General features: G+C 39.7%; 2 protein-coding genes, 1 long non-coding RNA gene and 1 pseudogene across 4 annotated transcripts; 3 read left to right on the top strand and 1 right to left on the bottom strand.

Annotated features, from left to right (window-relative positions):
- Positions 1-13,555: 13,555 nt before the first annotated feature.
- On the bottom strand, positions 13,556-14,236 carry LOC121760435. The gene has a single exon (XM_042156103.1). It carries the CDS (start codon positions 14,234-14,236, stop codon positions 13,556-13,558), a length of 681 nt encoding a protein of 226 aa, XP_042012037.1.
- Positions 14,237-14,888: 652 nt separating this feature from the next.
- On the top strand, positions 14,889-15,273 carry LOC121762013. The gene is made up of 3 exons (XR_006042146.1): positions 14,889-14,923; positions 15,007-15,122; positions 15,217-15,273. It is a non-coding gene; the product is annotated as an uncharacterized LOC121762013 (long non-coding RNA).
- A 6,304-nt stretch (positions 15,274-21,577) lies between these two features.
- Positions 21,578-25,932, top strand: LOC121760101 (annotated as a pseudogene).
- Positions 25,933-40,707: 14,775 nt separating this feature from the next.
- Positions 40,708-46,337, top strand: LOC121760183 (signal recognition particle 9 kDa protein-like). 2 transcript variants are annotated; one of them, XM_042155811.1, is made up of 5 exons: positions 40,708-40,923; positions 41,014-41,082; positions 42,554-42,647; positions 45,187-45,295; positions 45,793-46,337. In XM_042155811.1, the coding sequence occupies exons 1-4, from the start codon at positions 40,852-40,854 to the stop codon at positions 45,261-45,263; spliced, it is 312 nt and encodes a 103-aa protein (XP_042011745.1). In that variant the 5' UTR covers positions 40,708-40,851; the 3' UTR covers positions 45,264-45,295; positions 45,793-46,337. The 2 variants fall into 2 exon arrangements, with proteins under 2 accessions (XP_042011745.1, XP_042011744.1); XM_042155810.1 differs by lacking the exon at positions 45,793-46,337 and having other exon boundaries at positions 45,187-45,414.
- Positions 46,338-50,581: the final 4,244 nt, after the last annotated feature.

The raw sequence follows: 50,581 nt of genomic DNA on the forward strand, positions 1-50,581 counted from the left end.
CCAAGTGACAAAGGGAAGGGAAAGCAGCCTACAAAGAAGTTTGAAGGCGATTGCTACAAATGTGGCAAACCGGGCCACTTTGCAAAGGACTGCCACAGCAAGAAGAAGAAGCCGGCTGCCCACGTCGTTGAGAAGGAGTTCAAGGACTGGGATGAAAACGACCTCATTGCTATGGTCACTGAAGAGGTTAACCTTGGTGATAATAAGGGTGGCTGGTACATCGACACCGGCGCTACTGCTCATATCTGCTCAGATAGGAGCAAGTTTGCCTCCTACACTGCTGTTGAAGGAAAGAAGATCAACATGGGGAATCAAGCATCGTCCGAAATCCTCGGCATTGGCAACGTGATTCTCATGATGACGTCTGACGTCACTATCACTTTGAAAGATGTGCTGCATGTCCCGGACATCCGCTAGAACCTAGTGTCAGGATCAATACTAGTTAATAAGGGGTTTAAACTTGTATTTGAGTCTGATAGGTTTGTTTTGTATAAGTTTGGAAAATTCTTCGGAAAAAGTTATGTAACCGATAGGCTTTTCAAGCTTAGTGTGGCAACTCGCAGTGTTGCAAAGCCGTTGGCTAATAATAATAAAACATCTACTTCCTCTTATTTGACTGAGTGTTCAAATTTATGGCATTGTAGATTGAGACATGTAAATTCAAAAGTCATCAAAAGATTAGTGAATTTAGATTTACTAAAGGCTAATGAAGTGGATACTCAAGATAAATGTGAAATTTGTCTTGAAGCAAAAATGACTAAGTTGCCGTTTCACTCGGTTGAACGAAGCACAAAACCCTTGAATTAATTCACACGGACGTATGTGATTTAAAGATGGTGCAAACTAGAGGTGGTAAAAAGTACTTTATCACTTTCATAGATGATTGCACAAGGTATTGCTACATTTATCTTTTAAAAAGTAAAGATGAAGCAATAGAAGCGTTCAAAAATTATAAGAACAAAGTTGAGAATCAACTTGGTTGTAAAATCAAAACGATTCGAAGCGATAGAGGAGGCGAATATGTAGCCCCGTTTGAGGAGTTATGCAACGCAAGTGGTATAATTCATCAAACAACTATTCCATATTCACCACAATCTAATGGTGTTGCAGAACGCAAAAATCGAACTCTAAAAGAGATGATGAATACACTGCTTCTAACTTCAGGATTACCATATAACATGTGAGGGGAAGCTGTTTTGACAGCCAACTATATCTTGAATAAGATCCCTCTCAAAGGAAAAGATGTTACTCCTTATGAGTTGTGGAAGGGAAGGAAGCCATCCTACAAATACCTCAAAGTGTGGGGGTGTTTGGCAAAGGTGATGGTTCCTCCACCCAAAGAAGTTACAATCGGACCTAAAACGGTTGATTGCATCTTCATTGGATATGCACTTAATAGTAGTGCATATCGATTTGTTGTTCACAAGTCTGAAATATGGACTATTACTGTAGGAACAACAATTGAGTCAAGGAATGTTGTATTTCTCGAAAATACATTTCCTTGCAAAGACAAGGAAAAAGTCTCAACCAATTCCGAGACAAGAATTGAAGAAGAAGCCACTAGTTCTAAACCAGTGGAAGAAAAAGCCACTAGTTCTAAATCAGCGGATGAGGAACCTGAATCACGCAAGCGTGCAAGGTCTGATCCAAAGCATACAAGACTAAGACGTGGTAGTAGGGTCAAAACACCAAAAACATTTGGTCCTGACTACAATACTTTTATGTTAGATGAAGAACCGATATCTATAAAAGTAGCATTTGATGGCCCAGACGGGCTACATTGGAGAGAAGCTGTTCAAAGCGAAATTGATTCAATTTTGCTAAACCACACTTGGGTGTTGGTAGATCTACTTGAAGGTGCGAAACCTCTAGGTTGCAAATGGGTACTTAAAAGGAAATTTAAGGCCGATGGAACAGTGGATAAGTATAAAGCCCGACTAGTAGTAATGAGTTTTAAACAAAAGGAAGGACATGACTTCTTCAATACCTATTCACCTGTAATAAGGATTACATATATCCGAGTGCTTCTCGCTATTGCTGCATTGCACAATCTTGAGATTCATCAAATGGATGTAAAGACCGCGTTTCTAAATGGTGAATTAGAAGATGAAATTTATATGGAGCAACCCGAAGGGTTTGTAGTACCTGGACAAGAGAAAAAGGTATGCAAGATCGTAAAGTCTCTATATGGATTGAAACAAGCGTCATTGCAATGTCACTTGAAGTTTGATAATGTGATGTTATCAAATGGGTTCAAAATCAACGAGTGCGACAAATGTGTCTACATCAAGAGCACTAATAACTGCCATGTTATAGTGTGTCTATACGTTGATGATATGTTAATCTTGGGTAGCAACACTCAAGTAATTAACGATACAAAGGTCATGTTAAAGAGAAACTTTGACATGAAAGACATGGGTCTAGCCGATGTAATTCTTGGAATGAAGATTCTAAGAACGTCTGATTGAATCATCTTAACACAATCATATTATGTTAAGAAGATATTGAATAAATTCAAAGCCTATGATGGAGCGCCGGTTAAGACTCCAATTGAACTCGACGTTCACTTGAGCAAGAACAAAGGCGAGCCCGTTGCACAAGAAGAGTATGCACGGGTCATCGGGTGCATTATGTACTTGACTAATTGCACTCGACCTGACATTGCTTGTGTCGAGAACAAGTTGAGTCGTTACACGAGCAATCCAAGCAAGAAGCATTGGAGAGCTCTTATGAGGGTTTTGAGATATTTAAAACATACTCAAAATCATGGGCTACACTTCTCGAGATACCCCCCGGTACTTGAAGGGTACTGTGATGCAAATTGGATATCTGACAATAGAGACTCACTTTCAACAAGTGGATACGTCTTTACTATTGGGGGTGGTGTTGTATCGTGGAAATCCACAAAACAGATATGTATAGCCCGATCAACCATGGAATCAGAGTTCATTGGCTTAGATAAGGCTGGCGAGGAAGCCGAGTGGCTTAAGAACTTCCTTGAAGATATTCCATGTTGGTCTAAGCCAGTGCCACCAGTGCTGATCCACTGCGATAGCCAAACGGCTATTGGAAGGGCAAGCAATGGCTTCTATAATGGTAAGTCTCAACATATACGTCGACGACATAACACAGTGAGACATTTGATCACAACATGGGTGATTACAATTGACTATGTAAAGTCAATAGATAATCTAGCGGATCCGCTAACCAAATGGTTAAACCGTGATCAAATGAATAAGTTGCTAGAGGGAATAGGTTTGAAACCCACAAATTAAAGAATTGTCATAGTGGTAACCCAACCATGATGACTGGAGATCCCAAGAACTTGGTTCAATGGGAAAACTAAGCTATGAGAGTTCATGAGAAACACTCAACTATATCTATTCCCTAAAGAGCAATAGAGTGTTGGAGAACTTGCCTAGTGGTAAAGGATAAGTCTATGACTTTTAATGGTACTTAAGGATCTCAAAGAGATGGAGTTCTCAAAGAGACCAAGTATGGCAAGGTACTTGACTAAGAATCACCTATGTTAGTGCGAAGTGTGGTCGCTTCATAAAACGCACTTATGAATCCAAAGTGGTGTCCAAGACCGCAATGGACACAAAACGTGAGAACGGATGAGGTTGAGGTGTTTAAGCGTTAACACCATTGTCTCGGTGCACGCCGTGGGGGATTAGTTCAAAGCATCGCGCTACTAAGCCGCCTGTGTATCCGATGGTGTCGACTATGGAGGGTTCAAAGCCAACAACTACCTATCCTTATGCTTATATACCTCTCGAGGGTTGAGCTTTTGTCTGCATGCATATGCATTTGGCTATTTCCACTCATGTGGAGGATTGTAGAAATCATGGAATAAATATGCCCGGTCAATGGAATTTTACCAAATAATAAATGTGACGAGACATTTAATTTTGTGAAATTAAATGATATAGCGTCGATCTACATTTTACGTAGATAAATGTAGTATATTCACTTTCTCAAATCCGATTTCCGGTGAGTGAGAAATAGTGAATTAAAGTTGGGCATAATTAGGTTTTTTTAATTAAAGCTTGGAGTTTGAGCTTAGAGAATAATTAACTAGTGTTAATTATCCCACATTGGAGAAGTGACACATCTTTTAATGTGTTTAAATTAAGTGACTTTATATTACTTAATAATAATAGTGGACCAAGACGGGTGAAAGAGCCCACACGCGCACTCCGCCGCCGCCCGCCCGCCTCGGGCTTGGTCCCGGTCCCGGACTTGGCAATTGGTCTTTGGGTGGTCTTTTGGCTCGGGTCTGGACCCGTAGTAATCTTTTTAGACCACCGCTGAGTCAGCAATCCAAGTGGCCTGACACATCGTCAAGCGTGGCACAGTCAAAGCTGCCACGTGAGAAAACCACACGCTCCACACGCGAAAAGCACACTCCTGCCACATGCTTGTAACCGCCGATGGTTACGAATCTGCCATGATGAGCCTTCATGGCTTGGTTGACCCTGCATGGTGGCTTGGCCTATAAATAGGCTAGCCATTCCACTGCATTAGACACAATATTCACAAGCATAACAGCATAAGCTCTCTCTCTCTCTGTGCATTGTTTTTCTGTCGAAAGCTCTGCCCTCTCCTCTATCCAGTTCGCTGGAGCTCTGTTGATTGCGGTGCTGCTTCACCAGAGATATAGCCGTTTTATCTTTGGGGACGAAACGCCAATCCGAAGAGCACTACCGGGGCGTATCTCGTCTTGCGGAAATAGGACACCTCGACTCGGCTAAACACTTTTACGGTCTTCTGTTTCGATTTTCTTTTCTATTGTAATTCCAGTTCAGTTTTCTTTTGTATTCCTTCTTCAGGTTGTATTACGCCCGGCTTTTATCTCTTGTAATCCCAGAAACCAACAGAATACTCCAACACCAACGATCGAGTTTAGGATGTTGTAAAGATTATTGATTTTAGAATATACTAATAATTAAATCATATAGATCTCGATGCACACATATCATGCAATATAAAATAAAACGTAAAAATAAGAGACTTATTTTGTCATTTCGGTCTGTTTCACAATAAGAGTCATATTTCACTTTTACCATAAATGGTAAGTAGACCCCACATTCCACTAACTTCTTCCACTCACATTTTGTTATAAAACTAATTTGTATAATTGAGACCTATATTCCACTAACTTATTCAACTCACTTTTCTTTACATTTCTTAAAACTAGTTCCATAACTAAATAGGACTCCTAATACAGAACGGAGGGAGCGGTATTTAGTACTCCCTCTGTCCACGAATAGGAGTCCCGTTTTTTCATTTTAGTTCATCCGGGAATAGGAGTCCCGGTTCACTTTTACCATAAATGATAATAGGGTACCACTTTCCACTAACTCATTCTAGTCACATTTCATTTAAAACTAACATATACAAGTGCGACCCCTATTTCACTAACTTTCTTCCACCCACTTTTCTTAACATTTCTTAAAACTCGTGCCGCCGATAAATGAGACTCCTAATGGCGGACGGAGGGAGTATATCTTAGGGCGGGGAAATATTGAATTTCAAAAATGTAATATCAGTCTAACATATGGCTCATATTATGCTTGTTACAACATTATTGAGAACTGCTGTAACCGATTCAAGAATAATATAAGCCTGTGATACCAATATCGACAACAATCCATAACCTGCATCGTCTAATATATTAATATAACCTAGTAGGATTTTCTGTTTTGTCAATGGAGGATCGAATGCAAGTTTATGTTATGATTAACAGATGACACTCATCGTGGAGCATGTTTCTTTCTTTCTTTCTTTCTTAATGCACTACTGGCTAAAACATCATTAAAGAACGAATGCTATATTGGTGCACTCCAACAGATAGGAAAAGGAGGAAGATCGATGATGCACGAGTCCCGCAATTAAACTACCAAACCCCACAGTAAATATAATGCAGGCCATTGCTCGACAATATCAAATACAGTAAATTCCTAGGTGAGGCTTCCCTCTTCGACATTAAGGGTGTGCATAGCCATGCCTCAACCTAACAGCATATGGAAATCCTAAGATAAACATGACGCTAAAGATAAACACAAAACTCGAAAGGAAAGAAAATCCTAAGATAAACACAAGACTCTAAAGATAATTCATTCTCTAAGATTCCACTAATTCACTGACAATAAAAAGAATTCATAGAGATAAAGACTAGAAAGCAAGGAAACTATTGGAACTCATGTATCAATATTACTCTCTCTCTCTCTCTCAAATGGAGAGTATTCTTTTTTAGCAATTTTCATGCATATGGAGAATCACGACGATGATCATAGAGGCACTTATAAATATGACAAATCACTTGAAAAAAATCAAAGTTGGTTCGGTACATACATCGTAAACCATCCACCGTAGATTCTTCAAGCCGAGCTGTTATGATCTCTCCCACAAACGGACGAATAAATACCAGCCTGAACTTCGCCTGAATGAGACACACCAAGTTAAACCGTCACAATTCAAAAATTTATTCACAATTCCAAAACCCACTTAACCGGTGATAAAAAAAATGACATTCTCCCACTTCTATTTCCAAATATTTGTTGTTACAGTATCACTATTTACGCGACAAATGATAACACCATGAATACTGGTTAACTAGGCTAAATAAACGGAAGCATACTTATAAACCAACTATTTTGTGATGTAAATTTGGTGTATCAAATAATAACTACTTATGGAGTATATCAAATTTTTGTAGCCACATTAGTACAATTCCAGATAGTAGTTAAAGTTAATGTTAAAATATATTCGTAATATACTTTGATGATATGATAGATGTGGGATTTAACATCACAATATAGTTGGTTTTGGAGTAAACTTAATTTCATTGCCTGGCTTTGAAACATAACAAAATGGAGAAATGGTGAAAAAAATAGATAGTGAAGCAAAATGGATGATCCAATTAAAAGATGATACATTGAAAAAATAACTAAAACCGATAATCAAAACGATATCAGCTAAAGATTTACCGTGTAAGTGGAAGCCCCAATATCGTACACACTCACACACAAGCCCTGTTGATCAATAACCTAACATTGTGGAGCAGAAACGAAGCGAGTAAGAAAATGGAGAAACATAGAGAGAAACCTTGCCGAGGAAGATTGAGTCGAGCTGCTCTTTAATGGCTTCGTCTAGGGGTCGATTGAGGAGGTGAGGGGGCAACATCAAAGTGTGCTCGATTTGACTCAGGAAAAAACATTTTCTCCCGTCCACGCGAATTGAAGAGCTAGGAACTGCTGCCGCGAAGAATTCTACTAGACAAGTTTGAGCATTCCAATTAGTATAAGTACTCCCAATTCAAGCTATAAATTCTCTCCCCAAGAACAACTTTCTCCTCTTTCAATTTCAATTCAATCATACAAGAGAAATAAGATGTATTACAATTTCTTATTAACTTTTGATATGATCTTAGCTCGAGACCTCCCGATTTTGATCGATACCACGTAAACCCAACACAATTAAGCCACAATACACACGATAATGAGATCAGAAACAAATAGGAATGATATTGATAACGATTCAACGACACACAGCAAAATGAAACACAACAATATGCAAGTAAAAATAGATGCGATGGATCCACGACCCAATGCTCACGAACGATCACACTCTCAACATGCCCTTGAAAGGTGGCGGCCTCCTCTATAAATACTACTCCCTCCTTCACGTGTTCTGCATTTCTCCACATCGACGCGCCACCTCAGCAAGCTGAATCGGATGATGAACATGTGCCTTATTACTCCACGTCATCTTTATTGGAATGCATTTTACTACTATGATAACGTACCCCCTCGCCATCGCAAAGACGCACACGTTGCATGCATGATATATTCATGGTTCAATCCAAGCATGCAACAATTCCCTCCCCTTAAGGTTCCTTGTCCACAAGGAACCATGGAAACCGTTCTTTAATCACATCCACGAACTCCCAATAAGCATCCACTGGGGAACGTCCCGCCCAATGAATAATCCTTTGTGTCACTGCTTAGTTATGGCCCTTGACTATTTTCCTCTCAAGAATAGTTTGAGAAATGTCGTCGTTGATATATGACATAGGTGGGAGATCCGGAACTGGACCAGTAGGGGCAGATGCAGGGCGCAACAAGGATACATGGAATATATTGTGGATGGAAGCCGAAGATGGTAGGCTCAACTTGTACGCCACCAACCGCACACCAACCGAATGCTATCAATAACTTGATAAGAACCAAAGAACTTGGGCTCAAACTTGTGATGACCGCCTCAGATGGACTTTTGACCTGCAGTTTTAGCCACACCCAGTCACCAATGCTATACTCCTTATCACTCCGACTCTTGTCGGCTTGCTTCTTCATTCTATCAGCCGCTATCTGCCGATTCTTTTTCAAGATAGCAATCATCGCCTCTCTATCCCGAAGAGTAATATCCACGGTCTCTACATTGGAATCACCAGGCAAGTATGGAATGTGCAGCGAGGAGTATAACCATAAAGAGCTTCGAAAGGGGTCATTTTAATACTAGAATGGTAAGATGTATTGTACCAAGATTCCGCAAGCCCCAACCATTGAGCCCAAGAATGGGGTTTTTCACCTACTGAGCACCGCAAGTAGCATTGCAGGCATCTATTGACAACCTCAGACTGGCCATCCGTCTTTGGGTGATAGGCCGTAGAATACAATAACTCCACACCAAGTAAACCAAGGAATTCCTTCCAGAATGTCCCCACAAAGATAGCTCCTTTATCACTTACTATCTTAGCCGGCATTCCATGGAGTTTGAAGACAGAATTGAGAAAAACTTCAGCAACATCTTTGGCTGTAAAAGGATGTGCCAATGCCTTAAAATGAGCATATTTTCTCAACCTATCAACCACAACAAATATAGTGTTTTTGCCTCTTGAAGATGGTAGACCTTCAATGAAATCCATAGTAAGATCCGTAAATATTGCTGCAGGCAGTGGCAGTGGTTGCAGTAAGCCGGAGGGTGGTGCATTCCCTGGATTGTACCGTTGGAAAGTGACACAGAATCGCACAAACTCCTTAACATCCTTCCTGAGTTTAGGCCAATATAGAACTGCAGAAATCCGTTTTAGTTTCCAAGGACCCAGAGTAACCGGTTGTGGCAGAGTTGTGGAACAGAGATAGTATATGGGCTTTCAGCTGTAAATCATTCCCCACCACTAGCCTTCCCTTCTTCCGTAGCTCTCCATTATTCCAACTGAACTTCGAATGAGAGGCAGAATCATTTTGTTGATCACTTATCAGTTTCTGTACCTGAGAATCACTCGGCCAGGATGCTTTGATCTTAGTGATGAGCTCCAATGGAATGATGTAGGAAGTAAGAGCATATATCATAGGCTCAGGAACTCTGGATAGAGCATATGCCACAGAATTATCAATTCTCTTCTTGTATCTTATTTCATAATCAAAGTGCATCAAATTTTGCAATTTTACAATCCAAGCTATGGGATGACCTTCCTGCATCAAGACAACTCCAATACTAACCCCAGAAGCATCAGTCTCCACTACAAAGTCTTTGGAAAAGTCAGGAAGAGCTAAAACGGGTGCAGTCACGGATCAATTCTTTTTTTGGTAAAGGATTTTAATGGAATTCCATTTTAATGAAGAGCATTAGTCGTATTCCGCTTCAGGGAGTGACGCATAACTCTTATGCGTCACTAACAAAAAGACGCATAATCCTTATGCGTCGCTATTAAACGACGCATAATCATTGTGCGTCGTTAGTTAATGACGCATAACCATTGTGCGTCGTTTATTAGAGACGCATAACACTTATGCGTCGTTTATTAGAGACGCATAATACTTATGCGTCGTTTAATAGCGACGCATAACTCTTATGCGTCTTTAGTTAGCGACGCATAATACTTATGCGTCGTTAGTTGAGTTTTAAAACGGGCAGAAGGCAGAATCAGGCAGAAACGCGACGAAAGAGGCGAAGCAGGCGAGGCAGGCGATTTCCGACGAATCCGAGCAAAATCCGGCGAATTACCACCATTTTGCAACCATTTTCCGGTAATTGTTCTTCAATTTGGCTAAATACATCCTTTAATGTTTAATTTGGGCAGGTTTTCCGTTATTTAGTAAAAGTAGGGTTTTTGATTAAATTGATGGATTTTTGGTATTTTTGTGTTGTTTTGTTGCATATAAGTAGCGATTATGATGAAATTATGGGTTATGATGAAATTGATGGAATTTTTGGACGACTTTCCGTAATTTGTGTATTTCATCTGGATTTAATTTAGCAAAATTAGCGTTTATGATGAAATTGTTGGATTTGTTGGTCGATTTTCCGTAATTTGGGTATTTCATATGCATATAATTGAATGGGTAGCAGCAATTGATTAAGTTTTTGTAATTGTGCCCCTTTTGGTGGGCGATTTTATGCATATATTGTGCCCCTAAGTTGCAATTTAGTTAGCTTGTTGATTGTTGAGTTGTTATGAAAAAAATTTGAAGCATGGGTGAATGTTTTGAAGTAGATGGCATCTGCAAGTTCCGAACAACAGTTATGCTATGGACCTGAGGATCCATCACTACTGTTTCATCAGAGCGAACACATTTCAAGCTCGTTGTTGGCGAATGGCACAACAAATGTGTTGAGAAGTCGTAGGACGGAGAGTAAGGTGTGGGCATTGCCTATACATGAAAATGTGATGTATTGGCTAGGTGTATGGGGGTTCAGAGGCGTGGTTGAATGTGGAAGACCGATGAGGATGGACAATGAGCTAATAACTGCCTTGATCGAGCGCTGGAGGCCTGAGACACACTGTTTCCACCTTCCAGTTGGGGAAGTTACTGTTACCTTACAGGATGTGCAAAGCCTGTGGGGTTTGAGAGCAGACGGTCGTGCTTTCACTGGCCGTGACTACCCTGTTGGATTTGAAGATTGGTCCAGCAAGTGTAGAGATTTGTTGGGATGGATACCTGACTCAGAAACCGAAACGAAGCACGGTGGTTTGTTGATGACGTCTCTGATCCACCAAGCGACGATGCCGTTGGGTGATGGGCTGCCTGTGTATGCATACATTCAAAGAGCACGCATACATGCTCTGATCCTGTTAGGGGGGCTTATTTTACCGGACACCACAGGGTGCAAGGTCCCCTTTATGTGGTTAAATGCCTTAGACGATCCGGAAGATGTGGCTAATATCAGTTGGGGTAGTGCTGCGTTAGCATACCTGTATCATTATTTGTGCGAGGCTTCTGTAGGCAGACAGAGAAGAGATGTCGGTGGACCTATGGTTCTCTTGCAGCTGTGGGCCTGGGAAAGAATGCCTACATTGAGGCCAGCCTTCTTGATATCGCCTATGCACACGCCGTATACCCCGTGCGGAGCCAAGTAATGTTTTTGTTTAAATTAACTCACATAATTATGTGTTTTGTTGATAACTTTTGACATTAATATTATGTATAGGTGGCACGGAGTTACTGAAATTGGAAATGCGCCCCGACATTCAGTAGCTCATTATCGTGATCAGTTATCACTGATCCGTCCTGGCCAGGTGAAATTTATTTGTGTTGTCTTAATTAATGAATTTACTTACTATAGTATGAAATTAATTGTGTTTTTTATTTTATTTGTTTGTAGTTTCTGTGGACACCCTATGCAGACTGTATCCTCCCTGAGTACTGCATTGATTCGACTGCATCCTACTTGTGCGATACTTATTTGGTGTGCTGGTCATTTGTCGAGGCACACGAGGCTGGACGCGTTTGTCGACAATTTAACCGCTACCAGCGTATTCCTCAGTACTGTGATAGGATGCTACATAGCTCCGGCCATTTGAGTAAAAGTCATCGCCGTGGGAGGAAGGGCGCTGATTGGGCTAAGGTACATAAGTTCTTCATTGATGAATGGGACTTGCGCCACGACAGGTTCCAAGCAACTTTTGACCACGCAACGGCGACACTAGGTGGTCGCATTAATCCGGGTTATATGGCGTGGTACAATAGGATCACCGTGTCGTACCTAGTTCAACCTGGGACACAGTCAACTGACGGGATGAACGAGGCAGCCTCTTCTAATTTATTGGCGGTATGTGATGTTTTTGTATATAAAAACGTCTTTAGTTTAGTTTAAAGTTTGTATTGCTCCAAGTGGTATGATGTCATTTGTATTTTTGTAATCTAGGTTGAGACCCTTCAGGGGATATGGCATTTGACCTCTGCACATGACACAGACCCTCAGTTACGGCAGATTCGAGAAATGACTGCTTCGGCACTTCGTGCGATGAACCATGCTGATGCGATGGAGTATCCATCTTCTCAACGGCAAAATGTGGTCGTGCCGCCACGCCCACCAACTTCTCTTCGTCATGGACTGCCGGGTGTCCGGACGGGTGGGCACGGGATTACACGACAGCATAGGTTGGCGCAGCAGCAGCAACCGCAACCTGAGTATGCGGTACCAGAGCCCTTGAGTCCGGAGTACGATCCCCCAGGATGGTCTCAGTTGAGTGGTGCAAGCATTGAGCCCTCGCAATGGGGAGCACGCGCGTCATGTGATTCATTCTTTGGAGGTGTGTCTGATTGGGATGCATCTCAACAAGGACGTGACACGTACTTTCAGAATTATCAATTTATGGATCGTGTGGGGGAAGAAGAGGGTCAGGAAGAAGAGGGTCCGGAAGAAGAGGGAGGGGAAGAAGAGGGTCAGGAAGAAGAGGGTCCGGAAGAAGAGGGCGGGGAGGAACATGACGAAGTAATATTCCGACCACCGACCGCGGGATCCTCACGATCATCAAGTACGATTGGCCGGGCTATGCAGAATGTATTCAGGGGCTTCTCAACAAGGAAGAACAAAGGGAAGGCTCCGACAAAGTTCACGCCTCCATCTAGATAGATTTCGGGCATATGTCAGTATTTGTGTCTATTGAAACAGGTTGTGGTTGATTATTTTTTATGTGATGAAAAATAGGATCAACAAATATTATTTTGCTATGGTTGAATGAACAGTATTATGATTTTGATAAACAAATATAAACGAATATCAACATATGACCGAGCGAAGTATTATGATTTTGATAAATCAGTATTATGATTTTGATATAAAATTCGGTTACAAATATAAACGAATACCAAATATAAACCGTATTATGAAACAAATAACAAATTTTGAATCATAAAATCGCCCGATCGGGCATTTTAGGCACGTAAATCGCCCGACCGGGCGAAGTTTCTGGACTAAACAGTGCTGAACGAAATTGCTTTTGTGACGCATAACTATTATGCGTCTCTATTTGGTGACGCATAACTCTTATGCGTCGTTACTTGGTAACGCATAAGTGTTATGCGTCGTTTATTGGTGACGCATAATGCTTATGCGTCACCAAGTGAATTTCGTTTCTACACTGAATTCACATTTTTGAACATTTTTTCCGGGTTGTGTGTGGCTTTTTGAAACACATAATGTTACAAAATTTTTAGTCTAGACATAATAAAACACATCATAAATGTCGACAACATCTCACAAATGTTGATACATACATAACATCTCAAATACACAAGTTCAGATGCAAATGGCTACCATGACTTTACTGAACGGCACCGGCTGAGCAATTTCTTCGGTCATGCCCCTCTATCCCGCAATTTCTGCAACGACGGGGAGCTCTCGGTTCATCCTCCTCCTGGACATCCATTTGATTAAGTATCCTCCTTCTTCTAACTCGGCCACGCGTTCTAGGAATCAACTGCTGAGGGGTGATGCACAATTTCCATGAAGGTGCAACCCAATACTCTTCATGTCTTGGTGCATCAAATGAAACTTCACTATAGTACTGTGATCTCCATGTACCTAGGTAGTACTTCTCATCTATCAGGTCAATCATAACATGACCTCTGTCTCTAGCAACCGCACAAGCATGCGAACAAGGGATTCTCCACATCTGCCACTTACCACAACTGCAACTCGATTCCAAATACCTGACTATTTGAACATTGTTGCCCTTTGACACTCCTTGTACGATTCTTCCTCGAGTTCGGACATGGTACTTCCCTAGATCTCGGTCAATGACAGTGATGTAATGTTTTCGCCCCTTTGAGTCATTCTTAGCAAGTCTGTCCCTCGCCCATGGGGTTAATTCACCTTCGGTGTGTTCTATTGTTGTCTTCTTCTCCGCCCACCATTTTACCGTCCTCCAAAATGTCAAATCAACCAACGCTCTAATCGGCAACTCTCTCACACCCCTCAAGACGTTATTGTAGCACTCCGACATGTTTGTGGTGGCCACCCCCCACCTAAGTCCACCATCGTAGCACAGTGACCAACATTCTTTTGTAATCCTATTCAGCATTCGAACCGCACCACTGTTGACATCATATAGTGCTCGACGTCTTCTGGCAAATTTACGTTCCTGAGAACTGACCCCCAACTTCCATATAATGGCCTTCACATTGGGGCCCTTGTGCTTCTTCAACACATTTGCCCTCACATGAAGCAAACAAAATTTGTGGTGTATCTGCGGGGCCCTAGTCATGATTTCAGACTCCATTGCATTCAAGAGTCCTTTATGCCTATCTGATATAATGCACACCTCCCTCTCGTATTTCACTACATGAGTTCTGACATGATCCAAAAACCACGACCAACTGTCATTGGTTTCTTCATCCACCACAGCATATGCAATAGGCAAGCATGTCTTGTTAGCATCAAAACCACAAGCAACAAGCAACTTACCTTTAAATCTTCCTCGAAGGTGAGTCCCGTCCACTGTTAACACCGGTGCGGCCTTCTGGAACGCATGTATTGCAGGCCCAAATGCCCAGAAAACATAGTTGAACACCATTGTACGCCTCTGACTCAACAGATCGTTATGCTTCCACTCAACAATTGTGCCCATATTCTGTGACTGGAGTTCAAACATGTAGCTTGGCAACTGCCTAAACGACTCCTCCCATCCACCGTATACAAACTCTATAGCCTTTCTCTTTGCATACCACGCCTTCTTATAACTGATTAACACACCAAATCTGTCTTGAATATCAGCTATTATTGAGAAGACCTTGAAATCGGCACATTGTCGCACATGATGTCGAATCAACAGAGCTATCATTGGGGCTGAAAAGTTAGCATGATCTCTATTAGCACGATGGCCTATACAGGTATGTCGATTCTTCCACTTCCTAACTTCCCACATATCGTCATGCGACCTTTGTGTAACTGAAACCTCCCACTTACATTCCCTCGCCTTTTCAGCATCGGTGGTGCTGATGATGCCTGCCCCTGTGACTGTCGTTCCTGCTGGAAATTTGCATACAGCATGCCACCTTCTTAATTTGCTCTCGACAACCTTAAACTGTTTTTCATTCCATAAACTCCACATAGTTATAGCAGTTTTCACGTGTAGCTTGGAATCAAATTTTGTTCCCAACACAATCCGATGCGGCTCATTCTCATTCCAATACAAAAGGCTGTGTTCATTACCTCCCACATCATCCGATACTCCAGAAGGACGACTTGGTAATTCACGAAAGAATCTAAACCCATTAGGATTGTATTCCGGAAGTGGTTGTTCACCTTGCATAACAGGTTTACATGGTACTATCTCATCATCAGAACTAGCACCGACATCATCAGCACCATCACCATCACTGAGATCGGGGTCTGGCTCTGTCTCGGATAGTGGCCTTGGCTCATCAAGATCATCTGCATCATCTACCTCATCATTCAATCCAACACCAACATCAGCAACATCTACAACATCTACAACATCTACAACATCTCTCTGCTCATTCATTTGGTCCACCCTCGCAGATGATCCAATACCACACTCAAAACTCATTTGTTCAAACCTCGCAGATGCTCCAATACCATAATCAACAACTGGTGGGATTTCTTCACTCCTCACAGGTGAATACTCAACAAATAATTCAATACACCCACTTGAATTTTGAGCATTGTTGAACATAAACATTACACTATCATCATTGCGAATCACAGAACATGTATAACTCATACCGGAACCATAGACTATACATTGTCTCCATAATAATTCAATTGTGTGTTGGTTCATATCTATTCCCATCGCATCACAAATCATTGCTACCAACTCATAATAGGAAACACATGAATTTAATATAATGGAGCTCCTCGCACGAGGTGGGTCATAACCAATACCCATATGTGGTAGTTGAACTACTCTACCACCCCAATACAAACTCACAAATACTTGCATGATTTCTGCATCAAAAACATATAAACCAACGACAATTATGGACATTTTCCTACAAGCCCTAATTTGTATAAATTGGGTAAAACTAACAAATGAAAGCACAATAAACATGAATAATGATGAATGTAGCTAAATTGATGAACAAATTACCGGATCTTATGGAGAAATCGCCGGAAATTGCCAGAAAACGCCGGAAATCGCCGAGATAGAGGAATTGAAAGTGTATGAAGGTGCGTTCTGTGATCTGCGTGTGACTGGAGGCAGATAAAAGCCGCCTTAACGACGCATAACCAATGTGCGTCGTTCATGAGCGACGCACAACCCTTATGCGTCGTTAAGCGACGCATAATCCTTATGCGTCATTACTTAACGACGCATAATGGTTATGCGTTTCATTAAGAACGACGCACAATCATTATGCGTCACTCCCTCAATTAGAATGAATCTATTCTCCTTCATTAAATTGGAATTCCATTACTCTCTTAGCACAAAAGAAGAAAGACCTCGTGCAGTCACCATGGCCATCTTCAACTGATCAAAAGCCAACTAAGCTTATTCTGACCATTTGAACCCTTCACCTTTAATAATATTCACTAGGGGTCGTGCTATAACACCATAATTTCGAACAAATCTCCTATAATACCCTGTGAGCCCAAAAAAACTTCTGACATATTTAATAGTTTTTTGCTGTGGCCAATTCTTTACTGCCTCTACCTTCCCTTCATCTGTGGCTACACCTTCCTTGGATATCACATGGACCAGATATTCTAGTTTAGTACAGCCAAATGAGCACTTTGATCGCTTTGCAACTAGGTTGTGCTGTCGCATGACATTCAATACTAAAGATATATGCTTCTCATGCTCCTCTTTACAGCTGCTATAAACCAATATGTCATCAAAGGAGACAAAAACAAACTTCCTTAAGTAGTCTCTAAACACTGTGTTCATGAGATTTTAAAATGTGGCCGATGCATTAGTCAATCCAAAGGGCATTACTAGAAACTCATAATGACCCTCATGTGTTTTGAAGGCTGTCTTGGGAATATATTCGGTTTCCATCCTTACTTGCCAGTACCCAGAACGCAAGTCGATCTTAGAAAACCATTGCATTAAGTGATCTGTAATCAACACATAGTCTCCAAGTGGAATCCTTCTTCTTTACTAACACAATAGAGCTGGCAAAGTGGCTGTTGCTATGCCTGACCACTCCTGAGTGTAGCATTTCTTTGATCATGATTTTTGTGAGATCCTTCTGCTTAGCAGCATACAAGTAGGGTCGAATGTTCACTGCATCAGTCCCCTCTCTGAGTGTGGTCCTATGATCTTGTTCCCTTAGTGGTGGTAATCCTTTTGGTTCTTCAAATTGATCCTTAAACTTAGTTAAAATATGGTCTAATTCTTCCCAACTTTCTTCCAGTTTCAACTCTCAACAGCCGCCAGAAAACTCCTCAATAGTAGGCATCATCAAGCTTATTTTGCTATCAATTGCATCTGTGTCTTGCTGATTTAGAATGTGCAAGGTATGTAGCTGCTCACTTTTTGCTGGCTAAGTTTCCCCTTGCAAGGCCACATCCATTCTTTTCAACACAAATATTATACTCAATTTATCAAAATTCCATCTAATCTCCCCCAAGGTAGACATCCATTTACCACCAGAATTAAATCATATGATTCTAATGGAATGATATAAACTTCAGTACTGAATGAATACCCCTGCATCTCCCATTCTAGGCCATTGCAGTTGTGGATACATTGCAGCACTTGCCCATTATCCATATTCACAGCTCTAGGAGCAACCTGCACCATCTCACATTTGATCTTTTCTGCCGCTTTTGCACTTAAGAAATTATGCGTGCTTCCTGTATCAAGCAATATTCGCAAGGTTTTCCTCTGACATACACCCCTCCCTCACTCTCATGATCTGAGGCCTATCTCTTCCCCATACTGCATGTAGAGAAAGTAATAGATCAACACCATGGTCTTCCTCATCACCCTTCTCATCCTGTTGTTCCAATTCCCCTTCCTTCATTTCATGCTCTATCATGTGTATCACAAATGATTTCCTCTTAGTACACTAATGTGTTGGAGTGAAGTTTTCTGTACACCAGAAACATTCCTTCTTAGCCTTTTTCTCATCCAGTTCCTTCGGAGATAGGTTGGTGCTGGCCCTGACTCCCAGACGATTTTCCTCTCTATTGTCTGCATTATTCCAGCCCCCTACTGACCTAGACTGTTTATAACTTGTTGCAGTTACTACCAACAATTTATTATGCGAGTAATGACCTCCGGATGATGATCCCCCACTATGTATCACCCTTGATCGACCCCCAAGGCCTTCACCATGAGCTCTTGGAGTTTAGCCAAGGAATAAGCATTAGTCAAATTCTTTGGCTTGAACATCCTGACTGGCATCTGTAGTTCATCTATCAAGTTCATCTGTAGCCAAATTAGAATCAGATCCTCTAAGATTGTTGATTTCATATAATTTTCTAAATTATGTAATTTTTTATTTAATAAATATAATAGATTTCATATATAGTTATATTAATTAATAAATCTTACTATTATGTTTTGGAAACCCTATCAAACAACAAAAATAAATAAAATGACTATACTACCAAACGTGTAGAATAAACTATTAATCACATTTATTAAGATAATTTATATGGATGATAATTTAATTTAGGATAATTTTATAAACCCACCCAAACTATAAAGTTCAAATATTTTTGCATGTACTAAAACGTCATTGTTATCGTGGTGGTTTTAATTGAAAAACACCATATAGGAGTATAATATTAGCTTCGCTTAAAATTAAAATAATAAGTCCAACTTTTTCAATTTTTTATTGCTATAGTTTGAATTCTTAATTAATTTTTATTTAAACAAAATTATATAGTATCTCGAGAGTCAGATATTTAATTTATTCAAAGCACATGGATATGATATGAGCTGATTTAATTTAAAAAATATTCTCCCATTTCTTTAAAATAGGTTTAAAGATTTGGACCCGGAATCTTTTATAAGGACCCACCTATTTAAAAAGTAGTGTACACCATTTTTATAAGCGACAAGCACATAATATTCTTTATTAAAAAGCAAAAGAAATTTGAGTGTGCTCAACGCATGCAAGGAATCTTACTAACAAATGGTTTATTAAAAACAGATAAGAAAATTTAATTTTATTAATAATGAAGTATTTGTTAAAAAAAAATTGAAGAGGTAATTAATTAAAAATGAAAGAGACAGCAAGTGATACCGTAAATTGTGAGTTATATAGAGATATCAGTCACACACAGATTTAATTTTCATTTTAAAGTAGTGATTTACTATTAAAATAACACATTAAAATAAGATGAAGAAGATTTATGAGGTACACCAAATTCCTACTACTATATAATTCCACAGTATATTGAAAATAATTTCAATTTACTGTGTGTTCATCTTCCCGCAGATAATTCCACTGATTTTTTTTTGATAAATCTGTGGGAAAAAAGTAATTGAAAAAACAGAATTGCCTTCATGCCAAGGGCATCCGCAACGCGTCTCGTTGCGGTCCCTATCTCGTCTCGGAGAGACGAGACGGCAGCGAGACAGCATTGCGGGCTCCGTCTCATCCCCAGCCCGTCCCCATCCCGTCCCGTAACTCGTCTCGGAGAGACACTAGGCGAGCTGTCTCGCCACGCACGTTGGCGACGTGGCGAGTTGCGGTTCGTCCGTGACGCCCACTCGCCGGCCCGCGAGTGGGCGTCGACCGTAGTTTATTTCCGTTGAAAATGTATTTTTTTATTGTTTTTGTAAAAAAAATCAAAAAAAATCAAAAAATAAAAAAAAATCCCAAAATTATACTAGCCATTTATAACCGTTTTTTACAATTTTTTTATTTTTTTTATAATTTTTTTAAGCCCTCAATCACTTCTATAAATATCAAATCATTCCCACAAATTAATCCAAAAAAAAAACTCTCTATTCTCTCTCAAAAACTCTCAAACACTCTACATTCTTCATTTAAAAACATTATTCTTCTCCCAAATTTAATCCATTCATGAATCCATTTGAGCAAATGCGTCGAATAATGGAAGAATCGCTAGCAGAAGATCGATGCCGGGAGGAGGAGGAAGCCGCGGCGCCCCAAAGGCGATCCCGGACTTACATCCATCGTAACCGGGAGGAAGCCGCCGCAAGGTTGGTAAGCGACTACTTTTGTGACAACCCGGTATGGGGAGAGACCTACTTCCATCGTCGTTTCCGCATGCGGAAACGACTATTTATGCACATCGCAAATACATTGGCAGCCCGGGAAGAGTTCTTCCAAGAAGGGTTCGATGCCGTTGGTCGTCTCAGTCACACAACACTGCATAAATGTACTGCAGCAATCCGTCAGCTTGCTACTGGACAAACGACGGATGTGTTCAACGAATTCCTGCACATTGGGGAAAGCACTGGGAGAATGTGTTTGATAAACTTCTGCAAAGGCATCTGGGCAGCCTTGACCGACGAATTTCTCCGGAAGCCAAGCACGACAGATTGTTAGTTTCTACTCCGACTTCACGAAAAAGTGCACGGATTCCCCGGGATGCTTGGCAGTGTCGATTGCATGCATTGGCGATGGAAGAATTGCCATGTGGCGTGGAGGGGGTCATACACGAGCGGCCACAAAGGCACCCACCCCACCGTTATACTCAAGGCCGTTGCCAACTACCGGCTATGGATTTAGCATGCGTATTTCGGGGTCCCCGGATCGAACAACGACGTCAACGTGCTCAACCAATCCGACCTCTTCACCGAACTTTTGAATGGTAAAGCGCCGGCCATCAACTTCATCGCCAACAACCGGCAGTATAAAATGTGGTACTATCTTGCCGACAGCATCTATCCGAAGTGGCCAATCTTCGTGAAGACGTTCAACAGGCCGGTGAACGAAAAACAGGCTCTTTTTGCGCAGAAGCAAGAGACTGCTCGCAAGGATGTGAAGAGAGCGTTCGGGGTTCTCCAAGCTCGCTTTAATATTATCAAAGCCCCGGCTCATTCGTGGTTTATGGAGAATATGATCGACATCATGTATACGTGCATAATCTTGCACAACATGATTGTCGCCGAGGAAGGACATGAGGCGGGAAATTGGTTCGACCCTGAAACCCCGGGAAGCTCTACCGCAAGTAGTCTGCCTCACAGTGGAGTGCATCCGTCTATGCAAGATCGGTTGTCTATTCGGGCAAGGACACATGATTCTACCGCCTACGCTCAACTCCAAGATGATCTAATGGAGCATATTTGGGCAAACTTTGGCAACCAGTAGAGTGCGTAGAAGAAATTAAATTATGTATTTTTAATATTGTTTTAAGATTTTAATTATGTGTTTTTAAAAATTGCTCTCCACGCTCTCTCTCTCCACGCACAGATCATCCAGGAGACGGAGGCGCCACCATCAAGCGCGAGCGCTGAGTGCTCTATTTTCCCCAAACCATCTCTTTGTCGATTTTGGGATCAGATTTGAAGGTTTTACATTACGGTAGTCCCTTTCGCATTTTTGCTCTTTACCTCACTTATGGTTTTGTGCTTCTCTTACCCTCACGGTCCTGGTTGAAATTGCTCTTTTCCGATGGTGATCTTTGGTTTTTTGTTTGCTTAATGCAGGCGGAATTGAGCTGATTTTTTAACGGACGTAAATCCGATCACACATGCGGCGTTGATGGCATGCACCGCATAGGAGACGTGGCCTCGCTCGCGGCCGTTGGTTTCGATTTAGGCGTGATTTGGAGGATACGATGTCGCATCAGGTGGTGAAACTGCGGCGGGAGGGTCTGGCGCCATGCATGACATGCCCGCTCTGCCACAAGCTCTTCCGCGAGGCCACCACTATTATCGAGTGCCTCCACACATGTAATTAATTGCTCGCCCTAACTGATTCTATTCGACATCATGATTTGTTTTAAATTTTATTTTCTCGTGGTTGTTGGGTGGTTATTCGATTTTTTACTTGTTTGCTTTTACTTTGCGATCTGGTATTCGGTTCGGTTGTGCAGATTGCTTGTGAGTGATCTTGTTATTTGGGCGTCTTCATGGATTTTTGTTACTTGGTTTCTCTATTTATGTGATTTGTTCATCGTCAATGTATGTGATTGATTTGCAGGCAGATGGGGATTTGGTCAATTTGTTTTATGTGTCCAGGCCACTTAGGGTTGCTGGCCTTCCTGATACAGTGATATGATCACTATTTTGGAATTTTGTGTGAGGATGCTTGGCACAATATTGATTAGTTGACTCAAGGCACGCGTGCATGCCAAATTTCATATGTTGACTTCAAAAATGGTTTAATCTCTAAACACTCTGTCTTTACATAACTTAGGTCGTTATAAGTTGGAGAATTACGAGTGTCTCCATTATAAATCTTGAGAACTGCATGGAAAGTTTTAGGAAATTTCAGCAAAGACTTCATACCTGCTTCCATGTCATATTCACTGCCAACATTTTCTAAAAGCTTGGGTTCCTTGATTTACTAGTATCTCATCTTTGACAAGTTGTTCCTTGTTTCAGGGTATCATACTAGTTAAAAGATTGTTTGTGAATGATATTGTGGTTTATTCTGATGAGCTTTTGTTATCATGTGTTTGAAAATTTAACCTCGAACGAATAGGTTTGTGATCTTGCATTCAGAGTTGATAAGCCATGATAAACTTTCTGAACTGTATCCACTTTGCATCATTTTTATTTGTTGTCTAATGTCTATAATATGTGGATTTCTTTTCTATGTCTATAGTTTGCAGGAAATGTATAAACAAGAAGCTCTCAGATGAGGAACTGGAATGTTGTCCAGTATGCAACATTGATTTGGGATGTGTTCCATTGGAAAAATTGAGGTTAGAATCTTTCGTCTCCTGTATTCATTCAGTTTTCTCATCTGTGTATTTGTCACAGACTAGACATAAATCTATAATATAATTTCTATAAGTTCTTTCCATATCTCCTATTATGATAAACAGTGGCTTAGATAACATCCGGAAAGGCTTACAAATGTATATAAACTCATGATTACTACTACTCTATTTTGTACACCGAGGAGGAAATTTCTAGCTAGATTCATGGACAGAACCATGAAAGTCTAGCTTTATGCAGTTTTACACTGGCTATGTGCTTATCTGGTGATAATTGGATCACACTGCAAGGCATGATTATCGCTTAACTTCACTCTACATGGAACTCATGGAGATGTAGGATTTCTAACGGAAAAAGATTGAAATGCTCATGAAACTTGACTTGGTTCCGACAAACAAGTGTTCAGTGAAAATACCTTTTACATAATGTGGAAAGAGCACAACTTTGGTATGATCATGTTGGAGATACCCCTGTGAATGTGAAACTAGACCAGTTTATTTGTGATCTATATCAGTGAGCTCAAGTTTTTTTTTTCTGCACTTGCATCTCATAACCATGTTATGGAAACATAACTACCTCTCTCTCTCTCTCCACTCCCATATTGTATCTTGTGTTCTGTTTATTAGGCTGGACCATAATTTGCAAGATGTGAGGGCGAAAATATTCCCTTATAAGAGGATGAAAGTCAGAGCTCCTGAAGTTGTATCTCCTGTTACATCACCGGTCAAGAGAAAGGAAAGATCTCTCTCATCATTGGTAGTTAGCACGCCTAGAGTTTCAACTCAGAGTGGAATGACTGGACGACGATCAAAATCCATAACCAGGAAAGCGTCAAGAGGTTCCAGTTTCATAATAGAGAAATCGATTAAAAAAGATGATAACACCATGGATTATCACCATGAAAGCTCTAGCTCACCTGAGACGCTAAATAGATCTACTCAGAATACGAGGAAGGTATGACATATGATTCTGAAGCTATGTGTTATGAACACGTCCCCTTTGCATTTGCAAAAACCAATCCATGCTGATTAGCATGTCTTTTGCTGAGTTCTATTGCTAGTGATCCGTCCAACCACGCTAGTCCAGATAAGGGAAGAGAGAATGGATTTGAGACTTTGGAAGGGAAGGTTGATTGGAAACCACTGAATTGTTTGGTGGAGGCAGCGAATAGGACCAAGTCTTCAAAGTTTAGCATGCAGGGTGTTGTTTCTAAATCAGAAGCTCCAAATTCCCATGACAATGAGGGGCCAAATAAAAGCAGAAGTAAAGAAAACCGGCAGAAATCAAAACTTCAAGATGTCAAGAATTTAAACAACTATACCCCTCCAGATTCAGAAAGGCCCAAAAAGCTTCGCAAAGTTCGTCAAAATAAAACGCAGGATTTTGGAGAATTCAGAGTCCCTCCCCAGGCAGTGTTAGATGCTGCTGGTGCTAAATTTGACCGCAAGAATCATCCAATTTGGTTTTCATTGGTCGCAGATGGGCAGTAAGTATTTCCTACAAAGATCATGATATATAGAAAATGGATGTCTCTGTGTAGTCATTTGCTAAACTGTTTTCTTAATGTATTACCCCAGGGAAGGTGATGCACTGCCCTTGCCTCAGATAGCTGCAAGTTACTTTAGAATAAAGTAAGCTTGGACAAATTACTTTTATCTTAAAATTTTCTTCTATTGCTCAACTGGAATGATTGCAAATTAGCCTTTGTAACTTAACTTGGTCAGAGTAAACCTTCAGCTATCAATATTGTATGAAGAGATAGTTCCCTTAAAAATGGAAAGAAATGTGCATATTTATTGATATATATTTATGAAACTGGCCTCTTAATTAAGATCATTTGGACATGGGTGTACTTTGGTCAAACCAAATCATTAGATTCATATCCATTGGATAATTGGTTAAGTTTTTCGTAGTATAGAACATGTTTATCATTTTCTTTGTTGGCTGGTGTTTAACCACTCCAAACATCTGATGCCATGAATATCTCAGTAGCTATCTAGTAACAGAAAATCAGTTTGAACTTAACAAGATGTCAAACTTGCAGCAGTTTCTTGTATACAAAATTAGCCTAAAATCATATGCCATGTTTCATGAGTCTTTCCTGACTACGCTTTTCAGCCAGAGAAATAGCAGAAATTTGAATTTGGCTAGTCTGTGATGGAGTCATCTGTAATCGTTTCTCAGCAATTTTGATCTTGCTATTTACTCATTTTTAGTCTTTGCTGATCTTCTTGATAATTTATTTTGTTGATAACCTTCCATTATAGTTAGCACGAGTTAATGATTTCGCAGTATGTAATCTTTCTAATTGCATTAATAACAGGGAGGGGGGCATGCTGGTTTCTTCCATCCGCAAGTACTTGAAGCTGAAGCTAGATCTTACAAGTGAAGATGAGATAAACTCCTCCTCCTCATCATCATCATCATAATCTCGTTCTTTTAAAGAGAAATGACGAGGTGATATGTTGTTTGTACGTGTTACAATAACAGTGTTGATGTGGTATCTTACAGATAGAAATAAATGCATGGGACAAGCAGTGATCCCAACATTGACACTGAATAATGTAGTGGATCTATGGCTTCAAACAACCACCACCGAGAAAGTGTCTGCCAAAATCGGTTCATCAGCAGAGGACCTAGTAATGGTATTAGGCTATGCTCGCAGATCATAACACCAAATCGCCATGTTATTACTTCATTTTCACATTTCATCAGATTCTAGTCTTCAAGATACTCGATCTTGTTTCAAAACTGAAGATAGTAAACAATTTTTAGTTGTAAGACAAGAGTGTGTGTTGCATCATTGTATGGTATGTATGAAGGTCTAATGCCTGATTGTGAGAAAATTGAAGATGCTTCTGTAAGGGCTTCTCTAACCCAACCGCGAAACCGAATTCGCCGGAAGAAATCTATGTTTTGAGAACAACATAACAGCCAAACTGTGTGTTAGCAAATTATTGGTGGTCGAATGGATTAACACATCATCATTTAACAAGCTAATGACAAATTTCTATGTTTTGAGAACAACATAACAGCCAAACTGTGTGTTAGCAAATTATTGGTGGTCGAATGGATTAACACATCATCATTTAACAAGCTAATGAAAAATTTCACACTCCTATTAAAGATGGTAATCGAGAGAGGCGATGAGTAGAAGAAGATTCATGGTGGCTGGAGTTTGAAGAGAAGAGAATTGTTTTTAATTATTTTTTGTTGTGTAATGTTTGATACAGAACATTCCTTTTATAGGGATATTACAACTCTTAGGAACTCTCACTAATTAATTATGTCTAGATAAATACCACCTATTAAATGTAGTAGCAATAACCAAGTAGTTGGTACTTGGTATTTGGCCAACTAGCCGTTGTGCATCTCCTTTTGACACCCCCTCAAGTTGAGCGACGGTATCTCCGATTTTCAACTTGGTCAATATTTCTCTAAAACTCTTTGGATTTACTGCCTTGGTTAAGATATCAGCCAATTGTTCTTCCGATGGAACAAAAGGAAACTCTATAATTTCTCCTTCCAGTTTTTCTTTAATGAAGTGACGATCGACCTCGACATGTTTGGTTCTGTCGTGTTGTACTGGATTTTCTGATATGCTGATTGCTGCTTTATTGTCGCAGAATAGCCTACTTTTACGGTTCGGGGAAAAACCGATCTCAGTAAGCAATCTTCTTAGCCACATAATCTCCATGAGCTCACTTTTAATTCCTCAGAACTCTGCTTCAGCACTAGATAAGGCAACGACTTTTTGCTTCTTACTTCTTCAAGTGACCAGGTTGCCTCCAATAAATGTGAAGTATCCGCCGGTTGATTTTCTATCGACCAGATTACTTGCCCAATCAGCATTTGTATAACCATCTACTTCAAGATCCTTCCCTCTTTTTAAGAATATTCCAAAGTTTGATGTGCCCTTGAGGTACCTTACAATTCGTAAGGCTGCATTCATATGTTCTTCTTGGGGTTGGTGCATGAACTGACTAACAACTCCAACTGCATAAGCAATGTCTGGTCTGGTATGTGAGAGATAAAGCAATTTTCCTACCAGCTCCTTCAACAATTTTAAGCCCATGGTTTGGTATCATTAGTGTGTCGGCCGGCTTGCAGTCTAAAAGGCCGGTTTCTGCTAGTAGATTGAGAACATATTTTCTCTGTCTTAAAAATATTCCATGCCTTGATCTCAATACTTCTATTCCCAAGAACTACTTCAGAGGGTCGAGATCTTTCATGTCAAATTCTTTGAACAGATTGGTCTTGAGGTTATTGATTTCTTCTGTATCATCTCCTGTGATAATCATATCGTCAACATAGATGATAAGGCATGTTATCTTATCCCCTCTTCTTTTTGTGAAGAGTGTATGATCAGAAAGACTCTGTTTGAATCCATGCTTGATCATTGCTTGGCAAAACCTTCCAAATCATATCCTCGGGGATTGTTTTAAGCCGTATAAAGTTTTCTTCAGTCTGCACACCTGTCCAGAACCAAACTCGCCATCAAATCCTGGTGGAACTGTCATATACACTTCCTTGTCCTTTTCTAATTCTCCATGGAGGAAGGCATTAGTCACATCAAACTAATGTAGTGACCAATCCTTACAAGCTGCAACTGACAATAATGCTCAGATGGTGTCAAGCTTGGCAACTGGGAAGAAAGTTTCATCATAGTCAATCCCATATACTTGAGTGAAAGTTTCATCATAGTCAATCCCATATACTTGAGTGTATCCTTTAGCCACCAATCGCGCATTGTATCTCTCGATTGATCCATCTGCACGTCTTTTGATGGTGAAAACCCACCTACATCCGACTAGTTTTTTTTCCTTATGGAAGAGTACACTTTTCCCATGTTCCATTCTTGATCAGAGCATCAACCTCCTTCTTCATGGCTTCCCTCCAATGTTTGTGCTTGACTGCTTCTTGGAAAGACTGGGGGATTTCTTCTTCTTCTTCTTCTTCTTCTTCTTCTTCTTCTTCTTCTTCTTCTTCACATAGGGCTACCTCGAATGCTCGGACCATTTCTGTGAGGTGTCCTTGGGCGATGTTTGCTACTGAATATTTTGTTTTTCTCCCTTTCCAGTCCGGAGAGTATCTTTTGGGATGAATTCCCCTTATACTTCTGTATGGTAGTTCATACTGCTTGTTACTTGCCGTTTCTACTCCTGGTATCTTCTACCCGGCTTATCCTGTCAATGTTAGTGATTTCCAATGGAACTGTGTTGGTTTCAGAATCGTTTACCTCAGGATTTGCAGACGAGGTTGATGGTTGGGCGATGTCCTCGAACTCCATGGTCTGACTAGTGGATTATGATAGCTCGTTGGTATGACTTTCTTCTTCTGTTGCTTCTGTGATAGGATTGGGTTCTTCCCTTGACTCGTCTCCCCCTTGGACAGATTCGGGTTGATGGGTGGTTGATTCTGTTGGGATATACAGCCAATTTAGTGGATCACTATTTGGATTATGCGGTTGATTCTCCCCTTGACCGCTAGATTGGTTGTAGTAGTATTCGGTTTCTTCAAAGTCACAGTTCATGGTTGTGTACATGTGCTTAGTCATAGGGTCGTAACACCGGTACCCTTTCTGATTAACCCCATACCCAAGGAAAACACATTTAACGGCACAAGGAGAGAATTTGGTACGGTCATGTTTGAGAATGTGGACGAAAACCATGCAACCAAAGACTTTGGGTTCAAGAGTGAGATGGGTTGGTTTTTGTATGGCTTCATGTTGATAAATGTATCAATGGGAGTTTTAAAATTGAGGATACCTGTTGGGAGACGGTTCATAAGATACACAGATGTGGCTATAGCTTATGGCAAAAAAAGTGTGGGTATTTTGGATTCGATGAGGAGAGTTCTGGTGATTTCGAGGATATACCTATTTTTTCATTCCGCTACCCCATTCTGTTCAGGCGTATAGGCACAAGAAGTTTGGTGGATAAGGCGTTTTTTCCACAAAGAAAGTTTTCATGTTGACATTTATATATTCTCCCCCATTGTCAAGGACCTGGATATTTTGTTTATACTGAGTTTGGACCATACTGTAAAACTGGGTGAATTTGTCGAAAACCTCAGATTTATGTTTTAAGAAATATACCCAAGTCATACAGGAAAAGTCATCAATAAACAAGAGAAAATATTGGAGGCCCTGACCCCCCCATGGATTGGGGCAGGACCCTACACATCCGAATGAATTAAGGAAAACGGGGTAGACACACGAGTATTATTTAGCTTAAAAGAGTGACGGTGACTTTTGGCTAGGTGACAAGTTTCACAATTGCATGCTAGAAGCTATCTTAGGAAACATCATTTTCATATATCCTATAGAAGGGTGTCCTAACCGACGATGAAAAAGCCAAGTCTTCCTAGTAGTTGATCCATGAGTCAGTAATGCCGTACTTTGTTGACCTATCTCGTCCACATAGTACAGTCCACTTCGTTCAGTGCCACGCCCAACTATCGTCCCCGTCTTGGTATCCTGTAATATACAAAAACGAGGTTGCATCAGTAATTTGCAGTTTAACTCTTTTGTCACATGACTGACGGACAACAGTTTATTTGAGAAAGTTGGAACGAGAAGGCAGTTAGAGAGCCGGAGGGTTTTGAATTTAGGGAACTTGGGGATATATATGCCCCCCAAAACCCTAAAATTCACCGCCTCCACTCCTTCTCCAACCCTAGGATCTGCCGGTTCCTTTTTCGATTCTTCTCCGATCGGTGATGATGTGGTACCGCCGGTGATGATGAGGTTACCTTCTGACCACACCCTAGCGACTGCGACGGATGCGGTTCCCTTTTTTTCATTGTCTCCGTCGCTGCTCATCGGATGATTGTTCCCCGTTTGAGTTGGCTTACTTATGCTGCCCGCCGTGTTGACGATGTTGGTAGCTCGGTTGCCAACCGCTACCCGCCGCCGTCGCTCTGCCTCCACCATTATGATTTCGGTTCTGTTGTGATTTCTTCATGTCTTCCCACCAATCGGGAAATCCATGGAGATGGAAGCACGTTTCGGCGGTATGTTTCTTCCCCCCACAGTGGGCGGCGACAGTGGTTTGCTCCGGTTGATTGCTGCTAGTCCGACGCCGATTCCTGTCTCTTGTGAATCGCCTGTGGGTTTGAGAACTCGTTCATTGGCAGATTCACGCCTTACCATCCCATATGCATTCCTCACTGTGGGTATTGGATCTTTGTTTAAGATCTCTTTTTTTATGGCATCGTATTTGTCATCTAGAGCCTATAGAAACTGTTATAGCCTATGTCTCTGTATGATCTTGTTGTATTTCTCTATTGTTGATGGGGTATCCATAGGGTTCAGATCCATCTCGTCTATAGAGATCTAGAGACTTTGAAACTTATTCCACAGGCTTTCAAGGCTCATGTTTCCTTGCTTCATGTTGTATGTCTGTCTGTGCAGGTCTGAGACTGGAAATGGATCGGCTCCACTTTCATACGTGATGGCCAAACCCTCCCACAGGTCTCGGGCCGTCGCGTATTGTGACACTTCGTTGATGAGGCTGGCTTCAATGTTGTTAATTATCCAGTTGAAACAACAGTGGTCTCTCTGTTGCCATTTTGGATAATTGGGATGTGTGGCTGGAGGAGGGTCTGTTACTCCATTTATGTGAGACAGTAGACCCTTTCCTCCCATGGCTCGTTCCATTAGTGTTTTCCACAGGGGATAGTTGTCCCCATTGAGTTTACTTTGGACATGAACCTCTCCCAATGATTCTGGCTGGTTTGAGGGAGGAGGTGGTGGTTGATCTTGATTCCTTGGTGGTGTATTGATTTTCCTCAGAAACTCGGCGAACTGGGCTGCAAACTCTCCCGGAAAATTCATAATTGGTTGGCTCGTATTTGTGGTTTCTGTGTCAGATTCTGACATGGCTTCTTTTTGATTTTGCAGGTTAAAATAAAGGTCGGGGAAAGGTATTCTAGGGACGGTGATGAAATTTTTTTGAGTCCCACACTCTCTCAACCTGCTCTGATACCATCTTAAAGATGGTCATCGAGAGAGGCGATGAGTAGAAGAAGATTCATGGTGGCTGGAGTTTGAAGAGAAGAGAATTGTTTTTAATTATTTTTTGTTGTGTAATGTTTGATACAGAACATTCCTTTTATAGGGATATTACAACTCTTAGGAACTCTCACTAATTAATTATGTCTAGATAAATACCACCTATTAAATGTAGTAGCAATAACCAAGTAGTTGGTACTTGGTATTTGGCCAACTAAGCCGTTTTGTATCTCCTTTTGACAACTCCTACTATCAATTATAATGGTTGTTGCAAATTCAAATGTGTTAGTATTGGTGTTATTTTATATCCATCATTAGTGTTATTTTATATCCATCCCATCTATAAACCTTAATTATCCATTTCTTTCACCAGTGATCTAGTGCCAATTTTGCATCAGTGCAATACCAGGCCGGGGCATGGATTTTAACTAAAACAATTCATTTTTAGTATGACATGTAGTATTTTTTAGTTTGATTATATTCCATTTTACAACTTAAAGTCTAAATTATTTTTTTATTTATGTCTTTGGCGATAGAGAAGAAAAACTAAATCAAAATTTGTTTTTCAACGAAATAAATAATAAAACAAAAATAATATTCACATGCTCTGATTTTCAAATTAAAGTAATTACTCTGATTTAGGACATTTTTCACTTTATGCAGATAGGTTTAAGTAATTGTACAAAACGGCGTCGTCGCCGTGGCGCTGTAAACGAGAAAATTGGACCCGTGGGGGAGTCTACGACTAGAATAACGAAAATGTACCAATTTTATTATTTCTTCCATATATGGGGAAAACGCCACCCTCGTTGGCGTGTTATTAAGTAAAAAGCCAGCACGGTTGGCGTTTTACAATTTCGTCTAATTTAATACAAATCCAGTTTAAAGTGTAACACACCCACTTGGTTGGCGTGTTTAAATAATAAACGCCACTTGTGTTGGCGTGTTTAGCCAATTTTGGATAAAATAAACCTAAAATATAATACATACTCGTCTATCCCGTTGGCAATTTATAATTAGAAATGCCGACAAGATTGGCGTGTTTAAAGAAGAGACGCCAACAACGGTGGCGTGTTTAGATTAAAAACGCCAACACGGCTGGCGTGTTTAGACAGAATCATATCAGCCTCTCCTTCCCCAAATCGCGAAACTCACACCACACACATCGCGATTTTATCCAAGCAGCGCCCTCTTCGTCGCGATTTCGCCCTCTTCTCTGTGATTTCGCCCTCCCTCCATCAATCGGTGCTATTCTTTCCCATTTTCGTATACTTTTCGGTTAGTATGCTTATCTTTTGCATTATTAGAGTAATTGTTTGATAGTTATTTAGGGTTTGTAATGTGTTGTAAATTGAGTTGAAATATTGTGTTGCGTTATTATTTAGCATATTGGCTTGTTTGAATGACATTATTGTTGATTAATAGTTGAAATATTGGTGTTTAGTTAGGGTATAAATTTGATTAAAAACCTAAACCCTAGTGTTGTTCTAGCTTAAAAATTGGGCAACTTGATTTGGTTTATGTGGGTTTTAAAGTGGTGTTGCATTATTTGGGTTTAGGTATTACATTATTTGATATTGGGTTCAATAATGACAAATTATTGAAATTGTTTAGGTTGATGTATATTGTTTAGTTTGAATTGTTAATGTTGTGTAGGTGAAATGTGTTATAATTTTGTGTAATGTTGTGTAGGTGAATTTGTGTAATGTTGTGTAGGTGAATTTGTGCATTTTTGTATTGTGCATTATTTGATATTGGTGTTCCATTTTGTGATATTGGCTTAAACAGTATCCAATTATTGAAATTATTTAGGTTTGTGTATTGTTTAATATGAATTGTGAATGTTGTGTAGGTGAACTATGGCATCATCTTCAAGTTCTCGTCGAAGACTCTTATGTGGTCCTGAGGACCCTTCCGTCTTGTATCTTCAGAGACAACACATCTCTAATAATATAAGGACGGGAGTTGAAACAGAAGACGTCCACTGCGAAAGATATGAAGGAATAATTTGGGATGTTCCCAGACACCCCTGTGTATTGGCAGTAGTAGACGAGATGGGGTTCAGCGGCGTATTGAGGTATGGTCAACCGAAGGACATTGACCACCATCTTATTACCGCGATGATTGAACGCTGGAGGCCAGAGACTCACACGTTTCACTTTCCAGTCGGTGAAGCGACAGTGACTTTGGAAGACGTGGAGGTCTTATGGGGCCTCAAAGTTGACGGGGATGCTGTGACGGGTTACATCCCCACTAAAGATGTCAGCTATTGGATGCAACTGTCTTTGGATTTTCTTGGATTTGTACCAGATACAGTTGAGCTGAAAGAAATGGTTTGGAAGCAGACAAGCTTATCAAATCAACTGAGGATTGAGTTGAGTGATGAGCATGATCAGTACATATATGTTCAACATGCTCGTGTTTATTGTCTGTTGTTACTTGGTGGTCTGATGATACCGAACGCCTCCGGAAATAAAATTCCATTCTTCTACTTGCAATTTTTCATGGATGTAGAACGATGTACTAGCTATAGCTGGGGTGGTGCGACTCTTGCTTGCTTGTACCACAATTTATGTGAAGTTGCTCTTGCTAGGAGGAGCGATGTCGGGGGAGCGTGTATTTTGTTATAGCTGTGGGCTTGGGAGAGAATCCCAAATATAAGACCGAAGATGCTAAATCCCATGCATATAGACTACGCACTATGTGCAGTAGCGTAAGTTGTTCACTAATTAATTTTTTAAGCATAATTTTCATTAATTTCCGTGTTATTCGCTTGTAATTTAATTTTTTTAGATGGAGTGGTCCGGCGTCATATGTAAAAGCACCTGGGCATTGCATTGAAAATTTCAGAGATCAGTTCTCCAGAATGCACGCCAACCAAGTAAGTTATGTAACCTAATTTGTTTTTTGTTTGCTATTTTGATTGAATTTGTTTTGACTAAATTTGTTTCATATATAGTTTATTTAGAGGCCTTATGCCATGTGAAACTTGTCGGACGTTTGTGTTGACGGTCGTCCTATATGGACGTCGATCACAACCCTTATTTGTTGGAATATGGTTGAGCCACACTTGCCACAACGAGTGTTGCAACAATTTGGGATTGTCCAACCGTATATCCCGCTTGTCAACCGGTTCCACGGTTCTGATTTTGTGAAACAGGATCGTCGTGGCAAATCTGGCCGAAATTGGGTTGAGTACCACGCCAATCATATACAGAATTGGGACAATAGGCACAACATGGTGTGGACTGATCTGGAGTACTCAAATGAGCCTATTGCAACTGATGAATATATGGATTGGTTTCGCCGGATAACTGTGGGGTACTTAACTAAACCTGGCGTGCATGCTCAAGAGGGCTTCCATGAAACGGCATCCTCTCATAGCTACGCGGTAAATTGAAACAACTATTAATTATTTAAATTCATATGATGAAATGTAATTAACTTTGAAAATTGTAGATGGAGACGCTTCAAAAAATACGCCACTTTCTAAGTGGGCAAGACATGACAGGACCAGATTTGTTCACAATTTCGAGGATGGTTGAAGATGGTCTGCAGATATCTGGGGAGGCTCAGATGATGGACTACCGTCCTTCCCAGCACTCTGAGCTGGACATTGACATGCCTGTGAGGCAAAAAGGGAAGCGACGTGGAAAGAAGAAAACTGCTGGTGGAGAGTCGTCATCTTCAAGGATGGATGCTCATTTGGTAGATGATTCCGATGAAGATTTTATGTCTCCACCTCCACTTAGATCTGCAGTTCGAGGTCGTCATTCTGTCAGCCACACTGGTGGTACAGGTGAAGATATTGGTCTCAGTGATGTCCACCATTCTCCACCTCGGTCTTCTGTGCAAGATGACTTTTTTGGGGTGGATTTAGAGAATGCCGTTGTTCAAGATACTCCTCCTTCTAGACTCCCTACTTCCAGAATCGGGAAGGGAATCCGTGGCCTGTTTATGCGGAAAAGGCGAGACGATTATTTTTGTTTGTTTATTGAGTTGAACATTGTAATGTTTATATTTGATAATTGTACAACTCCTTTTTTTATTCGTATTTATATTTTTGAAGTGGGAATGATTGCAATATTCTGTTTTGAGCATTGTAATAAGCATGATCGGGTAGAAACGGTTGGTTGAAATTGGAAGGCAAACATTCTGATTAAACACGCCAATGGAGTAGGCGTGTTTACGGAAAAACACCAACCAAGTTGGCGTTTTACACTTTGATATTTCGTCCGAGATTTTAACCAACGCAATACACCCATTCTGTATTGACTCGCCAGTCCCGTTGGTGTTTTTATGAAACACGCCTACACGGTTGGCGTTTTAGGGAAAAACGACGACGTCGTTGGTGTGTTTACGGAAAAACGCCAATTTGGTTGGCGTTTTACACTTTGATGTTTCGTCTGAGATTTTAACCAATGCAATACACCCATTCTGTATTTACTCGCCAGTCCCGTTGGCATTTTTATGAAACACGCCTACACGGTTGGCGTTTTAGAGAAAACGCCGACGTCATTGGCGTGTTTGGGGAAAACGCCAACGCGACTAGTGTTTAATGTAGAAACATTTTCCTCCTTTTTTATTTCTAACACATAACATACCCTACAAAGCCACCATCACAATACAATACATTATGTAACATAGCCACCATCACAATACAATACATTATGTAACATATTGAATACTACATAAGTCCACATAAAATACCACAAGTCCAAATAGTAATCAATACATAAGTTCAAATAGTTCTCAAATGGTAATCAATACATAAGTCTAAACAATCAAGAAGTCAGGCAGTTGCGCCTGTCGTGACCAGGTTGACGACATTGTTTACAACGACGTTGGGCTCGTGGCTGGTCAGCTTCACGGACATCCATCTGATTAGGAATCCTAGTTGTACGGTATCGACCGCGACTTCGAGGCATTAACTGAGTTCGTGAACACTACAAAGTCCATTCAGGCACGTCCCAATAATCTGGGTGTCTAAGTGGATTGAACACCCCAGAATATTGGTGTACCCAAACACTTGTGTGGTATACGGGATTAACAAGCAATATCATGTTGTCGTTTCTAAACCGCGCAACTACCGCTGCATGTGAACACGAAAGTCTCCACATCTGCCACTTTTGACATTTGCAGTTCGACTCCAAATACAACACCTTCCACTTGTTACCACCCTTTCCCCCAATTCGATGTCTTATTCGAACCACATAAATCCCTCGAATTGAGCTTGGTGCTCTCACATTATGTAACTGACATTTTGCATCATTTTTGCACACCTTTTCATGCGTACACGGGGTAAGTTGTGTCGCACACTGTCTTGATGCAATTGTCTGCTCATTGAACCATTCTATTGTCCTCCAAAGTGTCATATCAATGCAAGCTTTGATTGAGAGTTCTCTTGCGCCTCTCAACACATTGTTGTAAGATTCCACCATATTAGTAGTCACCTCACCCCATCTCTTGTGTTTGTCGTACGCCAAATTCCATTTTTCTTTATCCACGGTATCAAGGTACTGCAAAGCCTCGTTGTTGACGTCTCGAAGTAAACGACGTCTTTTCTTAAACTTGCGATTTTTGGTAGCAATACTCATTTTCCAAACCAATCTTTTAACCATGATACCTTTGTGATTCTGCAGAACATTCTTTTTAACATGTACCAAGCAAAACTTGTGATGACCTTTAGGTTCTTCTTTCCATATGGGAGAATTCATTGCATCTATGATTCCCACATGCCTATCAGATATTACACATATTTCATGTTTTGCTACATGAAGTCTAATGAGTTCCATAAACCAATTCCAACTTTCTTTGGTTTCCTCATCAACAATGGCATATGCAATAGGTAAACATTTCTTATTAACATCAAATCCAACGGCAATAAGAATTTTACCTCTACATCGTCCGCGTAGATGAGTTCCATCAACTGTTAAAACAGATTTGCATAGTTGAAAAGCCTCCACAGCTGGTCCAAAAGCCCAAAATACGTACTTGAATACCTTGTTCATACTGTGGCTTAATCTGTTATCATGCAACCATTTGACAATTGTACCAGGATTTTGTCTTTGCATTTCATTCAAATAAGACGGTAAAACTTTGAATGACCACTCTCATAAATCATATACAAGCTCAATAGCTGTCCTCCGAGCATACCATGCTTTCTTGTAACTAATTTTCACATGAAATCTATTTTCAATATCCGCCACAATAGCTTTTACCTTGTAGGCTGGATCGTTTTCTATCTGATGTCAAACACTCAATGATATCATGGACGACGAAAGATTAGCGTGCCCATTATAATTAAGATCCCCCATACAAGTATGAGCAGTGCTAAACACTCTAATTTGCCAGTGTTCATCATGCTTTCTCAACGTTGCTCGACACTCCCACAAACATTTCGGTAATGACATATCTTTCAGATTTCCTTGTGGCCACTTACAAACTGCATATCATCTCTTTCCTTTACTTTCAGCAACTGTATATTGTCGGATTTTTTCCAAATGGCAAAAAGTCATAGTTGTCTTCAATTCCAACTTCGTTCTAAAATTAGTATGCAAACCGACCTTGCTATGATCTTTTTCACTCCAATAATGCACATTGGGATCAGCAGACTCAAAGTTCTTTGGATCAAAACTATCATATGTACCTGGTAAGGTGCGAAAATAGTTCATTCCACGCTATGGGTGAAGGGGTTGGCAGCGGAAGCGTGCGATAAAATCAGATCACATAATTTGATCTATTTAGCAGATTATTTAGACAAATTCTATTCGCGTAATTATCACATGTATCATACTCATAACTTGAATTAAAACATGCTTTAGCATATTAAATCCCTAAAACATGCTTACTACGGAATTAGCCAGTTTACCTCGTTGATTCAATCAAGAATCGATGATGGCTTGCTCCGTCTCCACGTGAAGATCTTCAGTACTCGACCTCGGATCTTCTGACTGGTGTCCCGGACTGTACACTGATATTTGTGTGGGCAAATATCACCAGCGTACTAGGATTTGAATAACGAAGACAAAACTTTGCTCACGGAGGAAGCAATTTTCGAACTCTCTCTTTCTCTAGAGGGGGAGGGGACGAAAATTCTAGCAATAATAATTATTGTTATTGTCGTTGTTTTCTTGTTCTGTCTCCTTTATTCTTCTATTTATATTAAGTCACATATTGGGCTCAGTCAGGGATCTAAGGAAGAATTTGGATCAGGCCTCACCCAATTAGCTTCTTACTAATTAAATTGAACACACAATTTAATATAAGCTTATATTGGAATATTACAAGCAGCCACTACAGAAGTAATATTGCACTGCCTCTCCAAATTCGAAATTACGAGTATTCCAGGTTTCCTTTTTAAGTAAGTAATTTATTTCCCGTGCTTAAGATGGAAACATCCATTAATTAATTAATGTCTGCTATGGACTTAATTAATTAACATATTTTTAATCTCCAAGAGTGGACTAAACACGAAACTCTTATTTATTATTCATATAGTAATTAAACTCCAACTAGCTAGGTTCCGAATAATAAAACCTTGTTTTGAGCTCCTCTCGTGGATGTTATCAAACGAGACTCTCCTCGCGCACGATTCAACGTAATAGCAATCCTAGCACCGCTAGATAACGATCACCACTACCCAATATACCTGGATCGTTGGGTGACGAAAAACCTGCACCTTTGGTAAGTCAAAGTAGTAGATACTCAATATCGTATGCTCAATGCTAACGTACATTGATTAAGAAATTAATTATCAAGACCTCGTCTTTCAGTAGATAGCATAGAGACATGTCTTGTTGTTAGATCCATTCAGTGCAATACCACACCAACGTCATCTTATTTCAATAAGGCTTAGAAATAATCGGACTGACATTGCAACCTTTCACGATAGGTAGTCTAGGCCTATTTGGGTTGTGAAATTCTGCTTTTTCTTTGTTCAGAACTGACCGTGTTACCTTAAATTGGACGACGCCCACAACCGGTCTACTAGAGCAAAGACTTAGACTTTGTTACGTTCTTATACATTTAAATATGCAATAAACAACCATTAAATGTAAAACATAACAACATTATGACAAAAATAATTTGTTTTATTTATTGGAAAATAGCTTATAGACTTTTACAGTATTCAATCACTCGAAAGGTGATTTCTAGTATACAAACTCTAACAGTGGGAACTGTGGAACTACTCTTCCTCCGGCTGCTCTTCCTCCAACTGCTGTTTCTCCAACCACTGTTTCTTCAACCGATGTTTCTCCAACTGGAATAAACGGTCTTGAATCAACAAATTGTTCATCATTAGGCGGATCACCATCTGAGTCTGTACTAACACTGTTTACATCTTCAGTATCATAAGGTGATTGTGGATCAAGAAAGTCGGCTTTATCAGGACCTATAATGTCATCAACCACATGACAATTGTCACTGTCCCCTAAACGCACGCCTCCAACATCAAAATCTTGTGTTGCAGCGAAACTTGGTTCTTGGGCTCTCGTAGACATACCAACATCATAACTTATGACATGATGACTTATTTGTTGAGTAATTGCTGAATACTCAACAAATAATTCAATTTGACCTCCTGTAGCCATACTCTCACTGAACATTAGTGGTATGCAAACTTCTTCTAGTAGAGTACCTATAAACGTGACTTCGGATCCAACGCATATAGTATGTTTCCATATTATTTGAACTTTGTTTTCAAATATGCTCATCCCAATCATTTCACAAATTGTTTCCACAAGCTTATCATAGGAAACACTTTCATCCAACATAATGAATCCTTTTGAAAAATGAGGATCATATGAAATAACTGCTCCCAGAATTATCTTTCCACCCCAATATAAATTGACACACCACGTCATACTATCTGCAATAATGTAAAACACAAATAAATATGTATTATTTTTACATTTATCATTATGTAGAGTGAGCCAAAAATGGGTCAAAAATTAGATATTAATTACATCAAATATATACTATCATAACAATCCATCAAATATTTGTCAAAAATTAGATATACTACAATATATAATATCATAACAATCCATCAAATATTTCTATTAATTACACCACAATATATACTATCATAAAAATCCATCAAATATTGGTCAAAATTTAGATATACTAACCGAATAGCAAGACTAATGTTTGGAAGAATGAGCCAAAATCGAAATCTTCACCCTCAAATCGCCGATTGAGTCGACCCGAGCAAGGGTTTCCTTAAGGTTTTCGCATTTGGGGAGAGTTTTCGCATTTGGGGAGGGAAAGTGATTAGGGTTCTCGTTTTTGGGAGAATTGTGTCTGATATCTGGTTCAACGCTAATACGCCCACCTGGATGACGTTTTTAACAAAAAAAAATGCAACCTTGATGGCGTTTTTCAACTAAACACGCCAACCAAGTAGGCGTAATATATGATTTAAAGACGCCAACACACATGACGTTTTTTATTTAAACACACCAACTAAGTGGGGGTGTTACACTTTAAACTGTATTTGTATAAAATCAGACGAAATTGTATAGCATTTTTACTTAATAACACGCCAACGAGGGTGACGTTTTTCCCATATATGGAAGAAATAATAAAATGAGTACATTTTTGTTATTCTAGTCTAGGCTCCCCACGGATCCGATTTTCTCCGCGGTAAACTCCCCAAAACCTCACATAATTCTCCCGGCGATCGATCCGTTCGACCCCGTCTGGGTTTTGCAAACCCTAATCGCACATACAGAGTGAAAGAAGCTGAATCCTCACTTTTCTGATCATGGTTTACATTGAATCATGGGACGATTTCGTGGAAAAGTCCGTCCAATTGTTTCGATCCGATCCCGAAAAAGTATTTCTCTTCACCTCAACTACGCTGCACTCATATCATTTGTATTCCATGATATCTAACTGACGGATATCCTTTTAATGGGTGCCACAGACTCGTTATGCTATGAAATACAGGCATTGTGATGGAAAATTGGTGCTCAAAGTCACCGATGATAGAGAGGTCAAATTTCTGAATACTTTAACATTTATGTTTGTTTTCGAATTTTTGGTGCTAGCGAATCTTACAACTGTTAATCGATTTTTGAATTCAAAGTGAAACGAATGGTGAGAAAATTTTCATGCCAGAGATATCATATGCTGTCTATTTCTGGGACTGATGAAATTATTCTTGAAGATGTATTCATTGATTAAGGTGTTTGGGGAAGTTCTTATAGCTGTAAGTTACTATAATGGATAAGCTTCAGCAGCATTACTTTGCAATTATGTCACACTTATATCCTTAAGAGAAAGTACAACTTCAACCAGCTTGGCACATTTCGGGTTTAAATTTTAAAAGATCCTCAAATATGTTCAGCTATGTCCTTAGGAAGTTAAAATTTAGTTGGTATACAGATCTTTTAATTTCCCTTTGAAATGTGACTGGCCTTCTGGTTATTTGCATGTGATTCAATATGTACTGTGTAGATTGTAATCACTTATTGAACTGTAAGTGCGTTCAGGTGCTTAGACTGTTAGACTCACCTATTTCATAGGTGAAGTATATATAGATTTGAAAAATCAGTTGATCAAGTAAATTACCATTTGCTTTAAAATTTAAGCTGGCTTCTGGTCCTCAGGCAGACCTATTTCTTGGAACATGCAATCCTGTATCTTACATGGAATTTATAATCATCTTGTGATCCAGTAATTTACCACAAACATTCGATATGCTGACCTCATAATGGATGAGCCTTCAGCTTTAACTAAGATGCCTGTACCAGACTAAAGTTTGGACACCTGCTATGCACAGTTCATACTAGAAGTGCCCCCTGACAGGGGTTAGATGAACCTTAGATGCAGCATGCAAAATTGTGTTGGCTCATGAAATTCCAGTAGGAGTTAGAATGAATCTATCATGCTGATTGGGTCAGTGTTTAGTCATGCACATGGATGGAAAAGTATTAGGTGATTTCATTTTATGAGTGCTATCTTATTTGATTAATGTATATTTATTATTTAAGGGTCCTTTTGTAGGTGTTCAATTTTCTTATTAACTTGGCATATCTTTTTTGCACTCGAGTTTCCATTTACGAGCACTAGATTATTACACTGATAGGGCAAGATGATTGTGATGTTATTTGGAGGTCGGTTGTATCATTCCGAGTGGGTTCTTTCTTTGTCTAGATTTACTAATCGTCTAATCCCCTTACCTTATAATATATACTTAAACCATCCATAAGGTGAAAGATCTTTCTTACTCGTTGTGCATTCAGTTTGAATGTGTGATTATCATATCTAAATTAGCTTACCTTGCACTTGATAGATTTGTCAACTAAAAAATCTTGAAGATGCTTGAGATTTTAGAATTTAGCTGAATATGGCTGGCTACCTGTATTTGTTACCACAATTTTAAGATTAGAACTTACTGAGTGGAATGTGAAAATCTATGTCAAGAACGATGATCAGTAATTTCTTTATTTCTTTTCTTTCAGTGTATCAAATTTAAGACAGACCAAGCTCAGGATGCAAAGAAGATGGAGAAGTTCAATAACATCTTCTTTACTTTGATGGCTCGGGGACCTGATGGTAATGTCTTGGCTCATTATTCTCCGTCATCTAGCTGCCTTTGTCTAGGGATAAGGGTTGATATAAATTACTATGAGTTTAGGTGCGTTCATTATACCTGTAATGTAAGTTAATAAATCAGGACAGAAAGCATACGCAATTTTTGTAGATTATGAATTCAGAGGTGGTGTAAGAGTTAAGATTGGAAATTATGTTAGTACCTTTACATGATTATCCATTAAAAAGGCACATAGGGTCTCCTAATCTGCAATTTATGTGCCTTTTGAGTGTGTGTGATAGAATGAATTATGTTGCCACGATCGTTGCTAACTCTTTGTGGAATAGTCTGTAGGCATCTCCTTCATCTTTTGTACTCCCTCCGTTCCACGTTACTTGAGGCGTTTCTTTACGGCACGAGATTTAAGAAAGTTGTGTTTAGTTAGTTAAATAAAGTAGAGGAGGGAATAAAGTAAGAGAAAAAAGAGAGAGTAAAGTAAAAGAAAGAATAAAGTAGGTGTGATTAGATGTTTTGTTTTTAGTCAAAAAGAGAAATGACTCAAGTAACTTGGGACAACCCAAAAAGGAATACGACTCAAGTAACTTGGGACGGAGGGGGTATTTTATTAATTTCTTATATAGGAACTTCCTGCTGTCAATTGTTTTTTTAAGTGTAGGTGCGTTCATACCTGCAACATGAGTTAATGATTCAGGATAGAAAATATACACAATTTATGTAAAATATGAATTCAGAGGTGGTGACAGAGTTAGTATTGGAAATTATTTTAGTAGCTTTACAAGGTTAATATAAATTATGAGCGTAGGTATGCCCATTATACCTGTAATGTATAATAATCCCGGACAGAAAATGTATGCAATTTATGTAGATTGTGAATTTAGAGGTAGAGTCAGAGTTAAGATTGGAAATTATGTTAGTAGCTTTACATGATTATCCATTAAAAAAGCACACAGGTCCCGGTCACCTAATCAGCAATTTTGCATTCGTTCTGAGAGTGTGATAGAGTGAATTGTTATCTCCCTATGATATGAAGTGAAAGGCGGACGGATCATATACTCTCGATAATATGTTGACATAAGTAGCATATTGGTCAGCAGCCATGATTAGGGAAACACATGAACTGAAATTTGATAGAACATTGAATGTAAACTGAAATGAACAATGATAATCCTCTTATGAGGCCCTACGGTAAAATAAACTACTCTCAATACTTCCCATTCTTTCAAACCTTAAGGGACCTATATATAGTATCGGAACTAAAGATAAAAATTACAATAATTACTTGATGTAACTTCCCATTAACTTCAAATAACTACCCGTTAGTTTAATCCAAGCAATGATACAACCCTACCGAATGTTGCCACGGTCTGCTAACTCTTTTAAGGAATAGTCTGCAGGCATCTCCTTCATCCATGGTACTCCCTCCGTCCCTCTATAGTAGGGTCGTTTCTTTTCGGCACATGGATTTAAGAAAAATTGTTTTAAGTAAAATGGTTTTAAGTGAGGTAAGTAAAGGGAGAATAAAATAGAAAAGAAAAAGATAAGAGTGATGAAGAGAGTAAAATAAGAGAGGGAAAATGTATTGCTTTTTGCCAAAAAAGGAAATGACTCAGCTACAGTGGACAATCCAAAAAGGAATACGACTCAACTAAAGTGGGACTGAGGGATTTTATTTTATAGGAACTCTCTGCCGTCATTTTTTTAATGTTATAGGCTATTATGAATCTATGATCCAATATTATTATGGAGATCGGTAGATAATGATCTTCAAAATTTTCTTAGACCTGTGATTTTCAGGTCTTGGGATGCTACTTCCTTCTCTATAGCCCTTCAGCATTAGCAAGGAACATGATTATAGTACCTATAAATAAATAAAAAATGAATTTATTTTTGAAAACACAGTCAATTTTCATGGAAAATGCCACATAGAAATATGGAATCAAGATTGAGGATGACACCATTCATTGGGTAAAGGTATAAGTTAGGTCTTTGATAGTCCACTTCAGGTAGACGATTTTGTGCCAGAACTTCTGCAGTTCTGCTACGTTTTAATATTTTGTGCTCTACTCTAGTAAAAATGTTTTTTGTGAAATGTATAAGATACTATGGATCTGTGATCCGTTTTGGGTTTCATTTTGGAATGTGTTTGTACTGTGATTAATAGTAGGTTATTTGAAATATTTTGGATAAAGAACAACGTTTTGGAAGAAACTATTGGAGAGTGTTTTAGTTTATTCTTTTATTAGTTGTGTTTGTGTTGGAGAGTACAGGATGTCTTAATTAGTCTCACTTGTTCGGGTTGTTAATATAAAATGATAAAACCCCCAATATAAAATGTTACACTTGTTCCTGATTGAAAAGTATAATTAGACTCCTTTCTCGCTAATCTCTTTGCTTTTCTGTAGAGCTGCTACAAATATGAACTCGCTAGAGTTTTCTGTTTATACCAATTAGTTTTAGTGTTAATTGCGATTTGCATTCTGATTGTCTGTTTCCATTCATTCTCATCTTAGAATAATTTGAAAATTATGTGTCTGTTTCCAGCCGACATAACTGAAGGTGGAGGAAAAGAACAAGTTGAAGCACAGGCACCAAGGAGAGGAAGGGGAAGGAAGCAATAGTATTACGATTCATCAGCATCTGCCTCCCCAACGTAAGAACCATTCTGTGAGACATGGTTTAATTTAGTTATGATTTATTTCATGTGAGATGCAAAGAATTTTGGTTTATTCCTATTATTGAAGATAACAGTGCGTGAAATGGCTTTGGTAACTTCATTTCACTGATACTTTTGTTGTCGCAAACTTTACCCCCTGCTGCTTCGCTCATCTTCTTAAAAATAGTTGAAATCCCCGATGAATTTGTTTGTTTTTTTAGAACCGATTTTAAGAAGAATGAAATCGCAATACATTAAATTCATAGTACAAGTTTGCATCTTAAGTTAAAGATTATCATAAAATCTTTAATTTGATACAGCAATCATAAAAATAAATTTGAAACAGATAAATTATAGTACTAAGTACTATTGAAAGTTCAAAAAATTTTATCTTGTCTCCTTAGGTCATCTTCTAACCATTTGCACCAAATTCAATTCTATTTTTGAATATATGTTATATCCAAAAGTGATTTTACTCCAACCATTTATATTAGGAATAAAGGTCAAAATTGGTCCTAAATATAAGGGCAAAATATGAATTTGGGTAAGATTGATTGAGAAGGAGGGAGAGAATAGAGGGCATTGATGGTGGAGCTGAAAGATGGAGACGGAGACGGGGACGGAGAGAGGATGACAATGGGCTGGACCGAGGCAAGAACAACGACGATGAGGTCGTGGAGCAGCAATATTGCTTGTTGACGAGCAGGCAGAGGCGACGGAAGAGAAACCATCTTCCGGCAATAGCGTCGGCATCGACGTAGAGATAACAACGCCGGACCACCGAGAAGAGAGAGAGATGAGCAGGACCAAAAGGAATGTGGGTTGATGGCGACAACAATGGTGGACGACGGCGGTTTTGATCTCGGATAGCAGTAATGCAGAGAAACACACTATGACAGCGAGTTATGGAGGAGCCAGCATAGAGAGAGATAGATGCGACGACACTGAGCGCCCGAGAGAAGAAGAGAGAGAGAGTCCAATTTGGGAAGAATGAAGGAGAGTTGGAAGAGAAGGAAAAAGAGAGAGAAAGAGTCGATTTTGGAATTTCTTAGCAATTTTAAAAAAATTATTGAATTTTGTTTAATTATGCATTAGTATATTAATTAAGTTAAAAAATCATTAATTGGGTGCGGACCGTTAGTTTTTGACGGAACTGTAAAAAAAGGACCACTGCGACAACGATATCAAATGTTTAGGACCCAATTTTTAGAAAGTTAATGTTTTTGACCAAATTCGTATTCTGACTATTCGTTTAGGACCAATTTTGTCCTTTATTCTTATATTAAACTTAAATTCTACACCATTTTTTAGTATATCTATCATGATAGATATAAAATATTACCGAAGAAGCTAAGAAGATACGAGCGTTTGGATTGTAAAAACGTACATTTGTGTTCCTATAGAGGAACTATGATGAGTTGTGCGAAATTAATAAAATTATGGATACATATGTATATGAGGTGGAGCATATATACTGGGAGGTGAATGTCGTCGCAGATTTCTTGGCGAAACAAGCAAGTTCATGTACAAGATACTTCATTCATGTCTTTCAATCGAATATGTAGGGATCAGATCACTCCGAATTCACTATTTACCAAGACATCTTTTGTATTAAGTTGAGAGATGATCAATCTCTCAAAACAATAGACCAAGATACAAAATATATACACGATTACCGATACAAGATACAACTGGAACACTAACTACACTTAAGTCTTCACCGACTGAAATCCAAGTTGTCCAACTTATATCACCTGCACACTAAGTAAACCGCTAGTAATACAAGAACAACATATCTTTAATACTACTACAATACACAGTAATAATTAAGGAAACATAAGACTAGGAATATATGGCTCAGGTTGCACAACAACTGCACCAGACCAAGAACCTTATCAATCTCATCCGACAGTCACAAGATGAACACCGTAGGATAGCCTGAACTAGAAACCCTAGGGTTTAACCAATTATCGCACACCACAACCTTCACAACACTAGGATGTCACCACACTCACAATGAATTCGCACACACGTCTCAAGAACACAAGGATCTCTTGTATCTCACCAAAAGGACTGAAGAGATCTCATATTCAATTTCGACATAAATGAAATGTGGAATTCTTGAGTAGTCTACTTCCCTTCGAATGAGAAATTCCTTAATTCTTAATTAGAATTCAAAAATGAAATTAAAGAATACCTTGGAATTCAAATTCATAAGGGATAATTCTTCCGTTTTATTGGATGGAATTTCAATGAATTAAATCTATAAGAATTACAAAGTCCTAGCTTTTTTGAATAAAAAATAAATAAGTTAGAACTCAATTTAATGGCTTATTCTATTTTGGTAGTTCGATCGTGGAATTTATTTCTTTATCCAACTTACCAGGTCGAACACAAAAGTTCAACCAGGCATTGGAACTCGCAAAACAACCCAGAGGTTGCTTCAGCTAGAGATTACTCCGTTCAAACTCACTAATAGGAGAGAAGGAACGGCCGCAAGAGATGACCGGAGATGGTTACAAAAGAGAGAGAGAGTTCTAGAGAGAAGTGAGAGAAGTAGAAATCCTTACCACGAGAGAGAGCATGAGTGAATAATTAAGTGGGAGTGAACCGTCTCCCACTTAACACTCACACAACAAGCATAGACTGTATTCAACGGCCAAGGAGCGTGATTCGGGTGGAGTGTCCACGTGGCGGCCATCGATGAAGCCTTAGGAAAGTAATGGGGTCGTCACATAACATTTGGGCCGGATGCCTAATTCAATTAAGCTGAACCCAGTTGGAAATGTCCATTGTATAAATCCCACAAAATATATTTGTGTTTTTATGCTTCCTCGAACTGCAAGAGGTATGCTACGCCCAATGACGGATTCAGAACATGGAATCCGTAGGGTCGAATATAAATAATAATAATAATAATAATAATAATAATAATATATAATAATCATAATAATAATAATAATCTAATAATAATAATAATAATAATAATAATAATCATAACTAATATAATAATAATAATAATAATAATAATCATAATAAATAATAATAATAATAATAATAATACTACAATCCTAATCACATACTCCTCCTAATCCTCCTATCCCTAATAATAATCCTCCTCCTCCTACTCCTCCTCCTCCTCCTCCTACTCATCCTCTCATCTACTCCTCTCCTCCTCCTCCTACCTCCTCATCCTCCTCCTCATCCTCCTCATCCTCCTCCTCCTCCTCCTCCTCCTCCTCTCATCCTCCTCCTACTCCTCCTCCTCATCCTCATCCTCCTACTCCTCCACTCCTCCTCCTCCTCCTCATCCTCCTCCTCCTCCTCCTCCTCCTCCTCCTCCTCCTCCTCCTCCTCCTCCTCCTCTCCTCCTCCTCCTCCTCCTCCTCCTCCTATCCTCCTCCTCCTCTCATCCTCCTCCTCCTCCTCCTCCTCTCTCCTCCTCCTCCTCCTCATCCTCCTCCTCCTCCTCCTCCTCCTCCTCCTCCTCCTCCTCATCCTCCTCCTCCTCCTCCTCCTCTCCTCCTCCTCCTCCTCCTCCTACTCCTCCTCCTCCTCCTCCTCCTCCTCCTCCTCCTCCTCCTCCTCCTCCTCCTCCTCCTCCTCCTCCTCCTCCTCCTCCTCCTCCTCCTCCTCCTCCTCCTCCTCCTCCTCATCCTCCTCCTCCTCCTCCTACCTCCTCCTCATCCTCCTCCTCCTCCTCCTCTCCTCCTCCTCCTACTCCCTCCTCCTCCTCCTCCTCCTCCTCCTCCTCCTCCTCCTCCTCCTCCTCCCTCCTCATCCTACTCCTCCTCCTCCTACCTCCTCCTCCTCCTCCTCCTCCTCCTCCTCCTCCTCATCCTCCTCCTCCTCCTCCTCCTCCCCTCCTCACTCCTCCTCCTCCTCTCCGCCTCCTCTCCTCCTCCTCTCCATACCTCCTACTCCTCCTCCTCCCCTCCTCCCTCTGCTCTCCCTGTGTTCCTTTCTCTGTCCCCCCCTCCGTGCGTCCTTTCCTTTCTCGCCCCCCTCTTTTCTCTTCCTGTTACTTCTTCTCCCCTCCTTTCTTCTTTTCCCTCCTTTGCTTTTTTTCTCTCTCATACTTTACCCTCTCCACTTTAACTCTTTAAAAATTAATTCCTTAAATCATATGCCCAAAAGAAATGACTCGCTTACGGCGGATGGAGAGAGTATAATATTTAAATAATTATTTAAAAATCATTATATTTTAAGTAGTCACTGAATATTTGTATATACCATAGCCATTAAAATTCTTAGTACCAAATATTTTAATAATAGTTTCAAAAAAATGAGTAAACAAAAAATATAATGAAATTGTAGTTGATGAAACGAAAATTATAAAAATAACTATGCTTAGTTAATCCACAAAATGAGCCAACCTCTTTAATTAAATACTATAGCTACAAACATTTAGAATAAAATAGGCCCAAATATTTCAGTCATTTAACCTTATTAAAGCAACCATTGTCTTTTTCATCCTTCCAAACATAAGATCCCTGAAATTTCTGCAACCTCTCCCCTAATCTCTCTCTCCTATATTCTATTAGTATAGTTTCTTTCTCCTCTTATTTTTTGGAAAAGGCAGAAGGCTTCGGGTAGAGTTGAAGCTGCCGTGGAGTCGGAGACGAAACTGCACCAGGTCAAAGGTCGAAGATGATATTTTCCGGCAGTGTTCGGTGGACCGCCGATGGAGTCGGCCGACCCCACCTGGATCCGCCGCTGGCTACGTGTAACATCCCGAAAAAAAAGAGCGAAAAAAAAAGAAGAATTCGAAAATCACTCCCCCTCAACCCATGTTGAAACCGCTCTCTCTCCCCTCACCCCTAAATCTCTCCCATATCTTTAACCACGCTCCCTTTATATTAAACCTTCAAATCAGTTTATTATTTTCTCACCTAATCGATCTCTGCGATCAAGAAAACAAGCTTCATTCTTTCAAGGTAATCTCACAAATTTCCCTCTATTTACATGTTTTGAGACCAACTCATTGAATTTTTCCGGCAGAAATCAAGAACCAAATTCGAGAGAGGGAGCTATCGATAATTCTCTCAAAATCCGTTCAAGGTATACTCCAATCCCAATCTTTCTTTTATCGAACCATACATCAAGCATATGACTTTGTTGCATCAACCGAATCCGAAACTAAATCTACAATTCATGCTTGTTACACCTTGTTCTGCCAAATTCAACTTCCACGCTGAACTCGGAATTAAATTAACAATCTGGAATCCATCTCTTAATCGTTTTAAATCGAAGCAAACTGATAACTCGAACAATCCAATTCAA

The sequence above is a fragment of the Salvia splendens genome, chromosome 13, assembly GCF_004379255.2.
Source record: "Salvia splendens isolate huo1 chromosome 13, SspV2, whole genome shotgun sequence".
Lineage (NCBI taxonomy): Eukaryota > Viridiplantae > Streptophyta > Magnoliopsida > Lamiales > Lamiaceae > Salvia > Salvia splendens.

Excerpts from the sequence above, each read along its gene's own strand:
- LOC121760435 (XM_042156103.1), bottom strand. The coding sequence starts at position 14,236 with ATGTCGGAGTGCTACAATAACGTCTTGAGGGGTGTGAGAGAGTTGCCG.
- LOC121760183 (XM_042155811.1), top strand. The coding sequence starts at position 40,852 with ATGGTTTACATTGAATCATGGGACGATTTCGTGGAAAAGTCCGTCCAA. Across the intron at positions 40,924-41,013 it reads TTCGATCCGATCCCGAAAAA|ACTCGTTATGCTATGAAATA; the intron begins GTATTTCTCTTC and ends TGGGTGCCACAG. Across the intron at positions 42,648-45,186 it reads GATGGCTCGGGGACCTGATG|CCGACATAACTGAAGGTGGA; the intron begins GTAATGTCTTGG and ends GTCTGTTTCCAG.